The 72089-nt window shown below is 42.9% G+C and overlaps 1 protein-coding gene across 3 annotated transcripts; it reads right to left on the bottom strand.

Moving 5' to 3' along the window:
- Positions 1-21280: 21280 nt before the first annotated feature.
- Positions 21281-67544, bottom strand: ELAVL1 (ELAV like RNA binding protein 1). Of its 3 annotated transcripts, XM_033003079.2 has the most exons (7): positions 67447-67544; positions 57051-57234; positions 41420-41523; positions 40443-40596; positions 36787-37012; positions 30828-30941; positions 21281-29507 (listed from the first exon to the last, which is right to left on the bottom strand). In XM_033003079.2, exons 2-7 carry the CDS (start codon positions 57220-57222, stop codon positions 29183-29185), a joined length of 1095 nt encoding a protein of 364 aa, XP_032858970.1. In that variant the 5' UTR covers positions 57223-57234; positions 67447-67544; the 3' UTR covers positions 21281-29182. The 3 variants fall into 3 exon arrangements, with proteins under 3 accessions (XP_032858970.1, XP_032858971.1, XP_042650093.1); XM_033003080.2 differs by lacking the exon at positions 30828-30941; XM_042794159.1 differs by lacking the exons at positions 21281-29507; positions 30828-30941 and adding an exon at positions 31583-32506.
- Between the last annotated feature and the right edge of the window lie 4545 nt (positions 67545-72089).

The raw sequence follows: 72089 nt of genomic DNA, 5'->3' as shown, positions 1-72089 counted from the left end.
GGAGTAACCAAAAGCACCTGTGGGGCTTGGGGCCATCTCAGATCCACCCCTGACACCTCTACAGTGGCACAGTGAAAGACTGGGGGGCAGGGAGGGAAGATGGATGGATGGATGGATGGATGGATGGATGGATGGATGGATGGATGGATGGATGGAGTGAGGCATGGAGGGATGGAGGCATGGAAGGAACTCGGCAGAGAGAAGGGTGGTGGAGGGAGGGAGGGAGGGAGGGAGGGAGGGAGCTGGTCAGGTCGCTGCTGGTCTTGCAGACCTCTCGCTCTTCCCTTGGTCACAGCTGTGGGATCTGGGCTTTGGGGGTCCCTCTCCAGGCAGCCCACCCCCATGCCGACGTGAGGAGTGCAGGGAGGAGACAGAGGCCACAGGGTGAAAAACCTCCCTCTGCACCACGAGGCTGTGCCACAGCTGGGCCAGGTACTTGGGCTTTCCCTGAGCTTGGCTTCGCCCTCTGCAGCCAAAAGGTATTTCCACCTTTTCCTGCCAGCACCAGGCTGCACCCAACAGCTTCAGAGCACTTCTGCATGTGCAGCCGAGTCTCTGCTCCTCAGTAACAAGTGCAGTGACGTTTGGGAGGAGCCAGTGGTGGGACACGGGGGCCAGTCCCTAGGGGGAAACGGACCCAAGGATGTTCTGGGGAGAGGATCACCCCTACGTGTCCCTCTCCAGCTCACACTGGGTTTCCCACATGGCCAGTATTTCCCATCCCTGGCCCAGCTCCCAGTAAGGGACAGACTGAGGAAGAGCATCTCCGAGTGCCACAAGGAACGGCGGCTGGCTGGGAGCCAAGCTCAGAGCTTGGTCTGCTTGGGAAGAAGGCAAATTTATCAGGTTTGAGCCCTTAACCCACAAGCAGCATCCACTTCTCAGCTCTAACCCGACACAATGGCTCTGCTCAATGTGCAGGAGAAGCAGGACTTTGTATCAAGTCTGACCTGCTCAGAGCTTGCCCAGTGAAACCCATTCTGCGCCCACCAGAGCCTGGAGACACTCGGCACGACCCAGGCTGCTCCCGTGGTACTACTGAGCAATAAAAACCAACGTGCCTGGCGGCAGGACTGCTCCTGGGAGAAACGGGTGAGCGAGGAACACCGCTCGTTAACGTGCCAGTGTCGGAGTGAAGCCGTGATGAAAATTGTCTCGCTGGCAGTTTGGTAAATCTGGTTTTGATTGATTCAATTATTTTCTTACTTGCTATCTAACGGTAACGCTGGCCATACGTCTACAAGTATCTATTGTGAGTGCTGGATTTGTTTTTGTATGACTACCACAGGGTACCAAATACTGTAAGGACTGTCATGTAGTGCTTCAATGATAGCTGCATCCTCATAAATATTTTTTTATGCTTTTTCCGTGCAGGTACTTGTATTTCTCATTGCTGGAAAGATCCTGGAGACGGAAGATCCATCAGTTCTGGGTCAGAAGCTGGGACTATATGCCATTACAGTAAAGTCAGGGCTAGCCATTCACGGACTTGTTCTCTTACCTCTGCTTTTTGTGCTCATCACCAAGAAAAACCCTTTTGCTTTCATTCAGGGGATACTACAAGCCTTGTGGATGGCCTTCGCTGCATCCTCCAGGTCTGAAAACATGGCTGAAATATGCTGATACAGCTGAGCAGCATCTGGTTTGGTCGAGGGAGATGTGGCTGCGAGCAGTGCCAGGCGAGCTGGGGGGGAACAGCTGTAATTCAGACAAAGAAAAGTTATGCTCCAGCACTATTTGGAAGGAGATTGCTTGCAGTTTGTTGTGGTTTGGGCCTGGTTGGCAGCCAACCACAATGCAGCAGCTCTCTCTCCCTTCCCCTCCGGCAATGAGAAGGGACAGAGAGCCAGGCTTGGGGTTCGAGATAGGACTGGGATGGGGAAAAATCCCCCTTTTATGATCACGAGCAAAAGGCAGACTCGTTAGGGGAAGGAAAACAAGAACATACATTTATTACAGACACTAACAACACATAACAGAGTAGGACAGTGGGAAGCATTGCCACATCTTGAGAACACCTTCCCCCCACCCCTCCCTTCTTCCCGGGCTCAGCTCTGCTCCCGATATCTCTACCTCCTCCCCCAGTGGCGCAGGGGCAGGGAATGGGGGGTGCAGGCAGCGCTGCCACTTCCTTCATCTTCGGTGAGGGGAGTGTCCGAAACTTGTTCCCCCTGCTCCATCGTGGTCCCCCTCTCACAGGAGACAGTCCTCTACAAGCTTTCTCTGACATGAGTCCCTCCCATGGGCCGCAGCGTTCCCCACACTGCTCCGTCATGGGTCACCAACTTCCTCCGACTGGATTCCCTCCCACGGCTGCAGCCCTTCCCGAGCTGCTCCGGCGTGGGGCTCCCCCCCATGCTGCAATCCTCCCAGCACTGAATTACAGCAGCGGGGCTGCCTTTTCCCATGAGACCCCGGCCTTCTTCGGACACAGAACCTTGATCACGCAAGCAGGAGCCACAGGCCATAAATCAGTGTCTGCTCCACCGTAGACCTCCATGGGTGGCGGGGGGGGGCCGCCCTGCCGTCTCCCCACAGGATACAGGGGGGTCTCTGCTCCGGCACACCTCCCCCCTCCTTTCTTCCTCCGTTCCACCACTGACCTTGGTGTTCATGCAGCTGCAGCAACTCCTCCTCACAAGTCCCACTGCCCGTCACCACGTCTCTTTTTAAATACGTTATCGCAGAGGTGCAGCCGATTGGCTCAATTTCCCAAACAGAAGTGGAGCTGACGTGGAGCTGGGGGAGCTTCGAGAAGCTTCTCACAGGGGGCCGCCCCGATAGCCCCCTCCCCTGCCACCAAAAATCTCCACCACTCACTCAACCCAGGCCACAGTTCTAGGAGGAAGCGGGATGCTTGACACGGCCCCGGCGCCCAGCGGGAAGAGCCTCAATGCATCTTCAGACCCGGCCAGCTCCTGTTGCTTCTCCACTCACCGGCTCCGGGGGTTTTCCCAGAGCAAAGCAGCGATGTTTGTGCACGTGTGTGCTTCTTCTAGCTGCTGCAGCCAGTTTTCTTTTGAAGAATTCAAATTAGGACTGTTGTAGGTGTTTTATACAACAGTGTGGGGTTATGATCCTGGGTTTTAATTGAAAACATCAAAAGCTCTTCCGAACACTTTACTGAAAATCTTAGATCATCACTGGTGTATCCAAAGCTCCTCCAAAGAAAAGTCTTGTGTATTTCTATAAAATTTTATAATTTTAGATCATTTTAAAATCTATTTTATTTTAATTGAAAAACATTCTTGATAACAACGAAAAAATTTTACATTAGAAACTACCATCCCTTCTGGAAGACACATAAATGAAAACATTTTCTTAGAAAACATCTGACTAGGCGAAGGTTTTTTCTGGCTTCCCTAGTGTTGTTCCTTCACATAATCCCAATAAAACCAGCGGCCACCGCTGCAGGGCTCTTCTGCTCCTCGGCACTAGCCGATCTCCAGCCCCGTCTCCTCTCCGCCCCACAGCCAGCCAAGCTGGGGCGCTTGTCCTGCAGCGCGGAGGGCAGCACCCTGCTCCTCCTCCCAGCCGGGGGCTCGGGGCCAGCGCGGCGGCCAGCTCCTCCCAGAGCAGCAGCCCCTGCCTCCCAGAGCCCACCACCACCTCATCGGCAGCTTTTCCATGCTCGTCTGCGGTCCTCCACTCCCACGTCCTCCTCCCCCACGTCCTCCTCCCCACTCCTGCCCAAGAGCGCGTGTCTTCATGCTAGACAGAGACAGGAGGGAAAGGTCAGAGGGGGCAGGAGCCGAGGCAGCTGCTCCCCGTGCGGGCGGCACGGAGGGGGCAAAGGGGAACGACGGGGTCCGGCTGGAGCCCGGCACAGCCCGTGCCGGCAGGTGCTGCCCTGGACCAGGCAACGTCTGAGGTGTTGCAGGATTGAAGTGAGGACCAGGAATGTACAACAGCTGCAAGCATCGCGCAGAGCTGTTCAGAGAAATCAGTTTATCTTGCAGCCGGCGGATAACTGACTACTTGGCTAATCACATATATCCCCCAGATAGTCTGCGTTGAAAAAAAATCTTTCATGGCTATAGCAATTCATATGATATTGCTGCTGCCTTTACCCTCGGGAGGACTTGCATTCCTATACCATTATGTTGATTCCTATTTATAAAGTTCAATGCAAACGACAGAGACGATCGCGGATCGTTTCTTGTTCTGCAGCTCAGCAACCTTGCCGACCACTCTGAAGCGTCTCCTGGAACACAGCAGGACAGACGGACGCGTGGCACGATTCGTCCTCCCTGCCGGGGCCACCACCAACACGGATGGCTCGGCGCCGTACGAAGCACCCGCTGCTCTTTATTGCCCAGGTCAATGAATATGATTTGGATTTGGGACAAATTATAACAATAAGGTAAATGTTTCTTTGCAGCAGCTTAATTATTTCTCTCTGTTCCTATTTACAGACATTATAACAATCTCTCACGCTTCTCCCATTTGGCAGAGATCTTGCTACTGCACAGAGGGAACTCTGGAAAGCTGAGGAGTGGGGACGGCGTAGCAGGTACCACCCCCTGCCCTCTGCACCCGGGAAAGCTCGGGCTCTGTACCCACAGGATTTGCTGCAGAATCAAAGTCTGCCTGTAGGTAGAAGCCAGACTGAACCGACAGCATGGCTAGAGCAGGTCAACACCCGCAGTGCTGATGAATGATCTTGGCATAGAAGGGCTTGTGCAGGTGTATTTCACTCCCCTTCAGGAATGGAATATCCTCATCTTAAAAGCAGGGAAATAAAGCACTATCTAGATAAAAATATGTACAGTTGCAAATATTTAGCAATTTTACGCAGGGGCTACTTACACTGGCCCATGGGCGTTGCGTAGGCACAAAGCCAAGAGTACCTGCTGCAAGCCCTTGGCCACGGTGCACACAAGCAGGGGTCCGGGACAGCATCAGGGTGGGGGAAGGCGGAGTGAAGCCAGATACAATACGATCCTGCCTTAGGGCAATAACCCACATAAACACGCTTGCTTTTTTTTAAACAAACAAACAAAAATCCAACAAACCCAAACCCACGAAGTACGTGTGCAGCTGCAGCGTAACAGCAGCAGCAGGGAGCGCGGGGGCAGGTGGGGCCCCGCTCGGGGCTCGTCAGGGCGGTCACCGTGCGAGCTCCTGGTGCCACACTCACCATCCCACGCGGCTGGGCTCGCCCGGTGTCGTCCAGACGCAAGGTCACGGGCGGGTGCCAGGTGCCAGTTCACGGTGACGTCCCTGAAGCAGTTCGGACAAAGGCAAACGGAGATGAAGGGACCAGGCAAGGAGCCACGTGTGACACTCTTCATTCTCCAAGTATTTTCTTGAAGTGGCCCGCGGTAACTCCAGGCAAGCTCTCTCCCAAAGCGCTGTCCGACTTGAGGTGTTTCTCTTCCGAGGTGCCCGCCGCTGCCCGGTGCCTCTCTAAGGGCTGGACATGGAAGAAGTGCTGATGCCATTCAGCCACTGTCCCGAGACCAGCCTGTCCTGATCTTTTATCTAAATTCCTACCTGATTGCACAACACATCTTTGTCGGAGGTCTCAAATAAGTAACAAAATCTATCTTTCTGAAACATATATACATTTATACTTTTAAGAGATCAAAAGGGTGCTACTTTCATCTGTGGCTGGAGACAGAGAAGGAGGAAAGCAGGTGCACAGGCCTGTCTTCGTGAAGCGTTTCTGTGTAAGGCTGTTAGTCAACATATTCCCTAGAAAAACCTCAAGTCCTTGTCTCTTCCAAGCTGTCCACTCTGTGAACAAAGGAGGATGGACACCACCAGAGTCAAAGTGAAGTGGTGGATTTGTTTTGGTGGAATATTCTCCCTGGAACAAGAGCAAGGCTGGTGAGGCAGCATGAAAGGTATTTGGCTTCATACAGGGAGAAATTAAAATTAATCAGAAAGATGCTAACAACAACATGAGAGTGACAAAAGGGACTGACACATGCACTTGTTTAGGAAAGAAGCATGATTTCCAGGAAAAGGGAAAGATCAGTCAGAGAAACCAATAGACCATAAACTACTGGTAATTATTTACAATATGTGCTCATCCAGTTTGCTGCTCCTACTTCTGAAACATGGGCATTTTCACAATTAAAAAGTGGAAAAGAGAGAAACAGATGTCACAGCAAAACAGTAACAAGGTAAAGTACTAGTTGGTTGCATACCAACTCAGAGCAGAAAATTAGACAGATCTTGAACAGATGCAGCAAAAACCCCTCTTGCATTTAACAAGCAGCTTCTCTCTCAAACCCGTATGTTACCAGAACTAAAACATCACTGGAGTTTCTAAAAGTAAGGATGACATTTTCAAAGGACTGCATCCAACACCGAGGAGGTCTGTCTTCCAGAGAGACCATCTTCATCTTGATGGATGAAGACCAGATTGAACTTCAGAAAAAACCTGATGCTTGATGACATTTGTCACAGACAAACAGAAGTCAAACATATGCAGTTTGTGAAATATGCTACTTTAAAGTACCAAGATAAAAATGAAGCCAATTAGCTAGGTGAAGAACCTCCCAGAGTAGATGCCAACTTCTACATAAGCGACGCGCAAGCTGCTGAGTCGCACTTCATCGCCACCCTGGACAGAGGGAACGGCATCAAGTATCTTGGCTGCTTCTCTCTCTCTTTCACATAAAAGGAAGTTTAATTTTTCAGGTGAAACTTGTAAAAATCAGAACACAACCCAAGTTCAGTTTCTGACCGTCCCGGGGTACCCAGCACCATCACCTGCCCCAAGGTGCGGGCGATGGCAGAGGTGCTGCGGGTGGACCAACAGCCCCTCCTCGCCGAGAGGCCTCTCGGGGAGTCTCACAACTCACCGAGGCAGCTCAGCCCAATCGAGCAAAGCCGGTGACGCTGCACCGGTCTGGGAAGGGGCCCAGGCAGGTCCGGGCACTGAGAAGACAAGCATGAGGAGACAGGAGAAGCCCCGTCGCCTTCACGGTACTGGGCTCCCACGGACGCCCAGGTACCACTTTCTCTCGCAATACTGCACTTGTCGCAACTTGTCATTTGCAAAACCAACGGCAGAGACCCCAGGGACGGGGGCTGACATATTTCAAAGCCATAGGAGACCGTGGGCACGTTGGCTGTGGCCGCCAGCTGCATCCTCAGGCTCTCTCTCATCTAGGGATCGATCTCGAACTGCGACCAGCGTCCCTGGTGAGGCTCTGGCTGCTGGCGCCGTAGCACACGTCTGCGAGCAAGACCTTGCCCCAAAGTCCCCCGCAGGAAGTACAGCTCGTCCGGGAGAGCAGGAGAATGAAGGAGATGCAATGACTACACACAGACACAATGCATGCTCTCACTTAAAAAATTAAAATTGCATTTTTGCTTTTTGCAGCAAGATCCAGTAAGCCACCCAGAGAAGTTTCCTCCTGTAGAGAGCTCACACCCGCATCACAAGGATAATGTGATTGAAATGACTGAAGAAACTTTGGTCGATCAGACCGGAGCTCATGAGAACATCTGGAGACCACGAGGGCTCTGCTGGTCGGGAGCCAGCTTCTCCCTGGCGCTGAGGATTCAGCCGGGGGCTGCCCCGACTGCCTGAAGCAGCTGGGATTTGAAGGCTTTATGCCTCACGTTTTTTCCAGCCCAGTTCTTTCAAAAGGTTAGAAAGGTGAAGAGGTGTTAGAAAACTGGAACTGGACTAAATGGGAAAGCAGCAGAGAAGGGACAAACATCTGACACGGTAAGTCAGCAGCCCTCACCTGCCAGCCCGGCTGCACTCTAGAGGGTTTCGTTTTCTTTCTTTTTTTTTTTTTTTTTTTTTTTTTTTTTAAATCTTTGGGGTTTTTTATTACTAGGTTCTTATCTAAAAATTAAGATCAAGCAAATTTTTGTCTAGAGCTCAAACTCCAAGCTGGACATAACTGAGTCTTCCAGCCATTACACCGAGAGAGGAGAGGTGGTTGCAGTGTTTCGTTCAGCAGGGACAGTGAGATTCATTTTAACTGAAGGGATGGAAGGACCAGCTGTACGCGTGGCTTTACTGGCTGTTTTATTACAGTGAAACTAATTGACCAGGCCCAATTGCAACCCCACTGATGTTCCCAGCTAAGGATCTGGCCCAAAGTTCAAATTTCAATTGCAGCCTTGAAATTGAGGCTTCCCAGGGCAGACTTCTCCACAAAAGCCTTTTATACCAACAATTCGTGCCACTGAATTAATTTCTCTCTCAAAGGCCATCTTATCCCCCTTCTCTTACTTTTTTACTGCCACAGCATTAAGACTCATGGAAGCAGCCTAAACTCCCACTAACATCACTTAACTATTCTCCAACTGCACCTTAAGAAAAAAATTTCCTGTGTATAATCCTTCATGATGGAGTCAGGGGTTTAGAGGAAACATGAATTCCACTTTTGCCAAACGAAAAGCAGATGTTTAGTATCGCAAACCAGCTTTTCCACAGAAACTAGTAATCTGTTAACCTCAAAAAGTCTTCAAAGAATCAGAAACCCAGTCAAGGTAAGCTCGAGGTACTGCTGTTAACTTTGGCCTTTCTTATGCCTTCCTCCTGCATTGGTTAGGGTTTTTATACCACTCAGCAGTCACAAAAAAAAAAAAAAAAACCAAAATGCTTCCAAAAGTGTGTTTGTGGTCTGGCAAAAAATGAAGTCATCATTACTGACGTGCAAACGCCAAAGGCAGCAAGGACAATCCGTCTTCAGTGTTGCCAACAGGCCCGGAAGAGGCAGCTTAGTACCTTTTAACAGAAAAAATAAATTGCAGGGAGAAGTTAAAGACGCAGATTTACTGAATGCATCCCCTGTCTCAGCTGGTGGCTCAGCTTGGGCTGGTACCATCCCCACCCCCCTTTTCGATAACCTGCTGCCAGGAGGAACATCCACAGCAGCTTGTCCCTGCTGCTCAGCAGGGAATGCCAGCCTCAATTTGCCAAAGCCGAAAGCAGACAGGCACCCACCTAACCCCAAAACGTCAGCACAACCTTATGTACAGAGTAAGGAAAACTTACCAGGGGGGGATGACAAGAGATTTCCAGACGAGATTTCTAGAAGACAAGAAAGAAGGCGCTGTCTGGACAAAGTCACTGGGCATCATCTGCAGGAGTTTTATTCAGTCCTGACAATATTCAGGAGCACCAGAACTGGGGGGAGGCAAGGTGACGTGCTCCACACCAGGCAAATCGAGGCATCTTGCTCAGCAAATTGAAAACTACCTATTGAGCCTCAAAAAAGGTCAAATGATTGTACCTTACTGACTGATACACTACACCTTCCCAGTATTCCAGACTATTTCCCCAGGCACCTGTAAGGAAAAAGGCGCCTCCCTCCATTCTAGCAATGAAAACATAAATCTGTTTCTGTTGTATTTCCATGCAATTGGAGACACGCATACTAAACAGACAGTGAAATCTGGTGTACAGGAAGAACACAAGCTCCAAACCTAAATTTCCTCCTTGGAAATCCTTGTTTTTCTTACAAATATAAAAATCTCAGCTGACATCGTGATATAGATGTTCCTCAGATTATGGCCTGTGTGTACAATATCCTAATAAAGTTGGAAAGCAACTGGGGAAAGGAGCTTGGTGGTTATACAAGTATTATTTCCACTAGGAAAAACATGACAGAAAGCTACTTCCACAAACTAAAATCCCCGTGAAAGATATTTATGGGTTTTGCAATTATTAAACAAAAGTAGAAGCAGCCCTTCGCTTTACGACACCTCCCAAATACCAGGAGAAAATCCACCTGATTTGGCCGTGAGCTTGAAGGACTGACATTTCGTCGATGGTTTGGGTGAATCTGAGGATGTGATTCACCATAAACACGAAGGTTAAGCAAATGTGCATCATACTGACCCTCCAGCTGGAGTGCAAGCTTTGCACAAGAGATACCAGCTTTCTTCTACAGGTCTTTAAGTTGTTTTGATCTTAAAGAACAGGTTCCTTTCTGTGCTATTAGATGTCTTCCAGAACATGAATTATTTTTACACATCAGAATGTATGGGAGTGAGTAGTTTTGATCAGGGATTTTCACTTTTCTATTTCTTTACATCTTTTTAGGATTTACAGAGGGACCACAGTAGCAGCCTAGCGTGGTAATCCTTGAAACTGTGCATATATAGTCAGTAGAGAGCGCTGCTACCTTTCTTGTTTCAGATCAAAACGTACCTTGGTTTGTGTTTTACTGAAACAAACAAAAAAAAAAAACAAAAACCAAACAACAAAAACCCCAACAAAATAACTCGATGCTGTAGCATGTGGCAAAATAGAATCAAAATAGTAAGATGTGAAAAATAGCCCAAACTTCCCATTTTTGAAATTAAAATACTATCAGCTTCAGAATTGCTCCGTGCAAGTTTTCTAGAATAACTTTTTGAAAGGTCTATTCCACAAGAAGCTTTGAAAGTCTTCATTTAAATCTATTAGAACACCAGGTTTCTCTGTAAAATCAGATTGCCAAAGCAGCTCTAAGCAATACACATGGCTCATTACCTTTTCTATTCAAATTAGCAGCACATCACCTAGACCACACACCCCTCCCTCGTGCACGTGTGCTGCCAGCAGCCTGTCCGCCTCTTCCCTTCCCACTCACTGTGTATCTTTATTTCCTTAAGGAATTTCTCATTTTGTCTGATGTGATAAGACGACTTTCTAGAGGAGGTGACTGAATCATTTCAGCCCTTACTGCGGGCCAGCAGTGACCCTGCTGCCCCCACAGAATTCCACAGATCCCACTGGTGATGTAGTGGTACCACAGCAAAGACTCGCCATGGCAATCCTTGTGGTTTTGGAAACTGTTTCACAACAAAAGTTCAGATCTACTTTACACATCCTTCCTGTAGTGTTCAAATGCATCTGCAACTTTGCCGGGCGCCCAGGATCTGTGTGCAGGTCCACCAGCACCCCGCAGAGCAAAACGGCCACGCAGCAGCGGAGCGCACGGACCCCGTGGGGACTCACTAGCCGGCATCTCCACAGGGTGTGCAATTCTGCACCACCTCCACAGGCCCGTGCAATTCTGCACCACCTCCACAGGCCCGTGCAATTCTGCACCACCTCCACAGGGTGTGCAATTCTGCACCACCTCCACAGGGTGTGCAATTCTGCACCACCTCCACAGGCCCGTGCAATTCTGCACCACCTCCACAGGCCCGTGCAATTCTGCACCACCTCCACAGGCCCGTGCAATTCTGCACCACCTCCACAGGCCCGTGCAATTCTGCACCACCTCCACAGGCCCGTGCAATTCTGCACCATCTCCACAGGCCCGTGCAATTCTGCACCATCTCCACAGGCCTGTGCAATTCTGCACCATGTTGCACCTCACCGATTTGGCGTCCCCTGTTTCCACACTTCTTAGGGTTTCAGCACAGGGAAGAAGCTGCAACACCCCTGGGTAAGATGCTCCAAAATCCATGTCGGGAGTCAGCCAGTCTTGTGCAAGCACAGGTGTCCTGGTGCCTGGGTGTGCAACGAACACTTACCTCTGCTTTCTAGAAGTTACACGTCTGGTTCAAACTACAGAAATCAAGTCCCCTGTAGTCAACTGTGAGAGTCAGGCACCTTCATGAGCAGTAAATCTCGTACTTTAGGAGCAGATGAATTGTCTTCTGAAGGCTCTTACTGATAGGCTTGGACTGGGTGCTAAGATTTTTAATTGCTTGAGTCAGTAGGATGAATTCCACTCCAAATTACATGTCTGAGCAGAGATACTTATTTTTAGAATGCTGAGCCTTCAGACTCTGTCAAACCAGATTTTGGCTTTGATTTTGAGACACAAACTACCCAAACCACAGCTCAACACAGACAGAAAAAACAATAGGGTTGAAACATTACACCCAAGCCAAAACTCACTGCTTCACTTACCTGGCCATCTCACCTCAGACTGTCCTTCCTTGAGCAGAACCACAACAAAATGGGTATTTGGCCATTCTCTTCCTCCTTTCCCTTTCAATATTCCTGAAGTCTTCAATGATCTGCAAAGCATTACCTTAAACCACAATCTGGTGCTAAAGTATTAATATCAGCATCATGACCCCTACCTTCAGAATCCTGTCTTGTCTTTAGACATCTTAGCTCCATTTTGCTGTCTTTGTCTGTTGTCCAAATGCCAAATTCCAACAGTTATTTGCTTTGACAGGCTGCAATCACTGGAGACAGAAGGAACGCTCTTTGCACTCACAGCCTGGCAGACATTTGTTGCTGATTTCACAGCTTAGCCGGGCTAAACTCCTCGCAATTCTCCTCCTCATGTCAACAAAACACCAATCCTCACCTTTAATTGTTAGTTTCTACTGCTCATATATTGGTGATTCTTCCTGAGAAGATACCTGCATCCAGTCATCTGTTATTCAGCGTTATTAGCTGCTCTTCAAGATCCTGCTTTCTTCCAACCTGAGCGCCAATCTGCATTTCTTATAGATGAAGTCTTAAGTAGGAAATAAAACATTCATACATATCCTCTGCAAGTAACAATTACTCACTTGCTCGTAACTAGAGTTACAAAAGCAGAAATGTCTCTTTGTACTCATTCACACCCTTGCTTTTTCAAATAGGTACAAAAAACACATTCAGGGAACTGGTAAGAATGCTGGTCCACCTGCGGACCTGAATAATTTCACCTTCTGAAACTGAAATCAAAACCCTCCCTTTCCCCTTTCCCCTCATGATCTAGCAAGAGCAGCAGCTCAGTGGGCTGGAGCCAAGTTCAGTCTCATAGTTGTGACACAGCTGGGCATCAAACAGAAGTAACCAGCTGAGTCCCCTGGTTTGGGGTTGAACACCACGAGCTCCCCAAGCAGCTCTACTTGGGCGTTTGCTGTGTGCCCCTTCTTGCCTCAACAGTGCCAGAGCAGACGGTCAGAGGAAGGTGCAAACCCCGCCATAAACAGGCAGGTACAAAACACCCAGGTCCCCTCCTCCTTTCCTCATCCCTTCCTCAAAGCACCCGACCACACAGCTCTTCACCCAAGCCCCGCCAGAAGAGGTGCTCCCCCCAGCTCTCTTCTCACCTCCCAGGACGTAAGCAGAAGCTCTGGGCCGTCACCTATTTCTCTTTAGCACATCCCCACATGGAGTATCAAGTGCTCTAGTGAGATCGACACAACCCAGCTGCAGTGCACTGCTCTCCATCTCAGGAGACAGCTAGTAAAACCAGTAAGTTACTGGAGGAACTGAAGCCTCGTTTGCTGCCCCTGCCTACAGAAGGGCAAGGCTGGGCAGGGGGCACACCCAGGGTAGGTACGTGGTGCTGGAGCAGTCTGAGGACCACCTGGAACAGGCTTCCCTTGAGTAACTGCCTGTTATTCTAATTACCAACCATTATGGGAACTACAGTATTAGCTTCAAAGCACCAAAGAGACTGCAACAATCAATTCACACTCCAACTCAGGAAGACAGGAAAGGATCGGATTGTTATATCCAGTAGGTCAGAAGAGAAAAGTCGCAAGAATCAAGCAGCTTGTCCTATACTACATGAGATCCTGGTGGAAAAAGTAAAATTAAGATAAAAGCCTAGTGTCTTTACTATTCAAACTCACCAGTGTATGAACACTACTCTCCTGTACTCTGAAGCCCAGAATCAAAACCAAAGTCTACGCTTTTGTTAACCCCTTGCTTACAGCTCTTAGATGTCACTGATTTAAGCACAGAACCTCCTTATTAAACAAAAGTTCTTGAGAACAGAATTAAAGTGATGCAAAATGAAAAACAAAAAACAAAACACCAAAACAACCCCACCACCACTAATATACAAACATGCAGAATCACTCAAAATGCACAACCCAAGTGCCCAGCATTTCAGTTATGCAAGCTGATAAATTCTACCTTTCTTAATATGCAAGTGCTATCTTCCCAACTTGTATCATTTCTTCATTTGCATGGGCTCTTGTTTTAAAAAAAAAATTTAAGCACCCACCCCACCCCTTAAACCTTATGTTCTAGAGTCCTGGCTTCCAAAACTACAGCATCAACTTCTGGAAACTGAGAAAGGGGCTTAACGAAAATGGAAGCGAAGTACACAGAGGCAGCCTTATTTTACAGAAACATGTAAAAATCTGACCACCTCTTTAAGAAACAGTGCACTCCAAAGACCAAACCTTGGCTCTGTCTGAGGTTCTCAATTTTCTGAAAGCTTCTATACACTCCTGCTAGTGTAACAAGGTACAGCTCAATGAGTAATTTGAATGGCATAGTATTTACACGTCTGTATAAAACCCATTTTTATTTTGAAAAGATCACAGACACAAAGGCATCTGGAATGCCCCGACAGCTGGATTTACAACTACCACTCCCCATCCTGACACAAAAAGATTAACTGTGATAGCCACTGGATTTAAAATCATCAAATGGCAATAACGTGCTTTAGCCAGGGTCGCAGCAAGGGCGGGGGACAGAACACCACCAGCAACAAATCCGTAAGCCTTGGGAGGGCTGCAGCTGCAGCAGAACGGTCCAGTTCAAAACTAACAGCATGTCAAAACCGGCTTGGGCTTTTCTGCCTATGCCCTGGTAAGCAAGAAGAGCTCAATGGCACTGTCATGTACCGCACCTGGGAAAAGGACATCCAAAAAACTTTTCTACAAATGCTCACTGCGGCCTGTTTGGAAGAAAGAAATCACTAACTGGCCATTCTGAGACCTCCCCCTTCCATGCCACCCACGCCACAAACCCCCGAACAACCAGATGCACTGAGATTTCCAAGTTCTCACCAGCAGCTACATTCCACTACATTTTCACAGAAAAACAACTTGACAAGGTCAGCAGTAGATTGCCAGATCCTGCCCTAGGATCATTTCCACATTCCCGGTGGTGTGCTCCTCCTATGCAGAGGACACAGACCAAGGGCCCACGTAGCAGGTGGAAACGGGCCCTCTCGTGTTACCGTCTTCTGGAGAGCTCCAGTCCCGCGTCACAACATGCTACGAAACATGAGTGAGTCCATCTGACTCATCCCATGGACTCTCTTGCTCTTAGAGGGCCCTGAACAATTTACACCAAAAGCTTCCTCTTCCCAGAAGTGTTCCACATGCACGTTAGCACTGGCTGTAGCTCTGCACACCTGGTTCCTGAACGTGCATCACTGCATCACGTCAGACCCACGCGCTGCGCAACCACTCTCACGCCTCTCCAAAACCTCTCCGCATACTCAAGGAAGACCAGAAGGTTTAGGGAGGGGGAAATGAGGGAAGAGCTACAGCACCTCTCATCAGTTTCCAGCTGAGGATTTAATATATTTCAACGTAAATAAATGATGAAACTGCATCCCAAAAACCTGAGAAATTCATAGCGTTCCTCCAGCTGAAAATCTCCTGCTTAACTCTCCCTGGCGCTGTCTTTAAAGCAACTCCCACCTTAAATTTCCTGTAATTATCCAAGTTTATTCAGTGTTATGCAATACCATGTCAAATGCTTTACAAAAGTCCAGGTAAGTGGGAGTTTCAAGCAGTTTATGAAATTTACTTCTAAAGAACTTACAAGGGAAACTCAGCAAATGACTGACTGTGAACTGTGATAAAATCTGTAACAATCTGTGACAAAATGTATTTGAACCGTTTCATTTACCTCTTTAAATCTGTTACTCCGAATTTGAAGTTTATGGCTTTACAATAATTTGTTAGGCTACACCTTGGTGGGATCAAGACTCCTCTGGGCACAGCCCCTTGGAAGAAGCTCCCGCAGCCTTCATTTCCTAGGTTTAACCCTTTGCAGGGGTAAGTGTCCTGCCTACTGAAACACATCGCACAGCAGAGAGATCACATTAACAGGGCTGTACCGACCCACGACACGTTCCCCTTACACACACTTGCCTGTTATTTGTCATTTCCTACTCATAAGATACCACCAAGACTGACAAGAATGTAATTTTACTACCTGAACTCCGGTGCTAATGATGCATGTACACTGAAGAACACATTAGTCTCTTCTGGTTTGCATCCACTAACACAGTCATTCCCTTGTAGGTACATTTAATTTATCACTCATCCTTCTTTCGTGAAGTACACCACGTTCTCACTTCAGCTGAAAACGAAGTCTCTCTCTATCCCACCTTGCAGCATCACAAACAACTCCTTCACGTCCTTATCTTTTACATGTATTTTGTTGCTCGCCGGTCCTCCCCCCACCTCCATTTACTCTTATTTTCCTTTAATATTTTGGGTTGGATTTTTTTCAGTGTGGTTTTTTTTTTTTTTTTTATTTTGCCAGAACACGGACTGGTGATTGTACCAGCAATTGTGACTAAGCAGCAACTCCAACTGTCCTTCATATCCATACAGCCCACCTTCCAGTCTAGCTGGTTCCCCTGAATAGCTCCTCTGGTTTCACCAAGCCACCCAGCCGGCACCAAGCACTCAAAGCACGTTCAAGTGCATCTCTCGATGGCAGTGCCGCTTTAGGCAGCCCCAAGCTCAGCTGCCTGAGCCCACGCTTTAACTGCCCCTTCAGCAGTGCTGGTATAGATATCCCTGTAGGACTACATGGGAAGAACAAGTATCTGGGTTTAAAGTAACCACTCGTGGGGCCTATTTTTCATTTAAGTCCTGTCAACAGTTTTATGAGCACAAATAAGGTGATGGTGGAGGGTTCAGAGATGATGGCGGCAGACTAGAGCATTCATAGCAACACCATCACCTAAAACCATATCCAGAATCACCTTTGGAGTCTTACTTAGGTCTGCAGTAACATTTGATGATTATTACTGGGTGGTTTTTTAGACTTCAATATCCAAAATCCTCTTGTAATACAAAAAAATTGTTGAAGCCGTATCACACGCATTTTAATAATCCATTAAGCTTTCACACAGATAGGAGTGCTGACACGGTGAACGTGCAGCTGCTCTAAGGAATTTCTCACTCAGCTAGCTGCAGGAAGGAGCAGGAGGTGGCCAGGCCTGGGCTGTCCGTACAGCTCCAGCCCCACTGCTCGGCAGGTGAGCTGATCCCGCTCTAGCAGACAGACTACAAAACACCAGCGCACTTCTGAGTAAAAACATTCCATCTTCGTTCATAGTAGGGCATCACACCTCTCCTCCTCCTTTGGTTTGTGGAACAAAGTTTGCTTTGGACGAGATGACGGCCACCCTCTTCACCGAGCAAAAGGGTGAAATGGCTCAGCCCTCCCATTCAACCCAAAGCCTACGTCAGCAGTCGCTAACACTCCTGCAGACACACCTTCCTTTTACTGCATTTAACACCCCGCAGCTACAAGACCCTCAACAATTTGTCCTTTGCAGGAGTGTTTCACAAATTATGTTAGGCTGCCTTAATCAGTTTAACAAAAAGTCTGTCCTTTTCCCTGTTTATTGCTTCTTGGATATGATCAGCTTGCATTATTCCATCACCCAAGCCCCGTGTATACTGCCAAAGGAACTGGGAAATCCGATCTCACGCAGTGGACAGTAGAGCTGCTCTGCGGTAAGGTCAGTATTTGTGATGCGAACGTGGAGAGACCAACCTGAGGGCAGACAGGCCCTCACCCCGGTCGGCAGAAGTGCCGGAGCACAGGAGGCTCAAACCCGCCCAGCTGGACCCGCTGCAGACCGAGGTCGGGAGGAAAGCCCGGAGCTTCGACACAAGACTCCGTCTTGCACTGCACCTCTTGCACTGCGCTTGAGAATTACTGTGGTTAGGTAACAAGATGCACACCAGGACAGCCAGAACACTCCCTAGGAACTACCTCAATGCTGGAGACACCACTGCCCCGGAATAAAGCAAGTGGTGCGAGTCCCTGTATGCTAGCTGAGTGAGTGAACAGGGCAAAGGCACGGCAGCGTGTCAAACCTCAAACCTTCACTTGGCCTTGCTCATTAAAGAAGCACTTAAGGCACTCGGGCAAGGCTTCAGTATGTTTTATCTAAGCTAACACAAGCAGCCAGGATGTCTCTCCCGGCATCCAGTGACAGGGGTTGGGGGACCAGGGCCCAGGGATGCACCCCAGGCAGCTGTGCTGAGCGCCACGGCACGGGCCGTCAGTCACTGCCAGTTCACTAGAACCACAGTCCTTCGGGAAGCTGAATTGTCTTTCTTCCTCCGTTCCTGCAGTAAGAAATGATTAAAACATTAAAGCCCATGAAACATGGTAAAAACAGAAAGAGGAAAAAATGTAGTAAGGGTGGTTTAGGATAAAATGAAAATAATCTCAGAAGTTACTGACTCCAAAAGCAGTGACGGCATTTTGTCTCACAGGGAGAAGTGAATGGCAGTTGCTCCCTGAAAAGCAGTGATATTGTGCATTACAGGACCACTGTTGAGAAATATTAAGATACAGTGTATCAATGTGGCCATTTTCTAGTTATTTCAACAGAAACCTTAGAAAAACTTGGATGTTAAATTTTCAGCCAGCTGGAGATTCACTCTCTTAAAACTTCCACAGCACGTTCATCACACTACTGCACTACTGCCAACAATACCTTATGAAGTTTCATAGAAGATTGGATTTGTAAGGATAGACATCTTTGTATGAATCACTTCTATACCGTGTAGGCATGTGGAAGAGCATATATATGTGCACGTACAGCAGGTACACAACATTAATACATACAATTAACAGATACATACAGGTATTCTAAAACGATCTATACATATAGTCTACATATATTTTAACGCACACATACACACCCACCGGTACTGTGTGTGTGCACACACGTATACGCATGCTGTGTCTCTTGAAAGATGCAAAGTAGAAGGAACAATCTGGGAGAGAAGGGTGAAGCAGGACACATGGTCACAAAAATGTTCTATCCCGAATTTTGCAAGTCTGGTCAGAGTGAGACCAAACCCACTTGTGGCACGACCCCAGAGCAGCGCACAGGCTGCCGCAGCACAGCCCTGCAGCGCCGACAGCGCACGCTCCTCCCGCCGCACCCCAGCCGGGGCCTGGGCCCCCTGGCACAGGGAACCACCTCGGTGCTCTCTACACTGACTCAACGCTGCTCTTACGCCACACAATTTCTGCTCTGCTCTCTTTATGATCTTTCTTTGTAGCATACCCGGGGTGGACTTGTGGGCAGAATCTGTTCCAACACATTCAAACAGAATTTCAGTTCAGTAAGTTCAACAGGTCCACTGATACCTACTCAAAGAATACAGCAAGCCCCAAACTCGTTTTTATTAATCAGTGAAGTTCCTTCTAAGTTTGAGAACATGTTCTTTAATAAGCACTCCAGCTACAGCTCTGCAGGGAAGTCAATCCATTTTGAAAAGTTCAACATTTAAAGCATCATATACTATACTTACAATTCAAACAAATCTGTGTTTTAACTGTGACAAATTTTGCTTTGAATTAATCTTGTTGCGAAGAAAAAATGTTTGCCAATGAGATGTTAGAAGTGATGTTCTGACAAACCAGATTCGGATTTCCATTTTGCTAAATTCACTGCTTCTATAAATAAATACTTTTAAAAGAAAGAAAAGAAAGTATGTCACAGTGCAAAGAGTGAAACATCTCTATTTATTCACCTTAATTCAACTGCACAGGTAACACACGCGGAAAAAGAAGTTACCTCAAGTGTTCCATTTTTCCTTCCCGTCTCCTGCTGTCAGGAAGTGATGAAAGCAGAAGACCGTTTAAGGAAAGAAAAGGTAGCTTCAAAAAATCAAGCAGCAAAAGGAGAGGAGGCACGGGCCTAGGAAGGGCTGCTCTGACATGGACCTACTGGGCAGGCTGGGGAAGCAGGGGGGAATGAAGAAAGGATGGTGGGAGGATGGCCAGGCTCCCCGGGCTCTCCTCTCCTTAGTGCCACTGCGGGAGACAAAACCCCGAGCTAACTGCGCCGTTAACACGGCCCAGGAGGACATTCCTTCGCTCGTTACACCAGGGTTTGTCCACGTTTGGTTGGTTTGGGGGTTCCTTTTTAGACAGAAGATACAGATTAAAATATGAAGACAGGATGAAATTTTTTCCACCTTGTTTCCTGACATACCAGCAAGACGGAAATCAGGGTAGTTTAACACCTTCCCCCCCGCCCAGTATCTGGAAATGAAAGGGTGGGACATTTAACAGCAGGATAGCCCAGCAGGCCCCCCAGCAGAGCAGCCGGGAAGAATCTAAAGCCAGGGAGTTTATGGGGGATTCTGCCAAACCAGAACCTCCAAATGGGGGTTCACGAGTCTACACTGAATTTTGTTTTGCTTTTGAAGAAAACAGCCATTTCTGAGAGGGGCCCATACTTCACATGGCCGTATTTTGTATTTTTGTGGTTAATGCATGTTTTCCTTCATGATTTTTCAGAGAAGAAAAACCTGGAAAACACAATGGTGGTCAGAATGAAACCACAGAGAGTGAAACACACAGGACTAACACCTAATGGGAGTAAGAACGTAGTGGTTGCCCCAGCTCCATCCAAAGGAAAACCCAGGAAAGGTCTAAAATTCTGCACTGGTGATTAAGCATTCCTGATGGCAACAGATGCTGCACATTCAATAACCCACTGTTACACTGGCAGTAACAGGAAATGCCCAGGTCTGCTCTTTACCGATTTAGCACAAAGAGCAATTCCAACTTGGTGAACAGTGCTGGACTGAGCAACACCCATAAGAAGAAAAAATAACGGAAATATAGTTTTCCACTGCCTCGAGATGCCTGAGCTGACGCAGCATTGTCATCCATTCCGCGTTATCGTATCTGAGATCCTGGTTTTTTCTTATTTTACATCCCCTTTCACAGGTGAATCATTAAGAAACTAATCAGAGCCAGTGCCTCAAAGGTATGGTGACTAGTGCAGCTCTGAGAGACAGGCGCTTCCCGTGGCCGAGTGCACAGCAGGGCACCTGCCGAAACTCAGAAGCCGACTTTGTCAAATCTTTAAAAACTTGTCTTGGTGAAAAGGGACCAAGACTTGAACACGGGCTGTTCAGAGTCGACAGTGGCAGAGATTCCTTACAACCGAAAGGACCGAGTTTCACGAAGGTCATTTACAGAGCTGCCCCCCGGCCGCCAGCGCCCAGGGCGCCCAGCCCGCTCAGAGCGAGGAGCCGCAGGGCCCCGCCGGCCCTCGGGTTCCCACGAGCTCGCTTCAAAAGTTTCAACACACATTTCTGAGTAATAGTGGAGCTGGGCTTTGGTTTGGCTTTAATCAGGATGAACACCGTAAGACGGAGAGAACAACTTTTTTTTTTCCTGAAAAATAAAAAGGAAATCATGCGCCTTCTTTTAATTCCATCTTTCTAATAAGGCTACAAGTAACAAAACCTTTAGTGGAGTAAGCTTGATTAGCTTATTCATGAACACAGTTCAGATTCTTCTGAAAAAAATGTCAAATTCCAAATTGCACAATAATAATCCAATTCCTGCAGGAAAAAAAAGACAAAATATGAACAATTAAGTAAAAGCCTAATTCTATTTTGAAGTACATCACCTTTCATCACGGATCATTTAAAAACATCGTGAGTATGTTCCAAACAAGTACTCAACAAAACCAGTAATGAACATGTGGCAAAAGTACAAAACTCCTTTGCGCTATTGACAGATCATTTCATTTTAAGCATTAACACTAGCATAAAATATCTAGGCGTTGTTTCATTTAATTTTGAAAATACCATATAGAAAACAATGCTCATAATTCCATCCACGGGATTCTACAAAGCTGCTGCTTCACTCAACAAATCTTTGAACCGTTTCAATATGAAAATTCCAATTTTTTCAAATTGCTCAAAAATAATTGCAGAAAATTTCCAAGCACTTGGATCGAAGCACAACCGAAGTATGAAGTTGGTACATTTTTGCAGTTGATTCTAAAATAAGTTAATTTACATATGTAGTCTCAAAATAACACAATGGGATTCAACTTCATTTTAGACATTTGGAAAGCAGTGTAATACTTTATTTAAAATAAACCCATGTAAAAACAAAGTTTAAATGAAAATGGTACCTGAAAAATAAATTATTTGATATAAAACAAATCAATAACTTAAAAACACACTAAATATACAAAATGTTTAACCATATACTGTACAGTATGGAAAACAATTGATAAAACCTTCTGTCCCACAAACAGATTAATTTATAAACAAAAGATTACATAAGTTAAGGGAAATTAAATCAATAAAAAGACTAGAAGTACAGTATTATTCAAAATTACTGGTCAAATAAAGGTTTATCCCAACTTATGCTTCAAATGTCTCAAGTAATTTTCTTCTCAATGACCAAGTGAAAAAGTTCAGCTGTACGACTGAAAAGTTGCTCAAAAATGTTTAGAAGTAAGGAATAATAGTATGCGAAAGGATTCTAAAACGTGAACACAGTAGCAATTTTTCAAGGTTTCAGGTGGCAGTTCTACTATTACTGATTTTCCATCATTATCAACAAAAAGAATTTAAGTGCTGAAAGTTCCACTCAACAGAAAAATATTTCTGGTTCAACCTTTGTCAATGTTTTACCAAGTGTGACAGAAAACAAATGACCGCAGCAAGACGGAAAAAACAGCAACAGGATTTAAAGTCCAATCCACTCACTGGGTGTTGTGTTTTGCTTTAGAGATCGTGAAGGCTTCAACTCGTTTTTAAATCATGCAGAAGGAGAAAATGACACAGTTTTGTTTCGTTTCACTACCTAAGACTACTACAAAAAAGCAATAACAAAAGTGATGCTGTATCTAATTAATTTAAGAGTGGACACTTAACTGCAATTTTCCATTCTGCCAGCTGTGTCATGAAGAAGTCACAAAATATGCAGGTACCACCTCCTACAAGCAAGAGGGATGTAATTGCGACCCTTTTTAGGAACTCCACATTTTTTAAATTAATATGTAAAAAACCAATACGGTATAATAAACATTGAAAATAAACACTAGCTTTTTGACCTTCATATTTATCAGTTCTGTCGTGCTGAGCATCCAACATTGAGAAGTGCAGAGCTACGTTAGTGGAACTCGCCTATGGCAGACAGTCTTCTGCTTCCAAATATAGAGATTAAAGTACTTAGGGTGACAAATTCAGTTCAGGGGTGGGGTGGAATTGAAACAAAAAAAAAATAAAACAAGTGCAGCTCCACTAAGGGAGCTCAAGGGAGCTGTGTTTTCTTATGCTGACTGGGAATTTGGTCCCTCCACTCTAAAGCTATTCTTAGGAGCCTAGAAGTAGAAATGTTACAGTAAGGTGCTTCACTGACAGTGTTACAAAGGACAAATTTCCTCATTACAGAAGTCAAAGATAGGGTACCCTTATGACAGAGGTAGCATTAGGACAAATCGCTCTGTATTTGATTTCTGTGATCGAACCATGATATCACCGTCAGCAGCTCACAAAAAACTGCATGTTAAAAAACCTCCCACAAACCCTAACATTTTGCAGGTATATATATCAGAGGACCTACTTTCAATAAACAGTTTTTTATTATAAGACCTGTTTATTTTGTTAAAAAAGTAAACATGGGGACATTCCCGAAGGTTTTTCTAAAAGCACATGTGTAACTGTAAACTATCCAAAAAGTAACTTCAGTTATTACAGTTCAGAATACACTGAAAAAAAATCTCTCCTGAAGTATTTGAAGAATCTCTACTTTATTGACCTTACCCAGAACATTAAAGCAACATAAAATTATAATAAATGTTTAAGGACCTTAGAGACTATTCATTTCCAAAACTTAGCATTCAAAATAACGGATCACCTTTACAGTTATTTCATCATTTTGGTTTTAACTGCTGAACAGTGTTTCTATAAATGTAGCTATGCCAATTTTTTTTTTTTTTTTTTTTTTTGTTAAAGCTTCTTAATTGCTTTGTATAAATAACATTACTACGATGTTCAACGCCCCTAAAAAAAACCGGTGTCCTCTCCACGCTGACACCCTTTGGTCACCGGGACAAACGCAAGCGATCATAAACTGACCAGCTCGTACTCACTGCAGGGAGAAACGTATCTGACTTCAGTGACTGCGCCTCTGCGTTTTCAGTGGCTTTCATGCTATCATGACACAGATACACGAAAAAACGTGACCAACCAAAGGGAAGGGAAATTACGCGTGGACACCGGCCACGGTGGGGACGCTGGTCGGGACAGGGGTGTTTCCTGACCCCCCCCCCGTGGGTGCCAGGCCCTTCCCAGGCCCAGGGCGCGCGGCAGCCAAGGGCTCGGCCCCCGCTCAGCCCAGGAGGCAACGCTAACTGCAGCGCCGGTTCCCCTCCCTCTAGACACAAGGGTGGAGCACAGCGTGTCGGGGGAACCAAACTGAGGACCACGTAGCTTGAAGAACAAAATAAATTCAACGCTTTAGCACACAGACACCTTCTAAAATGGAATCACAGGAGAACTCAGCACATTAAGCCGTTTTGATTCCACGCATGCTTACAGCTTTTCTCATGTTGCCATCTCCTCATCTGAAGGCACTGTACTTGCCTCTGCCAATTTATACAAAGTACACAGCAACATTCGTGTCCTTTTCTGTAGTTACTGTGAAATTTCCCTAATTGCAAATGATTAACAAAATTTCAATTGTGATTAGGCTTCTGGCTAGCTTTCTGCACAGGGGTGAATTCCATTCATAGTGGAAATCTGGGAAGCAATTGTAAGTTGCCAAATAGGAACAAAAACTTTTATTAATAAATCAACAGACTGGGAAAGACCAAGTCTGGATAAAGTCTTTAAGGAATTTTGGTTTTGACAAAATCTCAAGTTTTTTTACATACTAAGAAAACCTGATTAATTTTTTAAAATTTGTTTTTATTCTGTACAACACAACTAGAGACCAGAATATCTTCAGAGAAATTTGCTTAGAGGTGGTTTTCAACCACGACCAGGGCAGTTTTGCTCTTAACTAGGCATTGTCTCATTTTAGAGTGAAACTCCACCATCCTGAAGAGAATGACGACTGCTCATGTGCAGTTTTGGAAGCAGCCCCATAACAAGCGTGTTCAGCAGCCGTGCCTAGGCCTGGTAAGAGACTACCTGGAGTGTCAGATACAAGTAGTATTTGAAAAAAGTAAAGAAAAGGATAGGTATCAAGGGCAGCAGAACTTCCCTTTCAAAAGAAATACGAGATAAACCAAAGTGATTCTAAAGGGAAGAGTGACAAAGCGATAATTAAAATAACACCAGATATTCAACTGGTAACATTTCCTGAAAAAGATAATTGGCTTAACATTCAAAGCCCTGAAGTCACGACCCTGCCCTCACACAGAAAGATGCCTTTTTGTTGCCACAGAAGCCAAAGGTGACTGATTTGTACACGGACTTGGCTCAAGGTCAGCAAAGTGAAAACCCGAGGTGACTCACCACCTGAAAAAGTTAGAAAAGCAAATGCCAGTTTCTGCTGAAGTGCTAAGCATTCCCATCCAAACAGATCCTCTCCTGTCGAAAGCAGGTGAGCTCTGGACACGAAGCAAACAGGTCCATTTGAAAACAGAGCCCAGCTGAAGCCTGACAAGGGTATCCCCGGCCCTGCTGTTCGCATTCGCAGTTGGCAGATCTTCAGCTCTGAGGCTAGCTACCCTGGCCGAAATGAGACTGATGAAAAAGCCTCTCCCCTTTTCTTCTTCAACACCGACAGATAAGCTTCTCATTTTGTCACCATAATTGTCTGTCTGATAAGGTGTAAAAAGGAAATGGCGTCACCAAATTGCAGGTTCACAAAAAGCCAGATAGATCCCTTCAAAAATGCTGGCACAAACCCCCTATGCCCTTGGCCTCCGAGGCACCGCAATTCTCTTCAACACACACGCAAGAGCCTGCAGCAGCAGCGTGGCCGTAACTAGGCGTTTTCATCGGGAATTACACCCGATCCTTCAGTACCTGGAGGTGTCCTGAGAGGCTTTTAACCTACTCTAAAGGACCCCAAAACATTCCCATCACAGGTGTTCCCTGCAGCACAGTTCCAGCATGGACCATTAAATCCAGGTCTTTGAAATATGATCATCCCGTCCTAATCCAGCACTGAAGAATTTCTAGTATTCTCTATCTTACTGAGGCTACTGGATCTCATGAGAAAGGTGAGACCTCTGGTTTGTGACAGGTCTTTGGTTTTACAAAGACCTTTTAAGCACAGAGACAGAAATGTCACCTGAAAAAAATGTCTATGTTTCATCAAATTAAAGGATAAAAAAGCAGAGTCTATCCGCAGTTTCTCTAAACTCCCTGAGGATTAAGAGGCAAAAACCTCTCTTCAAACAAGTATGTCCAAGGGAGAGCTTCAAAGGAGGCTATGCTGGGTGGTGTGGTAAGCAAAGCAGTTGCTCCCACCTTTTGGGCAGCAAAAACCGCTGGCAAGTTACTTGTTATAATTTTAGTTTCCACTTCCAGAAGATTCCTTTTGTTTTTTACTAGTAGGATGCACGGGCTATTGTTTAGGACCAAAAGTAGGAAGAATATATATATTTTTTCTTGACTTCAGCTATTTATGTCAGGTACTTCTTGACTGTTAGAATGGTGCAGACCGTACACTTCTGGTACCAGCTCTTGATAATTCAGCAGGTTTTTTTTCTCCTCTTTTCCTGCTGACTCAAGCAGCAGTGCTTTGCTCACACAAATTGCCTGGTAACTATTTTCAGAGCTACTATCAAAGAAAGCTGGGATTAGATGTTTCCTAAAAGAGATGTTTTCATACCACTACTGAAACAATTTCCTGTATTTCCTTCTTATTTAGCAAAGAAAGATGGAAATATAGGGAAGTAGTCAGATGACAGCGATGCCAAAAAGCCTCCAAGAAAAGTTTTTAAAAAAAGTGACAGCTGGTGAGCTCACAGCAGCGTGCTGCCAATACGGTTGCTACGACCAGCATGCTTGTTATGATTACTGATGCAAAGTCGTATTTTGGATGTCATTTGTTGGAAGTCTGAGCACCCATCTAAATGCTGTGATAAAACAGGAACTCTCATTTAGTTTGAAAATTAATCTTACATGAAATAAGGCAAGAGAGAATGACAGGGAATTGGAAACGATGGCAGACCCTCCTGTGAACCAGGACAGTGTCAATTTAAAAGGTGATGGGACACAGCATGAGGACATCCCTACACTGTGCTCTTTTAACTTGGGAGAGAACCCCTGAATGCGGCCAAATTCCTTGTACACAGAAAAGTAGTATCCACTGAAGTGATAAGTGAATTATGATAAATTGGTGGAAACATCTGGGACAGCCTGAGAGCACACTTTGGGGGGTCGGAGTCGGTTGGTGGGTCTGTCACAGTCACTGTTTTACAGACCATCGTGCCTCTCAAGAGATGGCAGAGTGAACAGCACTGGCAGGAAAGGCGAGGCTGAACCTAATAGCAAAAATTCCAGTGACGTTCGTGGCACACGAGCTCAAAGCCAGCGGGAGGCTGTGCACTGTGCCAGGGCCCATCTACTCGGCCTTAAGTGTGCCATAGGCAGTTCCAGAAATACCAGCAGCTCCCGGGACTCTGCTGAAGGTAATTAATGCAGAGGGGCAGCCAGTTCTGCTGCTCTTCGGTGGCAGGGTGCAGAGATGGCGATGCAGACTCCTTCGGGCTGTGCAAGACTGCAGATCCTACTGCGGAAGAGGAGAAACAATTGCAAACACAAGGCAAGGCCAGCTACGAACGGAGTGACACGAGCAGGCAGCACGGAACGGCCTCTGAAATTTGACAACAAGCTTTGGGACTGGTAGAGGTTCACGCAAAAAAAAGGAGACACTGCAGTAAAAGTGCCAATGACCTCCTATTCATGTTTGATCTACCTTCTGGCAACTGAACATAAACTTTAGACCTGGAAGTTGCCCAGGCTGTGCTCTAGTCATGTACAGTATCCTTACGCAGCCTTTACCTGATGGAGTAATCCTTTCCAGGTCTCCTACCATAGAACGCCTTCAGGGTTACATCAGTTCGTGGCACACAGAAACTATGTGACAGATTTATTGTTGTGCTCTTGTTTCACAACCCTTCTTCTTCTACTCATCTGTCAAAGGAGTAACTTAAAACTCTTTAAAGAGGAATACAGTTTTTTAAAACAACACTCTTTGAAAGCTGGACACTTCGTGCAATACTTAGCAAAAAAATAACAGAAAATAAAAAACAAAACAAAATTTGAGCAAAACAAAATCAAATTTAATGTTCTTAAATGCAAAAGTAAAAACAAACAAAAAACACAAAAAAGCAAAAGAAAATTAACAGAAACAGAACAACTCAAAGTTTCAAGGCAGTCTGCAGAAAACTTGGGGGATTAATCTTTAAATCTACAAATCAAAGGTTTTTTCTGTTAATATCTAACTTGCAAGTAGTAAGTACTTTTCTGCTGAGTGTTCAATAAGTAAAGCTAGTTGTCAAAACAAAATCCTATTAAAATAGAAAAATCTAGCACTCATTAGAAGGGATGCGAGAAATACAATGCTCAAATGTTTATAACTGTTTTTTCTTTACAAAATAGAACTACCAAAGGAATTCAAACTATAATGATCTTTGAAAATGAGTAAGTATCTTGCTGCATTATAATGTACCAGTAAGTAGTGCACCATGCATTAAGTATTTGGACAGAAGAGATTCAGTTTGATAAAGTAGCAACATATATTCACACTCTCTTTTTGGAGTTTCATTTTGACTCTGAAATCTTCCCGGAGTTTCTCTGAAACTCTTTGGTCCATTCCTCTCAGAAAGTGGGCTTTAAAAGTAATGTTTCTAAAACCTTTGAATTTGACAGCTTGGCCACTGCTCAGTGTGCAACTTACCTCATCAATGGTGTTAAAAGTTATGCTGGCATGCTACTACTTACAAGACCTTGACTTTAAAAAGCCTAATCCTCAACTATATATGTAGTAATGAATATTAAACGATCAAACAATTTACTGTCAACTAAAACATTAGTATTTCTCAACTTTTCTTCCATACTAGTGAGTCTGGGGTAGAGAAGGTCAGGGGAATGGGTAGGAAAAACAACAACATAAAAACCAAGAAAATTAATTAATTCAGCCTGATATTTTTCAGAAAATTCCAGTTTTTGCAGACATTCAATGGAACAAATGTTAGTCTCATAAGTGAAAGCATGCTTCAATTTTACCACCATCCAGAGGGTCTAGTTAATGCAATCTACTGAAGTTTTCAGGGGATTTTTAACATGTTTTAAATGAAATAACTTAAAGGAACTTAAAATTGGTCTAACATTGTGGGATTTCAAACATTTGAACATGTCAGTTGCATCCCAGAATATAAAACCTTTTTCACTTCTCATTTAGACTAAGACAAACACTTGTGAAAATTGGCGCAAAATGAGTTTTACACTAACAAAAATGTTTCAACTTCTGTCACTCAATTATCTATTCCATACAAAAAGCACGAGCAAGTTATTTGTGGGACTTGTTGGTTTTGAAGGAAACCTGTAAGATTTTGTCCCCCAGGCGGTAGCCATTAAGACTTGCTATGGCCATTGCAGCTTCTTCATAGTTTGTCATGGTCACAAAACCAAAACCTTTGCACTTGTTGGTGTTGAAATCTCGAATAACTTTCACATTGGTAACCGCACCAAAGGGGCCAAACATCTGCCAGAGGATTCCCTCATCAGCATCTTGACCAAGGTTGTAGATGAAGATACACCAGCCAGAAGATGCGTTTCCTGGAACATTTACACCAGAAAGCCCACTCATGTGATCTACACCCATAGGAGAGAACCTAGCAAATAAAAAGCACAATATTTCATGTAAAAGTTCAATTCAATTAAGCAAATTAACTTGAATGGGAAGCAACTGAGAATGAGTATTTTCTACATGGACATCAAAACCGCCAGAAAGAAATGTTTCCCCATTCAAATTGACAATCAAATTGACAGCTGCCAGGAAAAAAAAGTTAAGTATTCCAACTACTTTATCAATAGGGAACTATCCTTAGAAATAGGTAGGCAACAGAACAGTTGCAAGGCAAGCTTACATGATCACCTTCACAGGGGACCTGGATCTTTGAAACTCAGCTAGTCTGTTCCGAGTGCTCCATGGCATCAGGACAGAATTACTCGAGTGCAGAGAACGGGCAACGCCTCCCCAGAAGCCCCAGCTTGCTTCAAGCCACCCTCAGGCATCTCCCACTTATTTTGCTCAAGGAGTTTGCATTCCATATCCTCCTTTATCTTGCCTCTAAAATAGTATATTGGGAACTCTTAAGTCAAAGGGTTTCTTTGGGGTTTGCTGGGGTAGGGGAGGGAGGGGGCGTTTTGTTTTTAGGAGTTGAAATTGTGGTGGTTTGGGTTTTTTTGTTTTTGTTTTTGTTTTGTTTTTTGTAGAATAGAGTAAAACCTACTCCTTTTTCTACCGTAAGGCAGCAGGTGCAGGTGAACACTCCCAATACAAGCAGGCTACTAAATAAGCCACAGTCATGCATACTCACAGCTATTAGGCAGCTAAGGAAATATTAGCACTTAGTCAATTCTCAGTAGCTGGTATGCCCCACATTTCTAGCTATAGAATTTAAATCTCAGGTTTTTACTCCTTAATAATGGTTATGCAGATATTCTAACTGCAGTAGCTTTCAAACATCAAAACAGATAACAACATTTAAGTATACAGTTTTACAATTTCAGTATGCATGTATGGTTTTCTTCTTACTAATTTTATACCAACTTCCTATTAGGAGAACTTATCTGACTTTACTGAACTGGATTTTTTAAATCACCTTCCTAAACACTGCCTCCTGCATAGTACTCCAGTAGTATTTATACGTAACAAAAAGCAAAAAACCTCTCTTCTATGTCTTGCTTTGTATTATTTTATTTTCTCCTATAACCTACGTCTCTAATTCCCCTTTATACTATTTCTGGTCTCCATTCTAGAAATTCAAAACTTCAGAATATTTTACTGCAGTATTACAGTTGCACAGCTAAGCACTCAAAGGTCAGAAAATGTGAAAGTTAACGTAAAAAAACTCGATTTGATCCCTTGTGCTTATGTATTATTTAAAAATGTGAGGTCATGTGATTGTAGAAATATAATTATACTATACCAGGGGTTCCCAAACTGTGGTGTACCACTGGTGATATGCAAACCACTTAAAAGCGGTACACGTGCTGCTCTCTGCCAAGAACATGGCGGTGGCAGTTCCTGATTCTCTGCTGACCTGGAGAAAACAGGGAATGGATGTCTGGGCAGTGAACGCTGCATTAAGTGCCAAACACTTCCCCACTGACTTCTGCTTGCCCTGCATAAAGATAGGAGCTGCTGCTATCTTTATAGAGAAGGGAGGGCTCAGGGCAACACGTATCAGAAGGAAGGGGAGCAGAGCTGCAGCAGCACACACATACATACAGGGAAGTCAGCTCATGTTCAGTGCGGCACTTTGGTTGATGCACTCATACAAGAGAACCACTCAGTCACCATCTCCCCCGCCCCAAGCTCTCCAGCGCTCACGGAGCGCTCATTCCCTCGGACACCTGAGCTATTACAGCCTCCTGCACCCAGAGCGGGGGGAGCCCCGGTGGCAGAGCCCTTCCTCTCCATCAGCCCCTAGCTGCTGCCGACTGCCTGGAGGCAGCCGGAGCCGAGGTGGCTCAGCCAGGCTGCCGCCCAGCTGGCTGCCTGACACTGGTGTTTCCAGAGCACAGTGCGGACACACCGGAGCTCGTGCTGCACATACTCACTGCTGCTGCCACTGTTAGCCAGCCCCAAGCAAATCCAAGTTTGGGAATCCTTGTACTACAGTAAAACTGAAAAAGCAGTTAAGAGTATCAGAATGTGAATGAGACGCACTAATCCATGTGATCTGATGATTATGCGGTGACATATCTACTATTTATTTTGCTTTTAGATAAAAATGTTCCTGTGTTGGCATGCTTTATACACTTACTTTTTTCTGACAGACACCTTCAGCTCTGTAGTTTCTTTCCATTTGAGTAATGATCTGGGAGGATGTATTTATCTTAATATCTGGGAAGTTTTCATCTCAACAGATCACCAGTCTTGGGTTCCTGCTCACATATATGGGAGCAGAAAATCACTAAGCTCAGAATTGCATGGTGTTGGTTCCAGCAGTCAGTGTAGCTCTGAACCTGCTTCCTATAAAGCCTCGGGCTCTGCCCATAAGCCCAGATCAACAGTACATCAAGGACTGGAAACACTTGTAGAAGAGCAGCTGGGTGTTGAACGCAGGAAGACAACAAATCTAAATGCATATTACAGGCAAAATAATTTAAAATAGCAAGTACCTCTGTTCTTTGGATACACTAGTTTTCAGACAGATTCTCCTCTCTTCCTGCTTTGACTCACAAAAATGTTACAGGTTTATTAAAAAAACAAAAAGCTAAAAACACCCCTAAAAGACTTGAAAAGTCATTTGAAAAAAAACACCATAGGAAATATCACCTCACACATAATCTCCTTCTTACCCAGATCTAACACGATTCTGAAATGAAGCTATACTTTCCAAGTTCACATGAAAAAAAACTTTTCACAAAAGTTTCTGGTTGGTTAAAAAACAACCATCAAAAATAATTTGCAAAAGCGACAGTAAACATGGTATAGGATTAGACCTATGTGGAAGGCTGAATTTACGTTTAGACTTGCAACCACCTGGAAGCACGACACAGGACATCTGCCATGAGTGAGAGCACACACGATGAGTAGAACAGGCTCCTACTGCAACTCAGCTGATCTGATAAATCTCTATGCTTATCCTGGACTGAAGGCCTGCACAAGAGGGACACAAGATCTCTCGGTTAGGTTGGGATAACAGCCTGTACGTAGCCAGGCAAAGAGCAGCTGGCGTAATACTTCTTTGCCTTATAGGAAAAGATTTTTTTGACCACACAAATTTAAGATGACTCTTAGGAAGTTATACTTACTAAGGATGTTTAAAAGACTGTCTGATTTGGGCAAACAACACAAAAGCCCACAGAGATCCAAGATGTTTCAGAAAAAATGTTGTTTGAATTACAATATTAATGGAATTCTTAAAATCTCAGTCGTCTTATCCTTACTGCTGGTGTCTTCTTTTTTTATTGTATTTATTTTTATACTGTCTCCTCCACATTGCTTTTTCAATCCTTTCTAAGCATCTGTAGGTTATGTCACCCATGGATGACTCTTTTAAGTCATGCTGTCCTCAAAACTCCAACTTCTTGTGGCATTAAGTATTAACACAGCGTATTTTTAATTGCAATCTTTTTCACTTTGTAAGTTTCTCAATTATATGAATGACCTTTTGTTCTACTATTATGAGACAGACAGCTTCCTTTAACAGATTTTGGGACTATTTTAACACACTATAAGACAATCTCAGAAATGACACTCCTAAACAAAAACAATTTCTTTCTAGTTCTATGAAAGTTCTATAAATTCTTTTTGCTGAATTATCTTCACTGCAATCCGAGAACAGCTATACATCACAAGTGGGAGCAATCCCACAGCTTACACAATGCTAATGAGCAGTAATATTTTTAATATTAGCCTATGTTGCCTTCGCACATGAGCTTGGCATCTTTTTATTTGTGAATAGTTTCACAGAGCAGGAGTTCAACTACACTGATACTGGTCATGTTCACTGTTTTCCCCACACGGAAATTCTTCTCCTATATGCTAATACAGATAGGAATGATCTACTGTGTACAAAATGAGTCTTGTTGAGAATTCAGTGATACAAGCTTTAACCCCAAAATAACAGGGTATTAAATCAAACAGCCACATATCAGAAAGCAGCAGCAATCAAAATAAGGGGTTTCAATACCACATTCTTCTAGAGCTTCTATGAAGTACTACTCTGAATGAAATGTTTGCTTTTGTGGCATTCTCAATACAGACAACTTGCATCTAAATTGGCTTAGAAGTTGAAAATTGAAACAATTTCACTGGAGTGAAAAAAAACAAAAACAAAAACAAACCGATTCATGGGAGCTGTCCAAACAATAATGTCAGCAACAGGGTTAAACACTCTAGAGTCTTCTCAAATTTCCCCTTGATCAAAGAATTATCAAGACATAACTCCCCCTTTTAGGCATGTTGGACCTAAGTCATGGACTCCTGTATCAACAGAAGCGTGTCTAGTGGGAACTGGCTCCAATCCTGAACAAGTTTGAAAGCAAAACCAGCTGAACTGGGAGTATTTTTGAGATCTGAAAGAACATTCTTCTAGCATAAAGCTCTAGTGAACTGTAAAAGCACAGGACTTCTAGGGACTTTGGCCAGCCTTCTCAAGCTTTAGGAGCAAAACTGCTTAATTTCAGAATTCAACACTTAAAGATCTGGTATTCTGTTTAAGTAAAATCTTACACTCGAAAGAAACCCTTGACCCAGATGTTTTCTCTGTTTCCTCCAAACACAATCCCATGCTGCAGCACCACTCCTCCTGGATGGAAACTGAAAGCATTTTGGACTGTGTCTCAGAATTAGCAGATGAACCTAGCACTGCAGTGGGGCAAGGCATTAAGAGCAGTTCCTGATGTGAGCCACAAATACCACAGGAACTACAAAGGATTAATAGAACATTAAACAGAGTCTGAGCGATATCTGTAGGAAATTAATAATTACAAATTAGAGATACTAAAGGTTTAATCCTGGATTTACAGGGATATGATGGAATGAGATGAAGTGTAATCAAAATGTCAATTTAAGTATTCAACCTTTCTGCAGCAGAGGCTACAACTGTAATTTATGTAGACTGTGAGCTCTTTAGAAACAGCTTAACCTTCATCATGCTTTGGTCACTACACAAAACAAATGAGATCCAATCCAAGCTAAGGTTCTTAAGCTTTACTACAGTATGAATAATTATAACTCACTAAGTTCAGCATCCTTTAAGGAATATTCACTAGAAGAACTTGCAGTTAACACCGAAGGTGTGAAGAAAAATAAGAAGGGCTGTGGGATGGTGTATGTGTTGTGCATACATGTACATACGTGTACAGATGCATGTGTAATTGAGGGAAGGAAGTTTTATATTACGAGTTAAAAGTTCTTGCAAGTCTGTGACAAGACATGAATAGAGATGGACAGTTCTTGTCTTCAAGTCAGCTGGTGAATCTTGTCTCCACAGCATATTCATAACCACATGGCTTAACCCAGAATTGCTCTGTTACCACCTCTGCCAATCTGTAGTACCTAAAAATCTTTAGCTCCTTCCTCATCATCAAGCCTATAACTAGGAGAAGTTGGCCAAAACGGGTTGGCAAATGAGCACTGGGTACAAACAACCCGAGTGCACATAGTTACCACAGAAGCAGGAGTGGAACAGGGAAACAGAACATTTTATTGTATCGCCACTTGTGAAAACCTGTGCCTGTAGACACATAGCAAATGCATGCAAATAACACTAATCCTGTTGTTAATGGTATAATAAAAGAACAATGAAGGAACTGGTCATTAAAATTTAGTTTCAACTGAAACTATTAACATAAATATATTAATAATTCTTACTGCTACCAAGTGATCATTACAGGACAGAATTAAAGTTATTTCGTAACTTAATTGTAGATGTGAATATTATTTATACTACTTATTCTGATGCATCTTAATTCTGTTATAAATTTTAAGGGGAAGAATGATGAAAATGTCCAATTGCATTAAGAAAGAAAACATGAGATATAAGCCTCATGATTTCACTCGGACCAGGACACACTGAATCTCTGGCTACTGCAAAAGACAGATGTGTAAATTCAATAGTTCACCTAATGGCCAACAGTGAAGAGTATCATTCCTTGGTGTGCCTTACAGGGGCTGGCTGCAGAGATCTAGGTAAGCGCTTCAGAGAAATGAAATCTTGTTTGAGGAGCTGCCTGCACTAAACTTGCCTGGGCTACAGCTGAAGAGAAATGGAAAACAACTGAGGTTGGCAGGGACCTCTGGAAATCTTCCGAGTAGATCTCCCTGCTCAAAGCAGGGGCACCTAGAACAGGTTGCTCAGGCCCATTCCGGCCCCGTTTTGAGCATTTCCAAGGAGGAATACTCCACAGTCTCCCTGGACAACCTGTTCAATCACCCTTAGTGTAAAATAACAGATGACTATAAAGTACTAATTCTCATTGGAGACACATTAGCATTTTAAGAACAGCTAGGTGTAAAGGAAAGCATTGTGAAAGGTCACAGCAATACTGGAACAGTAGTACTGCAAAAAGCTATTTGAGTTTTTTAGTCCAATTTTACTGAGCTAATTGGATACCTCAGAGGAGAAAAAGAAGAAAGTAAATTCTCAACAGGGAAACACTACTCTCAAACTCTCATGAACACATTTCATAAAACGAATTACTTATCTGCAAGACAGCAAATATAATGCATTTTCCAGAGCACAGTCCAACTATCAACATCCTCCATTAAGCAGCTGAAGCAATTAAAATTCAAACTAAGCAACTAATTCAATTCTAAGCAACTACAGCAATACTCAAAGGCAAAATACAGAATATCCTCCACAGCTCTGGAAGGAGACAATACATCGCAATTACTCAATAATCTTACTGAACTTCTGAGGACTCATGGAGTGACAGAACACTGCACAGCTCAAGATGTAGGCAGAAATCTCACAGAATCTCTCAATCAGAATTAAGGTCTTCCTATTTTACTATGACACCTCCCTGCTGGAACCAATGGTTCAGAGCTTTAAGTTGCCAAATTGTATCTGCATTCAGATATGTGGAGTACAGAATGGGGATCTGTTGAGACAGGCACCTACCAATTCCCAGCTGGAATCTGCTGCTTTCTATCATCTCGCTATGCACTCAACTAGTGAGTAGAAACAGATACCACAGTGTATGGATCTTTACATGATTAACTTAAATATCAATTTTACAAGTAAGATTTTTCTTAAATCATATTTTAATTCAACGATTTATTTACATAACACTGCAGGACATACGGTGCACTGTGTATTCATTCACGCATGCTGCAATGGAGGTATTACTGCACAGCTGCAAGAGTACAGTCTCCCAGACGGACACGGGCATAGTAGCACAGCCTTAAATGCATTATTCTTCCTAACCTACCTGAATCTTTGCGCCTGGTGATGCACTGGCCCTCCAAACCGTCTAGCTGGTGAATGACACAGCTGCGATAACAGTGCCACATTTTTGTTCTGGTTAGGATTGGCTGCAAACTTCACTGTAATGGGTTCGGAGGAACCTGGGGGTTTGTGACCATTGAAATTTGTAATTGCCTCTTCTGCTTCTGACCTTTTGTCAAACCGGATAAATGCGACCCCTCTGGACAAACCTTTTAACCAAACCAATAAAAAAAAAAAAAAAAAAAAAAATGAAGTTCAGGATAAACTCAAAATAACTTTGAAAGCAAAAAACAAAAAAGTTAAATATTTCGATGGTCACAGCTTTCAAGTTCTCTACATTTACTAATGCTTCAAAATTAAGAAACATAAAACAGATTAATACATTCATTTCAGCCATAACCACAATGACTCAAACACTTAAAAAAATCCAATGTGGTAGAATTCTATGAAATCCATCACCAACTGACATTTCCACTAACAAAAAAAGCCTTGCAACATTTGAAATGGATTAAAAAAAAATTAATTCCAGTTGGTTAAAAACAAAACAAAATTCCTTAGTTTTGATTACCACTAAAAAGCATCTGCAAACACAAAAACGACACTGATTTTTGCAAATATTTTCAGTTTTCCATGCTGAAAACACTCTGGTTCATAGGTGCAGGCACGAAGGTCTAACTGTAATGAAGTAGTTTAACCTTTTGTAACGAAGACATCACAGTTTTATCTACATCATGTCCGTTATTTCTAGCTGTCACATACCTTATTTTTAATTAATTAAAAACTGATTAAGAATTACCTCTTGACAACTGTACTGAAACAATTACACCGCTGTTAAACATTCATGTTTTCTCCTTTCCCCCCTAGTTCCAGACACCAGCCTCTGAATGCTGTAATCCTGACTGAGGCAGAAGTTATGCCTTAGGAGATCTCTCCCCCACACCCTTCACTTCTCACCTGTGACTTGACAATAGTCTGGAAATATTCTTTGTGACAGTGAAGCTAAACCAGTACTTTTTGTTTTAATTTAATTCCAAAGCAGATATCGTGGCTAGATTAATTCTAGGACTTTACCAGCTGTGTTTCAGAAAGGGCCATATCATACACTTTTATGTTGTCCCTACACTACACCCACACAGGGCAATCTTCAGAGATAGTTTCACAAGTCGTTTATCATAAATCACGAATTAGTTTATAAAAATTGACCATTATTCCCTATATTTCACAGAAGGAAATGCCATGCGTTTCCTTTTTTGCCGTGCCTGCTGCATGACAAAACCCTGGGCGTGCAGCAGGCAGGCAAAGGGAACCCAGCCCCTACCACTGCCCAGAAAATGGTTTCTAGGAAAGGCATATTTTTATTTGGGGCACTAGGAGAACATCCATAAATAACGACTCATCTTGTTTACTGTATGTTGTTAAGTATGCAAAGTCACACAGAGAAAGCCTATCTCCTAAGTCACTGCACTTTTTAAAGGAAAGAACTGTAGAACAGCAGGGGATGGCCAGCAGCAGCTGTGCGGCTGGTGTTTCCAGTGATCTGGAAAGGAGTCAGCCTGGGAAGCAGTTATTCCATTTTTTGATTTCCTGCAGGTTACTTCCAAAACGAGAGGCTGGACCAGAAGTGCTCATCAAATCAGAGCTGATGGCACTATGTGCTCCAATACCAGGGAGATTAGCATTTCTGTGCTGGGAGGAAGCACATGCCCCACCCTGGGAAGACACAGAACAGGGGCACTGCCCGGGAGTCAGCAAAGGCTGTCCCAGAGCCCAACTCATTGTTACTTCTTCTCCACTTCCACGCTGTTCATCTTAGTATTTCCCACTTGATCGATCACAGCATTCATTAGAAAATATAAATATTGTAAAAGGGATATTTTTAAACAGATTAATTCTCAAAAGCTAAAGAAAGTGTATTTAAAAACAAAAATTAAAATTTGTCCTAACTGGGACTAGATCAAGATATGAAACACAGGTTTTAAAGCCAACCTACGGCTACATTCTTGAAGGGAAAGGCTTTGCATGCATTGAACTTTATAATGTAAACAGAATACATTCTTCAAACAATACATTACGGTTATTTGAAAGTAAGCAGAATATTCTGCGCTGACACTGAATTAGACAGCATCATCTCTCAGCACACTCAATGAAAACTATATTACTTCTGGAGAAATTTTAATTGTATGACTTCTATCATCTCATTTTATCGTTCTGCCAAGTAAGTATATGCTAGCTAGCTAGCTAGCCTCCACTGCCAGCCAAAGAAGGACGACTATTTTGGACACTTGTATTAGTAAGTTTTCTGTGCTCTAGAAGTCTTTCTATTGTTTCTACCTATAGCTGTCACCTAGATAACTAGCTCTAGAGAGAACCATACAGACCTCACAGGTGGACAAAATTAATCCTTCTCTCTAGAAAAGGATAGGATTTTCCTCACTCAACACTGGAGTGTCTACAATGTCAGTATCCAGATCTCATCTAGTCACCTCAGATCTCTCTTCCACACAATCAAATTTGCAGTGTGGTCTGACCAAATCGAAACACTTAAAAGCAGGTGCCTCCACAAGGAGCTAGCTCTGATGGAAATACTTAACACTGTAGACTTCAGCATTTAGTCAGATTAATCCCTCCAAAACCTGTTGATGGCCTACTCTAAATTACAGTAGATTGCTCACAGAGCATGAAAGCTGCTGCTTAATTACTGCACATAAATGTACATACTACCTAATTGCTTGAATTAGATTATCTTTTATTCTAATATAACACGTGCATAATCAAATAAAAAGTGCATTTGAAAAAGTTGTCTCAAAGTTTATATGTGACATATGAGCTACTGGAAAAAACACAGAACACCTTACATAAGACACACTCTTCAGTTATATAGTCTGAAATAATTAGGTAAGAAATTACAACTCTGAAAACACACTATAACACAGAGTCAGAGTTAACATTATAAAAGAAATCCTTAACTTTGGTCTCTCCTGACCTGTTTGCTTAACTAAACTTCTCCCTTTTCCTTCTCTCTCTCTTTTTTTTTTTAATAAACAAAATACATTCAGAAAATTCAAGAGGGTAGGCTACTACTAAGTGTATTAAATTAATTCTGTTGGTTAGCAGTAACCACAGAGGACTAAAACACCTCAAATGTTTTAAAATATGAGAAAATTGTATGAATGAGTTCCAAGCTGGTATAAAAGACAAAACGCATTATTGTTTTGCTTTTTAATATGTAACTACAGCCTGGAATTTACCTGTGGATAATAGTTGCATATGTGTAAAATAAAGGTAATGTTAGCACTCCAGATTAAAAACATTGCCCAGAAGCACACTGCGCTACAGTAATATCAGGTGTCATAGCAGAAGAGTAATTTGGCAAACCAGCAGCTCAGCCTCACAATAAGAGCATAAAATATGCTACAAGGTTTAGACTGTAAGCTAGCAGAGGAGGCAGCTAAGTCATTCTGTGTTTTAAAAAAAAATCATTGGAAAAGGATATCCCATTAAAATTATATCAGTGGCTGACACCAGATGTCATTATTAGCTTGTGAAAGTCTAATTTAGTTTAAGAACCACCAGTCTCAGAAAAATGTCAAACATGCTATATACACTACAGTTTTATGAAGCTAATACAGCAGAACTCACCTGTAGTTTGATCCACAAGGACGCGAGAGTTGATGATGCGCCCAAAACGTGAAAACATATCTTCTACATCTTTCTGTGTCATTGACCTCGGTAGTCCACTAATATATAAATTAGCATCCTTGATAACTTCAGAACTTGGACGAGCATAGGAAACCTGTAAAAAGAAAAAAAAAAAAGGTATGTTTAAGGTATAAATAGGAAAGAATAACTTATTTTGTTATGAGTCACTTTCATTTATTCCCCACTAAACAACATAGGCATTTTTTACTGGAGCTCAAAAAAGCAGAACAAGTAGGGGAAAATTGCCAGAAGAGAAAACTCATATAGCTCCATTAATTTGGGGCTTATCCAACAGATAAAGAATATAATGGCATTGCTATAGAGAGATGGCAGTAGACTAATATCAATGCTTCTAAAATGCGTATTTGCTATATTGAAGAATCCCTGTCTGAAGTTCTGACTGATATTGGATCTGTCAGTAACCACAGATCACACCAAGAACTTGTGCTGTCAGTGTATTTTTTAAATCTTCATAAAAAGATTTTATCAGCTGGAGTGCAGTTTTCTATCTTAATTTCTGCTACTAGACAGAGTTACAAATATCACCTAAGCAGCTATGATTTCCTACATACACAGTACTAGCTGTTATTTTGGAAAAGGAGTACATGTGTATTACCACATTTAAAATAGAGATCACCAAGTATCTGAAATGTATGTGAGTCCTAAAGCCTGGCAACATTTTGGAATGATCCCACCTACTGCTGTAAAAAATGGTGGGAATGAAAAAAGGGGAATCTTTGAATACAAAGCTGTTACAGAACCTGAGAGGCTAAACACCTCACTTCACTACTCTCTTTCTAGATTCTACTCCTCTTGCAGCTGGGGAGCACACAAGCCTTATCACCAGAACAAACTTTATTAGAATGCCATTTTCATAGAAGACTGAAAAAAAAAAAAAAAAAATCTCGACATCCTACCTTGATAGTTTTTGACTGAAGTCTGAGGCCATTCAGTGTGTTTATTGCTCTTTCAGCATCTTTTGCAGTAACATAGTTCACAAAGCCATAGCCTAAGCTGTGCCCTACATGGAAGAACATTTTTTAAAATTAATCCTAACAAAAGAAAGTTCTCACCATCAAAATTAAAGGAAATGCAAATGAGAAAAAGTGCACTCGAAATAAACATAATCCACACAGCAAATATTTAAATAAGCCAAAGAAGTTTCCCAAGGCTGGCATACATAAGCTCTTCCATTTGCCACTTCGGTTATCCCTCTGTCTTCAAGCACGGTGCGTATCAGGCAGCCACAGATCCATCAACAGCAAGAAATTCAAGACTAAAATATAGACTCTGAACAGCCTTGTAAACTTAATGGGTATCAAACAAAGGCAAGAATTTCACAAAGTTCATTAGTACAAACTCTTGTAGATAAAAGAGAGGAAAGTGAGAAAGTGTCAACGGATGAACTGCTAGGTAAGAAATCATCAAGCTACTCTTCTCTGGAGCTATTCCAACCTTCACTCCTGGAGACAAGAGGGAAAAAAGTTTTCAATCCTTCATACATTCCAGTTAATGAGCAGCAGTAAGTCTCCCAAACACAGAATGAAACTGAAGAATGAAAAATTGTCTTTAATGCAGACAATTCATGTACTATTATTTTACATAAGTTTACTCTTAAGTCTTAGAAAAATAATTTGAAAGTAATTGTACAAGTCTTTAAAACATTTAAGGCAAAGGATATTTATTGGGATACTTACTTGTTCTGCTTCTATCTCCAACCTCCACAAATGTTGCTATCAATTATAACACTACATACTAAGATCATTTTGGATTGCAATTTCCCAACAATTACAAGCTCTTATCACTGTAGACCTAATAACTAAAATACTTTCATGACTGTCACAGTGCAATAAAGCAACTCCTATTCAGTAAAGGATACACCTTTTTCAGACAACTTCTCGTCTCAGCCACATCTATGGGATTTTCTAGAGAAAACTGTAAGCATGCATAGGAGAATGTGCTAGTTTACTTTAACAATATACTATTTTTAAGTTATTATTAAGCTCCATTGTTGGTCTTCTAAACATAGCTAATCTTTACGGTAGAGGATTCTCTCCTGAAATATAGCCTTTTTTAATCACACAGTGTGGCTTTGCAATAGTCTTAGCTGGCAAGGAAGTTTTCTTAGCTGTCCAGACATGTCAGAAACACCAAATATACCTCTCTCCCACCCCACCTCCAAAAATTAAAATGGTGATTATCCTAGCACAAAATGTCAGACAAACTGAAGAAAAGGGCTGTACCGGATACTGCAGATTACCTCCATCTACTGAAAAAACAATCACCAGTCTACTGAAGGCATCAAGGCCTACAAGTCTGAACGCCACAAGGGATGGAAGGAAGCTCCAAATAACCCTCGCAGCGTTATTACTAACAGCATACATGATAGACTGACTGCAGAACAATTGCAACAGCACAACTCCCTGGCCTGTCCTCTGCATTTGCCTGCTTTGTTGCAGGCCCCAGTTAATTTTTACTGTCTGCTAAAGCTCTTAAAGAAGCCACATCCCCCGTGTTCAATCCTTGCTTGAGAACAACATCCTCTTCTCTTACAGGCCTAGTGTTAAAACATCTCCACTAGCACAGCTCAAACTCTCGTGATGCCAGGCACTTCTGCACAATTATAATGGCAAATCACTCTTTGATAGCCAAGTAGGATTTAACTCTTCATAGGAAACAAATTTAATAAAAGCAAGATCTTAAACACCAGTTTCTGCACCTTTATCCTTTAAAGATCTACAGATAACATTGATCAGGATTTTGCAGACATACCTTACATGTAATTGCAGCAAGTTTTTTGGTGATTTCTTCGTAACATTCATTTTCTGTTTCATTAGTCAGAGATGGTCAATCACATTGATCAAATCTGTTAAGTCCACAATCACTTACCTACTGAGATTCTTTTCCCCTGATTAAGATGACAAATAACTTAACAATTAGAAAAATGTTTAGCACCTGGACCGGGGCTTATTTCTGCAGAATTTGACCAAGAAAAAGATAAGTTTAGGAGGGAACAAATATCACACAGACAGCAGGCAATGACTTTTTCCCTCCTAAGAGGGTGGGAAGAGTCTGACACCCCTCAAAGGTCCAGCATGCCAACACCTGTTCTGAAGGCTCGGAGTACCAGCTGCTTCTATAGGTATTTTCAGTCTTTCCCAAAAGCCCCGTAAACATGAATATTCTAGCAAACTACTGAATAGAACCAGGTCCTAATAGAGTTTATGGAAATAGGCCCGTAAAGACTGTGGAAATAGCCTTCAACAAGACTAATCCCTCTGAGTCTGAACCGCTGAGTCCTGGCGGTCCTGGCTGTCACTCCCCTGGCAGGCACTGCACGGGGCTGTGGGTGACTATGTTCTCCTGACAGAGGAGAAAGAGCAGGATTCCACGTCGTATAAATTTATTAAACTATCTTCAGCACTCTGAGTAATGGAGAGCAGAGGCTCAGCCTATGACCAGTGAGAGTGGGTATCCTTCCCTATTTTCTCACAAGTTCCCAGAGAACACTGTAGGCACACAACCGTTACTCTGCCAGCAGCTTTCCTGTAAAGCATCGGACAGGTTATCTGTTTATGCATTGTTTGAAATCAGTGAGAAGGAAGGTTAAGCTGCCTAGTTTTGGTTTTATGCTGTATGTAATTAACAGCACTCATGGACACACAGGACCAAAAAAGGACCACATGTTCTGGGTCCAGTTCCTGTAACCAAACTGTACGTAATCCCTTTCCCTAAAACATAATCAAGCTTCACATTAAAAGCAGTCAGATTTTTCTCCCAGGCACTCTAATTGAATGATTGTTTTACAAATCCCCTCCAATGCTCTTCCTTTTCTAAATATTAAGAGTCTTCACACTTCATATCCATTCATTCTTGCACAAATACTGTCCTTGAGCTTAAATACGCTTACCCTTCTAAGTGCCTGTTCCCTAAAGTACACACTAGCAGTGATAGCCCCTTTGCATTCCTTACTGGTTTTGTCTGAGCAAAATTCTGCACTTTTCCCACTTCTAATTTTATACAGGTTGCTCAATGACTATTCAATGACTGTCAAAGATTTCGAATGTCCTGGGAAAGAGAGCAGGGACATAATGGGGTTTACAGAAACACACATAGATTAAAAAAGAAGGGTCTGAAAAGTGGCAGGATTACAATTACCAGATTCTCATATTTGCTGTAGATTCTCATATTTACTTTACCAGTAAGTTTGTAAGAAAACCCAGAAGTTATAGTCCTGTTAACTTTTACCTGACATAAGAAAACATCAATTACCCATCTTTCTCTACAAAAAACTGCAATACAGACCCTCCCACCTAGTCTGTACTTACCACCTTTAAATTACATCAGTGTAACATGACTTATCAGTCCTTAAGTGCTAAAAAAAGCCAACCCACGCCAACATATATTAACTTATCTTGCTCTAAATACTTAATACCAGTCTCAGGCATCTCCTGCCATGCAGTTACTAGTTTTCACCTCTAAACAGCCTAGGATATCTAACACAGCAGTCCCATCACTGCAAGAGGCATGTTCGATGGTTTCCCTGACAGATCACACTTCAGGAATGCACTCTGCTTCACAATTTTACTCCATATTCCCTCCACCTAAGCAGTACAAACTACCTTCCTTTTAGGGCATGTCATAAAATTTATAAGGAATTATCTTTTAAACAGCATTATGATTTATGTCAAGTGGTTATCCCAGGCAAGAAGACAAGTTATTTCCTTTACCTAGCCTGCTAGAAACCTCTTATGCAAAAGAAATCAGTACTGCGACAGTTTTCAAATTATTTCAGCGGAGAGTAATTAAAAACCCTTCAGAAAATCTTTTAAAGTTTATGTATACGCAAACACAAATGTACTCAAAAGACAAAGATTTAAAAAAAAAAAAAAAAAGAAAGGAACAAATAGGTCCTTATCTGGATGAATAATTAACAAAGTGACCATAAAATGTGGTTTTAAGCAAACTACTGTACTCCTTCAGTAGAAAGAATCTAGTTTTGTCTCTATGATAAAAAGCCCTTTCATGAAAGAGGGCACTCATTTTCTTTCTGTGCATCACTTGGTTTTCTGTCCATGTCCTTGCTTCCTTTCCCAGCTCCCTGAGATGCACTGCTTCAGTTACTAGCTCATTTCTTATTTCCCTCCTGCTACTGACTGACAATTCTAGTTTCACTGGGGAGTCTAATGAGACCAGAGTAGTACTTATTTTCCACTTCACTACAGACTGGCTGCCTTCTCTGAAAGCAGCTAACACAGATTCTCCCCACACCATCCTTCTCAAGAAAACTTAAATTTGAGCCTGGCTCCTGTTATGTCAAAGCACTTCAGTATGAAGGCATTTTAGTTCAGAACTTGTTTTTTGAACTTGGAAACAGTATTTTGAGATTAAATTTAAAAATCCGAAGTAAATAACACAGAAGGATGGAACAGATCTCCCTAAACGTCACTCAGGGGAGGATGTGGCATCTTGGAAAGAGAGCTGGGTTTGGGTTTTTTGTTTGTTTGGCTTTACAAAATGTGCTGTAAGTGATAATCAGATAGCTTAACTATGTATGAATGCATCAAGAAGTACCTCATCCAAACACCAGACATCAACATGCCAAAAAAGCAGAATTCAAAGCAGTGACTCTGTAGTTTTAAAGGATGACAGCAGATTAAAAGTGCTCAGATGTGCCTTGTGTGGGCTTTCTTTAGTACAGTTACACTAATGTGTAGCTGGGGATACATCTTCACATCAACCCTGAAAAAAACACAAGCACCCTTGCATCAAACTTCCAAAAAAAGGGTTATGCCAATGCAGAAGTGCAACAAGGTAGGATTGGCAGAGCAAGTGATCAAGAGGCTATATTCTAACCCCGAGAGGAGTCAACACTATGCATACAGCATCTTTTGTTTCCTAACATCCTAACACCCAGGAAAACAAACAGATGTGTCAGCAGAGCAGCCTGGCTAAGGAAGGAACTCATGGCAGAGCTCCAACGCAAACAGGCAGCACACAGGAGATGGATGAAGCAACAGCCTACAAAAGGAAGAATTTAGAAACACTGTCCACTCCGTCTCAGGAAAGCCAGAGCTCAACTGCAGTTGAGACTTGAAACAAACAAACAAAAAAATAATACCAAGCATAACAAGAAAAACTTCTACCACTGCCTCAGCAAGGCAAGGATGAAAAAGGAAAATGTGGGACAGCTGCTGAATAGGGTGTGTGATTTGGTGACAGTGCTGCATGATGCCTTCTTTGCCTCATGCTTCACCAACAAAGTCTAACAGGCCTCTGCACTTAAAGTGCTGAAGAACAAAGACCAGTGGATGAAGATCGAGCCAGGGACTGATTGGTTGAGAGACCTTGACCCATACAAGTCCATGGGATGAAATGGGCTCTTCTTCTAAGGGTGCCGAGACACCAGGCTCATGTCCTCAGCAAAACTGGTCTCCACCATCTTTGAATCGTCATGAAAATTGGAAGAAGTCCCCAACATCTGCAGGAAGGCAAATGCCACATCCATCTCCAAAGAGAGACCAAAAAAACCCTATATGCACACACACACACTCTACATATATGCCTGGCCTGCAACGAGAGGAATTTTACAGGGATCTGTCCTGGGAGCTTGCCGTTTAACTTTTTATCCATGACCTGTAGGAAGCGATTAGAGTGCATTTTCCACCAAGACTGGAGATGACATCACGTTGAGAGGAACCTGTCAATACACTGGAGGGCAGGGCTGCCACCCAGAGGGGCCTAAATACACTGGAGGAATGGGTCAACAGGCACCTTATGAAACGCAGCAAGGACAAATCAGAGTCCTGATCATGGGAAAGAAGAAACCCGGGCAACTGAGCATTTACTGGCTGGACAGCAGTTCTGTGGAAAAGGACCTGGGTATAGAGCAAGGCAAGCACGAGCCAGCAGTGCAGTGCACTGTGACAGAGAAGGTTAACAGCATCTTGCATTGTACGAACGTAAGTACAGCCAGAAGACAGAGATCACCCCCTTTACTCAACACTCACTAGACCACACCTAGAATGCTGCATCCAATTTTTAATGTCCCCCAATACAGGAAAGACATTGATAAATTGGAATGAGCTCAGCAAAGGACCACCAAGATGCTCAGGGAACTGGAGCGTGTGGTTTTACAAGACCAGATGGGATAAAGTCCTGAGTAACCTGGTCTGACCTGACAGCTGACTGCTCTGAGCAGGAGGCTGGACTAGTATCCCTTAAAACTGCACCATCCTATGATCCCAAATGACAGACTGAGGAACTTAACATTACATTAACCTGATGTTCTTCCAGTTTCACAGAACAAAGTCTTTTTGTATTAAGACAGTCCATAGGTATAGTTTATCTAAGTAGGGATGTAGCAGAACCCTTATTAATTTACTAATGAAAGGTTTAGAGAGAGTAAAGAATCCTACTTTTCTTCTCCCTCACAACATTTTCTCCCATTCATGAAATCATTTCTAAATTTTGAGTTTATTCCCAGTATAATCCTTAAACCAAAGCCTGGAACTACCAAAATCGCTACATGGCTAGGAATACAGACTGCCAATTTTCAGTGCACTAGTTATTCTACCACACATTTTTGGAAGCACCCACTCACGCAGTCTATTTTTAACTGAGTGAAAACTCATTTCTGTAGGTTTCCATTAGTCGTCTTCTGTCATTTTTTTTTGTCCACTGGTCTCAGGAGATGATGATGGTTTCTAGCTCCTCCCTATGCCCTTCAGCCCAATGTTAAATCTGTTCCACATCATAAATTTTAACCACTTTTTCACTTTAATATTCTAAATGCCAACTTCAGAACCTGACATTCCACATAAACTGCTTGGTTCGCCTTTGGAGACAAGCAGTTGCTATCTGTTATCCTCCTGGCAGTTTTTGTTTTCATACTACAAGGTGTCCTTACAAAAAAGAAAGCAGCCTATTGAAGGATTTTTGTCAAAACATATTTTTGGATGCGAACATATATCTGAAGTATTTAATCACAGATCTTCAAAACTAGCAGTAAAAGGGCATGATTTTCCATTACAAGTCTATTGTGATCAAACCCTGTCAATCACAACATAGAAGTGATTCTATTTATTTCTAGTCTACCACATAGCTCTCAGTATGTTTTTGAAAAACTAGGAAACACTCCCTTTGCTCAGACCTTCACTAAAGATACAGATGACATATATCAGCTACTCTGAAAACACATGAATCTGAAGCTAAGACCCATAGCCTGAACGACAGCTTTTCCCCTGATCCAGTCCTCCATTCAGCAGCAACGTCCTTACACACCTGGCGTCATCTGTGATACCGAGAAGTCGCTTTGCTTCTCCAAAACACATTCATTCTTTCCCACTTATACCACGGTAACCACAGTAAGTCCTAGAAAACGTTCTGCTTGAGATCAAACTAAGTACAGTAGTTTTAGCACAGGTACTGGAGTAGCATGTTAATCTTAATCACTTTGCCCCCCAAAATACTGTACACACTTTTACATCCTCTTTTGGAAAATGGAAGCAAGTTGTTTTTTTTTTTTTTTTTTCCGGGGTAACTTCTTGAAGCTACAATTAATCACTCTGAATTACTTTTTACAGTTCTGCTTCATCTCCAGTTTAGTCATAAATGCCATCTAAAACTATCATTAGTCATGCAAACACTAAGAGAACACTGCAGAAAACCCACATAATCATGTTTGCATCAGACTGGGGGCAAAGCTCAGCCTAGGTAGATAGTCTGGTCCTGTGCTTAACCTAGTAAGATTCCTGGGAAGCACTGTACCGTTGTAAGGCTGGATTAGTCAGATCAACACTGCACCAGGCATCACTGCACCAGGCATCACACACCTTAAGCATACCCTTTAGAGTATAAAACCAAAAGGTTAGGTTTATATTTAAGCATTTCCATATTTGGCCTTTAAAGGTCTCTATGGTCAGCATCAATGCAAGAGCTCGGTACCTTTCTTCCACAGTAACTGAATGGAGCTTTATTACAGTTTCTATGACTAAGACACAGATTGCTATCTGAGCTAGTTCCTGCTTAAGACTTAAAACCACCATGTCTTACTGAAAAGACTTTTGATTGCAACAGAAAGGAACTAGAAGGGAAACAAGAAAAATAATACCTAGTTTTACTGATAATGATTTTCAGATACAGAATGTGTCCCCCCTGCTTCATTTGGCTTTATAAACCAGGACACAAGCCTCTTTCTGTTCTGTGGCCAAACGATGAATAGTCTCATTTATGAAAGTTTAAGGGCAAAATCGCATTGAACTGGTTTGGAAAGGCTGACCTTCAAACAACTCAGGAAAACACTACAAATTACAACTAAAGTGTCCTCTCCTCCATTTGCAAAATAAATGGCATTTGCCTTGAAACAAAGATGACTACAAGCAATTCAAACAGACACTTCTTGAGAAAAAAGTCAAAAGCTACAAGGCTAAGTTAACATAAGTCTGTTCTTTACCCTGGCTCAAAGAGACAGCTTCCAGGGATCTCACTGTCTCCAGAATATTTAAAAACTCAACCATATGCATCGAGCGACAGCTATAAATCCTGAAAACAAAAGGTTTAATATTTTTAGTAATTCCTTTAATTTAATGAGGCCCTTTCACACACTTATCATTTCTACATGTTCTCTTTATATTTATTCCTTTCTCTCATTTCCAGAACATTTTCCTATTGAGATTTAATTTAAGTTGCTCCAGGGCCCTTCCACATGAATAGCCAGCATCCTAATGCTGTGAAGTAAAAAGGATCTGTAAAGTGAACACAGAAAATACCAGGCCCAAAATTGTGCATGAATACCGCAAGCTGATTTCTTGAGGAAGTCTGTGAGAGGAAAATGCCTTGTCCGCTTACTTTAAGGTCTCATTTCTTCAACCTTTAGGACAGACTTTGTTCATCTGTAGCTGGAACAGAAACTTGACTATCCAAGATGCTGAGGGCTGAAAAATCCACTCCCCCTATCTCCTTAGGAAGGAACTTCAGCTTTCACATAAACAACGCTGTTTTAGCTGCAAACATTACAACCCAAAATCTTGGCAAGTGTTCAGAGTCAACACGATCACAGGTTAAGCTGAACTAAATTGTTATTCCGCAAAAACATACTGCTGTTCCATTAGAAGAGAAATAATGCATTCTAAGATGTGGAACAGTAACTCCCACTAAAAACATGTTGAGAAATATTAGAGTACAACTAAAGATTTTGCTATATGGCTCATTATTATGGCTTGATGAGGGAAAAGAAAGGCAAATGAAGCGAAGATGTCAGCTCTTGTAAAGCAGAGTACTTCATGTAATGGCCAGTACAACTGTGTTGGCCTTTTTGACTTTATATGCCTGTGTATCACAAGGAGGGATACTAAGTGTGAATATATTTAAACTTTTCAATGTCTTCAGATAGCGTAAGAGGATACCCACAGCCCTACAACAGTAGGAAGCCACCCTATATTACGTCAGCCATGCCTTAAAGCTTTCAGAGAACACAGTCAAGGTCCCTCAGAATGGCAGCACAGCCACCTGGTGTACCAGCCACTCCTCCCAATTTCGCATCACCTGCTAACATGCTGAGGGTGCAACCTGTCCCATCACGCAGGGGGGCATTAACAAAAATTTTAAACAGAATTAGCCCCGATATTAAACCTTTGGGTTCTTCTCTAGAGATTTGCCTTCAGCTGGACTCTGTGCTGCTGATCACCAGCCTCCAAGATTGGTTTTCAATTCAACCACAGGTCCTTCACTCAACACAGGTCCTCTGGCAGCGCACACCTGCAGCCATAAGAACATGTGTCTCTGCCCAGCCAGGCACTCCCTGCAGAGCTCTATCCTCTTTCAGTCAAGGCCTCAATATTACAGCTGCTGTAATGACTGGAGACTGTGCAGCATGTCACCACCATTCCGGAGTACACACAGGCCGATCACCACACAGTTCATGGTCACCATCTGCACTGCTATGCTGTTCACAGTGCTCTGCGAGCTCTGCTCTACACTAGACTGTTATAGAAGCCTGACCTAAGCAACAGCTAAGAAGGTGCTTGACTCTCCCTAACCAAGAGTCAACTAGAACAAAAGCTCCAACCTCCCTTTAATCAAGTACACCTGACAGAGCTCAGAGTAACCTGCTAGAAGTTAAGGTCTCCTACAGCTATCCCTTCCCGGCAGCAGCAAGCACTCCAGTTCTTCAGAGGGTTTCCAGACACTCCCAGAACAGTTAGAAGCAGAGCCTAGGAACTGCTGCACCAGCTGCTGCTTCTGCTAGCTGTGCTGTGAAACCACTTAAAGAACCCAAACCATCTTTACATTAAGTGTATTCCCATACCCTTGCTAGAACCCAGTTATTACCTCTGAGGTAGTTTATATGGCCAACCTTGATAAAGGAAATCAAGTGAAGCTGCAAAAGCTAGAAGGGTGTTAACATTTTCAGTATTTGGCCTATTTGCCTGAAAAACATTTGCACTTTTCATTCAGTTAACCATTGTTGCTAGGCATACTTGAATGCACATTTAAAGAAATTGGATACCACCAAACGTGATTTAAAAAGCTAGGGAAAAAAAAAATCCATGGGTAATGATGCATTCCAATTACGCAGTTAACAGCAAAACTGCATATGCAATGTCATGGATGTTGTCCATGCAAAAGGAAACAATTTCAGCCAAAGAAAGTACTTAAATACTTTCCACGAAACAAGAACACTTAAGAATTCTGATTCTAGACTGGAGTCCACTGCACTAGTGAAATGAATAGAGTCACCCTGTCATGTGAGCTAGAGAGCTGCTTAGTGCCTTTCAGCATCTGAAAGCAGTGCCATAAAATCTTCCCTCCCTTTTTGCTTTAAAAGCTTCCAAGGACACAGCCATTCATTTATTTTTCAGCTGCATAAGTTCTGTGAAAGAGTCTTCCAAAGAAGACATCATGAAAAAGACAGGGAAAAGGTGAAGATGCCAACTACCTAGAAGCAATTTCTTTTTGGTCCTGGAAGCAACACACCACACGTGCACCTGTAGTGCAAGTGAGCTGTAACAACAGTATTTTTTTTAAAAATAGACCCCAGATTTCTGCACACAACCTTAACAAGTCACCCCAAAACGTCCATTCTGCTCCACATTTTTCATCAACGGTGGAGCAATACCTTTGTCCCTGATAGCTGCTGATCAAAGAGTTCAACCTTAGCAAGCTCCAGAGCTCAAATTTACATAAGCAAATGCAGACAGTGGAGAGGAAGCCCACCGTCTCCTTTTGGTGTCTGCATAGATGGCCATGTTTTAGTAGCTGACAGATACAGATAGATCCTTTGGCACAGCCTGAAGGATCCTAGATTTCCTACATCAGAAAGTCATGAGTATTTTGTAATGAGTATTACAGGGATACATTATTCCCTGCTCAAGCAGTACAGAAGGTGCAAGGGAGGGAAAAAGAACCCTGAAGAAGTTGGATGCCTCCCTCACAAAAATCAACTGCCATCAGACAGAACACTTCTATAGAGTGGTGCACTCAGCAAACTTGTTACCAGGTTCTCAGAGCAGGGCTACAGGTGTCATGAGCAATAAACAGATCCCATAACAGTCTGAGACCCTAAACACATGGGAAGAGTTTAACCCAACCTTTCCAGAGCTTTAGGACAGTAGGGTTTGAAAGTACCAACATTTCAGCAGAGGAAGGGGAAGGCAGAGGAACTAAATGCAGCTTATGCTCATGGCAGACTAACTTTCAGCTTTAGCATTCCGTCCAGGACTGAAAGTCTGTGTGCACCTACAAGAACAGCTGACTGAAGACAACCAAGCACTCTCAGAAAATTTACAGCTATTGATTAGAAATGTCCACAGATATTCTAACACAATGAGCCACCCGCATCGGTGCTGCAAGGAATTTAGCAAGACTAGAGTGGCACAAAGACCTGGATTTCTGCATTAACAGATAGTGAAGGAGTAGAAATGCTTTAAAAACACTCAACTGGAAGAGGAGTCCAGCACAGCAGATTGGCTGGAAACCCCGATCCCAGAATTTGGCTGTCCCAGCAAAGTCAAGTAGCACCAATGCAAAATATGGTACAGGCCGTGTTTCTTCTGTTGAATCGTCTACGGCAGGAGGCAGTTGTTCCAAGAAAGACTACATTTTACACTATACACATTGCTGGGTAGAAAATCAGTACAGAGCACAAGTTTGGCACCACTGTGTCAGAAGTCAGTGCTGGAGGCCTACAGTCTAATCAGTGCAAACTGATCGGACAAACCCCAGAACCTTCCCTTGTTCTCAGCCTCATGAGCCAGAGCCACAGGAAGAGAGAATTTCATCAACTGAATTGGGTAAATAGCTATTCACAAGCCTCAGCAATTACCACAAAAGGCCAGGAGATACAACAGTGAAAAGTTGCATCTTGGACTTGACACTGTGCCATACTATATTGGGAAGTGACCTTCTAATGTTTCCCCAGGGCTCAAAGCCCCAAGGTATGGCTAGTGCTAGTCTTCAGATCTGACAGAAAGAACAACATCCAGTATGAATTCTATAGTTCTCTTCTGAAAATTCTCAATGTCCAAGACATACTTACCATAAATACAAGTACAGTGAGCAACAGAGCAACAGTCCAGTATTTGCCCACTGACTCAGTACCGATTCACTCATCACAAGTTAAGCAAAGCCATGTCTGGAAGTGCTTAGGCATGCAATACAAAAATTGGGGAGTGAAGAGACCAGCACCCTATCTCTCCAGTACGATCAGGAAGAGCTGAAGGAACACTGTACCCTGACTAATGTTCATCTACTGTGCACGAGTTTCTCTTTACAGTTACTGCAAAAAACAGAAAAAGCAGTTATGTATCAAATAACAAAACAAATTGCATAGTCATACTTTTACTAACTGTTATAATCCATATGTACACAAAGCAGAAAATTCATAGTAAGAAATGTAAACTAACACTATAGTTTGCTGCTACTTTCAACTTCCTATAGCATTCATCAATAAAGAAATAAAGGATGAGTAGTCTAGTGGTTTCAAAGAGTTTCTCTAAATTTTATAAGCACAATGTAATACATAGAATGTTAGACTGTTCAGTACCATGCTGTACCTGAAACAAAACCCAACAATAGATATACTGACCATAATGAAGTACTTTGCTCAAACAAAACAAAACTTTGACTTTCAAATCGATTCCTGAATCAAAGTAATCAATCACCAGAAAGCTAAGGCTAGTTCAGTAAGTCATTAAAAACTGTAGGGCAGAAAATATCTTCTGCCTGGAGTATATGTTTCATTATTAGAGAATTGAGAAAAATACACATATTGGTCATTGTTTGATGAAAAATAAGCATTATCAAGCAAACATTGATTTTAACTCTGCAAATCCAGTCAATAAAGGCAACTCCAAAGACAAAATGCTTTGATTTAATAGAATGTCATGGGAGCACCAAAACCGTGATTTCATTGAAAAGAACTGAACTGATCTAAAAAGTTTAATTCCAACAAAAGGAGAGGTTACCTCCCTCCTGTCCAAGCCACTCAACCCCACTACATCTTACATGCCAATATTACGACTTATGTGACCTCACAAAAAACAAGGTCAGGGAGCTAAACAGGTTTTTCTGCAGCTCTAGTTTCCTACTAGTCTGCCACGGGGTCAGAAGAATGCAAGTGGTGGCACAAGAAAAGCAGAACTCTGCCACAAGACTGTTCTTTTCAGGGGCAGACAAACATCAGACCTGCTGAGAGTGGAGTTTTACTGTACAGAAATCTTAATGCAAACAATGAAGGGGGCAGAAAGAAAAGCAAAAGGAATAAACAAAGTTGTACTTTCAAAAGGTTCCTGAAGAAGCCAATTCTTAGTTATTGATATTCCAAAACTATCAGTGATCATGGAGAAATACTGTGATTTGCTTCTAACAGTGTTGCAAGTGAATGAAAAAATTAGGTAGCAACAAAATTAAGGGGTCTGACCAACAGAGCCATGCAGAATTTTGTCCACAGGCACTCAAGGGCTCCATGCAATGCTAACAGGAATTTTACTTTTCATTCTTCAAAGGGCTGTTAAGAAAAACCTGAAGCACACAAGCATATGCTTTGGACTTTAAACTACCCAGTGCTGTCAAGTTCCCAGTTAAAGTTAACCAGACTTTACCGGAGTATTTGACGCTACAGGGAACAGTGTGACGTAGACTCTCAAACTTCAGGTCATGATGTGTCTTCCTTCCCATTTAAAATATCCTTACCTCCCACGCAGACGATTTTGTGCTTATTCAAAGTATAAAGTGTGGATCAGCTGTGGCATTTGAAGAATGGCTCGTTATCGTTAAAGCAGTGGTTTTACTTCCTTGCAAAAGTAGCCTCCAGAGCAAGCCTCTACTTGTAAGCATCTCAAACTGTATAACAACATCCAGGCTGAATACTCAGCTATCACAGTATTCAAAGAAATCAGTATTTTATTAAGCCATTTCCTGATGATTTTACATATACAGCCATCTAAATCTGTACTTAGAGAATATCATGTAAAGCTTCATCTGAAAAAAACAGGAAAACTAAAGACCTGGAAATCAGAAAAGCCATTCTGAAAGTAAATTCTGAAGTTTTTTATTATTCATGTTTTCGTGTCTATTCTCAAGCATATAAAGTACTAAAGTCAGTTAAGATAACACACAAAGAATTCTCATGTGTTTCATCAGCTTTCATGCAGTTTTTACAAAACAGTGAAGTAGTTTCAGACCTGTTTCATTATGGATTAGATAATTATCTAAATCGGTATTGCTAGATTCTGAAATACAAAATTGAACATGTGCAATAGAAAATTCCACAAGGCAATCACCTGCAGACTGAGAACAAACAAGCATGCATAGGCAGTTATCAGCACAATTACTTTTATTTACAGAATCAACCATGCTCTCCCATTAAATCCAAGATTCCATGAATTCTGAACAAGAATAACCAGAATTTGTAAATTAAGATTTTAATAGTGCAAGGATTAAAATATCTTCACAGAGCAGATAAAAGGTTCCTGAAACAAAATAGATATGTCTTATGGAACCAGTTGCTCTACCAGCATTTGTTTGTTTTCAAGGAAATACTAAGTTTTACAAATCTGAACTATTCACTCCTCGTTTTTTAAAGCTACTGCTAACAATCCTTTTTAAACAACTTACAAGTTAAATTCCTGAAGAGTGATAAGGCCTACAACAGTTTTAGACACATGCTACACCTTTATTTTACTGATCAAAAAGTTTGTTTGCATATTCAGAGATCTGGTAGAGTCAAAAATGCTCAGACTATAGAAAAAAATAAGCAAGCTGGGGACCAAATTCAAACTAGTTCTAGACATATCTATTGATGTTCAAATTTGGGAACTGTACTTCTTTGAATTCTTAACCATATACAAAACAGTCATCAATCTAGTCTTAAGTACTCTATCTTCCTAATACTGAATATCTAGTCTTAACATTACTGTAGTTATATGCATACTTGTCAGTAGTTTGATTATACACACAAATATTTAATATTTCCTACATTAAATTGCACTAAGTATTCGCTTGAGCAGTCTAATACAAACAAAAAATTTCTTATATATTAGACTATACCTGCAACTTTGTCCCGAATAAGTTTTGCAGATTCAACTTCGCCAATACTGCTAAATAGACTCCGTAACTCATCTTGCGTCATGTTCTGAGGGAGGTAGTTCACAATTAAATTTGTTCTACCAATATCATCCCTGCAATCTTCAGCCATGTGATCTTCATAACCATTAGACATTTTATAATATATCTGCAAAGAGAAAAATCTCAAATAAGTTCTAGATCTTTGCATTTCAATAAGCCAAACTTTCTCCACCTGAAATTTATTTGAATATTTTAAAAAACTGAGAACAAGCAATTGTTTCAATTACACATTTTTTCCACTCACCAAAAAAACCCCAACATCATTTGTTGAAATTTCTAGAGCAATTCATTGTTTCAAACTAACAAGCACGCCCTTTGACAAAGCTATGTACCATTAAAGAACTCTTAAGGTTTTTTTAACATTAGTAAAAAGCATCAAGACAGATTTTGTGTATGTTCCTGTAAATACCAAAGTATTCACTACAGCAGAGTTAAAAATCAGGTTCGCTACGTCCAAGCACTTGACTAGCCAGAATCAAAGCTTTCACCCCAATCTTAATTCCAACTTTATGCCCAGAAATCTTAAAAGACAGAAAGAGAAACAGCAGCAGCCAGATCTACCACAGTTTAGTATTTCAGCGGGGGCTTATTTATTTTCTAAATATTTTCTCCTTTACACATAGCTTATCCTGCATCCTAACGTGGTGTTATTGTTAAATGATTGCCTTCAGGTGACTGCTTAATTGCATATATGAAACAGATTAATCCATACTGGAACACCAATTCTGGTGCATATAAGGTGTTTGATAGAGTTTCTATTTTTGCACCTTTTTAAAGAAAGCCTTGAGAAAACATCCAGAAATTCCATCACATGAAGACACTCTCTGCCTTAGCCACCAGCATGGCCTGAATCCTGACATTTCAGATGCAGAAGACATCTACAACTCAAACTCACAGCAGACCCAAGCTGCTCCTCCTTCATGGCCTGCCAAAATAGATGATTTTAAAGCACTTTTATAACTACTTTGAAATAGTCACAGTCAAGATACCTAAACCCTATTCCTGCAACAGGAGAAAAATGAGGTCTAGCAGATTCAGGAAGTCTAGACTGGCACGTTCTTTCTGGAATCCACCACCAGGAAGCTAATTTCTTCTATGGTCCCAGACTCTGGTGCTCCAGTTTGCCGCTTTAGATTTATTCATCCTCTCAGTCTAAAAGCACTAAACATCTCTAGCTCCAAAACAACATAGTTTTGTTTAACAGCTCCTAGAAACAGCTGGGAAACACACAGAATTAACAGAAAAGCTGCTAAAAACCTGAAGCGAATTCATGGCCTTCCAACTCCCATTTCAGCATTCCTCCTCTTAAGTCATCACTATTTGTGCGTTTTAGCACAGAAGCCAAACACTCTGGCCTATTAGCAGCAGACACATCAGTTTACACCATAAAGTTGCGATAATGTTTAAGTATGAATGTGTTTCCAATTCAGACTCCACCAGTAAGAGGCATAAAACCAAACACTTATTTCTTGGTTAAATTAAGGGTGGTCTGAGAGGACCGAGTTTCTTCTTTAAGCCCGAGTTCTCGCTAGAAGAACACCACCACAAGTTTAGCTGCATATAGCTAAATCGGCAACGCTTACTTAGCTAATAATTTGTTCTTGCTATACTCTGTTCACCAACTCTGTAAATTCATATCCACACCACTGTATTTCCAGAATAAAGGTAAATGAATGCTTCACCTGATGCAAGAGATCAGTCTAATGACAAATTAAAGCACTAGAAATTTAGCAGACTTGCAACTCTTAACTCACTTCTGAAAGTTTGGTGTAAACTTCCCAAATTCAGGCTGAAATCTGCTTCTCATTGAATCTTTCAGTACCACCACAGAAGAATTCATTACCACAGGCTCAAAGGTGAACTTCATATTTACTTTAATAGAACTTTTGGCCAATACACTCACTTGGCCAAAAGAATAATAAAAAATGCCGTACATAAGCAACAATTATTAAAATTCCTCTAGCTGCAGTTTGCTTGAGAACTGAGAATATTATCTGAAGCAGATATCATTAGTACAGTGCTAACCTTACCTGAGGGGATAATCAGTCCAAGCTGAATTAGAACAGTTTAAGATATTGCTTCTCAGCCGCCAGTAAAACATCAGGTTAGGTGTTCAGAGGATGCAAAAGCTTCTGGCTCATCTCAATGCAGAGTGAGCCAGCAAGCCTTACAGTGCCATGTAGTCAATACTGCCTCCATCTGCCAATATATTTCTGCATTGAGATAGGTCAGAAGCATTCATATGATGACATATGCTTCTCAAATACAGTGGTTTTGTGTAACAACCATGAACACCAGAAGACAACTACATAGCATCAGCTTATAGGTTTTTGTGAAACTACACCCCTGCCCTCTGTGCTAAGGGCCTGACCAGCAATGGTACACTGCTTCATTTTACAGATCAGGATCTACTAAAGGACGACCCTTCCCAGAGACTGCACCACTACTGACAACGAGAAGTTGAATAATGGAAAAAAATCAGGAGCAGCAACTATAAATCCTAAGCTTATAAAGGGAATGCTGCCTGCAGGAAGGGACTTTTAGTCCCTTCACCAGTAGCTATTGTTAAGTCATGTTTGGCATTTATTTCACACTTTCTTCTTGCAAAGGTCAGATTTTTTTTAATATTTTTTTTTTTAAATAGAGTACACCATTTTAGAATAAACTATGACTAGACTTATGTAAATTTGAGATTTAGCACAGTATAGATTTAAACTGAATGGTTTGGGGTTTTTTTAATGTATTGAACCATTAACAGCTGGCAGCTTATAGGAGAGGTCTTGCTCCCCCTCAATTGCTGATTAGCCTTCTACCTCTCATTTCTGTGTTTCAAGTGGCAACACAAGCAAACCCCAGCACCCTTGTGTGCCCACAGGATAACCAATTTGTACCACGAAAGCAATGGAAAACTACACCAGGAGGGAAGCGCTTTTTGTTGTGTCAGCAGTTTTAATCTGCTTTCCTTGCAACAAGATAAGCACCAGAGCTAATGCCAGAGGATAGGAGAGCAAGAAGAAACTGCAAAGCTAGAGGGAGGGGAAGAGACTCCCCCATAGCATGATTTTAATCTGCCAGGTTGTCTCAGTTGTACTGTGAAATTATGCAATTAAATACAGATTCTCTTCCAGCTCTGTCAGAACTGTACGAGCACAACCTAAGAAAAGTTTCCTGTTCTGCTAAATGACACTCAAACAGCTGAACCTTCTTTGTTCAATGTATCTGAGCTATAAAACCGGATGACACGTTTTCAAAATTGTTTTAATGGAATGCAACTTTGCTTGCCTTTGTCCTGTATAAAATTCAAGCCCTACAAGCACAACACACCAATATGTTAATGAGTATGGAAGTTGTACAGTACAATTAGAGTATTTAGTAAGCAAAGGAAGAAGGGTTGAGATTTTTCCAGCTTTACAAAACAAAAGTTAAAATTTTCATTCATTTCAACCATATTTGCCCAAAATACAATACAAATCCTTCCTGCTGCCAAGATTCTCCTCCTGCCAAGCTGAAGATGCTACATACTTCATATACTTAAAAAAAATAGTATCTATTTTCCTTATCCTCCAAGGTATATCTACTGCCTAAAAAGGAAGCACCACAACTAGATACCAAGCACAGAAAACTCCCCAGCACACGATGATGGCAGGTTACCAGACTTATATCTAGCATTAAGCAAAATTGACAGGAGTTTGGCAAGTGGCTATCAACTAAATCATTTTACCACAGCCTTTAATCTCACTGTCTGCAACACTTGCTGTCTATATCGCCCCATGATAAACAAGGAGTGCCAAGGGCATTGTTGGTTCAGAAGCAATTAGAACTGTGAAGGAAGCTTTCCACCTGCTTTTATTCAGACATTAAAAAAAAAAAAAATATAGAAAGCCTTTGCAAACATTTTCATGGGTTACCAGGAACAAAAGCATGCAAAAGCAATAAAGGCATAGTAGAGAAGAGGAAAATGAGCAGAGTGCTGATAAAGAAGATGCTCCTTTCTTCCTAATCTTTCACCAAGCACTTACACAATCTACTGCAAGACTAACACTTTCTGGCCATCCTGGAAGTTAGTGGGAAACCATTTCTTCCACTGGTGGTGATCAGTTCTCATGCCAGTGAGAATACAAACAGCCCCTATAGAATTGTTAATGTTTGCATACTGAAAAGAATTCCAAAAAGATGGCGTAAGATGCTCAGTATGGATAAAATGAGAAATGCTACATAAGAAAACAAGTTTTTTATTCTGCTCTCACTGAAATATGTTGAGGGAATCTCCTGATCTTTCTTTATCAGAGAGAAAACAATCAAATTATATCAGTAAATATTCCAGACCTGAGAAGGAGGCATAGAACTAACTTGGATCTATGAGTTCATTAACTGACCAATCCACATTGACATAAATCAGGAGCCTGAACACACTTATATTCTCAGCAGAAAAGTCAAGGATGGAAACAAGGCCTAACATCTCCATTTGGGAAGGCTACCTGTAATGAGACTGGTACTTGGCAGCCTCTCCAAAAAGGCCTTCGGTTCTATGTCCCAAAAAAAGGAATTTTTAAGACTAAGTTCCAATGCACTGCAATTCCTAAAATGAGATTTTTTTAAAATTTTTTTTTAAATAAGCAAACCTTCTAACAGCTTGCTTTCAAAGGCAGCCTTCTTTTTCTTCCCTGCGTAAGGTGCCCTCAACCTTATGATGCCAAATATGCATAGAGCAACCAATGGGAACCATCTGTACTGCGCCCAAATCTTCCATTAATTCTGGAGGTGCTCAAATTCACATAGACCAAACACTTTACTACCTGCCTCAAAGACTGTTCATTCACCAACAGCCAGGTCTGCATTCTCAGGACTAGACTGAAAAGCTCTCCCAGGTATTTTTTTCAGAAACGTTGCGCTGACCATGACAATCACCTTCTCACAAAAGTGCACCAGATCCCACAAGGTTTAAAAGAAAAATTATACAAATGGTTCTGGCAGCAGATGGATAAAAGCTTTTTCCAAATGACACTCGTTATCTCCATTCAGAATTCTAGGATACAGTGCTATTAAATCTTTCATTGTGAAATGTTTGCTAAGAAGGAATACCTGTACAAATTTCAGGACATAATCTGAAACAGGAACACTGGCAAGACAGGTAACTGGCTGTATTCAAGATCAGGCAAGAGGCTTATTATACATTCACCTTGCTCGTAGATGTGCAAAAGCACAATACCGTAACTGGGATCACAAACCTGAATGTAGATACTTAAATAGATGATAATGGGAGTATTTTAGCTACTGAAAAATTTAAGATGGGAAATTCTTCCAGAAGCAATGATCTCTGTACTCCTCCATGCCAGCAATTTGCACCTTCATTATAATCCAGGCAGCAAGTCTTATCCCTCCAGCAACTTCACCTATTCTCATTCATGCAATCTAGTTCTCCAGAAAGTGAAAGCCATGTAGCGCTGCAGATTCACAGGCAAGCACTGAGATTAGCTGTGCGGAACACAAGGTCAGAGCTACCTCAAACATATTTCTTGTCTTTGATATCAGAAGCACACATACTACACCAATATCTGACACTTGCCCAAAGAGACAAATGAAAGTGTTAAAGTATCGTGGTACAGAATCTGTGGCACCTTCACTGGAACACTGGGAATGGGCCACACTGAGCACAGCATGGTTCTCAAACCACAGCAGAACTTGTATCAGCATGGGCTATACAAAGATGACACCTCCTCCAGTTTCTTCAGCACATGGATGATATTTGTTGATAAGCTCCTCTTCCCCCCCCCCCCCCGTCATGGTTGACTCAAACAACAGCTCTGGCTATCTGTCTTGGACACTGTTCTACCACTCAATTTTGAAGCTGCTGAGCAGTCCTCCTTGGAGATCACACCTGAAATAGAACAAAATGGACACTACTACATCAAGGGAAGCGTCAAACCAATCCACACAGCTGCAGAAGGCAGATGCAGAGATGCTCAGATATCTAGGTTTGAACACATGCCAAGAGCAATGTCATACACACAGAAGGGCCTGAAGGGCCTGCAAAGAGCCTCCACTCGTTTTAACTGTTTCAGGAAAACAGTTCCCAAGAATGATCCAACACAGTATTGCCATGCAAAAACCTGCTTTGCAGCGAGCTGTCAAGACAGGATTGAGAAGCAAGAGTAATCAAGACATAGAAGAGGCAGAGACTTGGGGATGGGGGGGAGAGGAAACACAAACATGCTTTCTTAGAAATCACTGTAAGGAACAGAATATGTTTTACCTTAGAAGCCACACCAGCTGAAAAACCTCCAAATGCCTTCCAGAAAAAATAAAAGTTTCCAAATGCTCCACAGACAGAATGTATCTCTCTTAAAATCTCTCCATTTATGCCACAGATCCTTTGCCATAATCCCCAAGAAAACCCCTTTTATTCTTTACACAAACTCATGTCCCCAACAGCTCTCCACATCACACCCCACAAGCACAGACCTCTCCACGGACATCCATACTGACTACAGCTCAATGACACCACAGTGCAAGACCCATGGCCATTTGAATCACACTGCATTCATACAATACTACTTCAAGTAACAGAATTTTAATCTTGATCAAACACCAAAAGCCAGTTGAGTAAAAGGGGAGAAAACAATAAATCACAAAATCCACAGATTCTCTTTTCAATTCAAGAGTAACATTTATAGCGCATATGAGGGGAAAAAACATTAGGTTTAACATAAAAGGTTATATTGGCATGTACATGCACAGAATAGGTCACACACTTCAAAATCTCAGCTTGGATCTGAGCTATATGCTTAAGTCTTTCAACAGATTATTTCTGTGCATACCTGCAAAGGCAGGTGATAATGCTTAATTTTACCTTATAAATAAAAATAATTTAGATAAAGTAGTGTGTCTGTGTTTGAGAGACGTCTGATGCTACTTCCAAAAAGCAAGTCCATGACCACACAGAAAGAATCTTAATCTCACCTTTTCTTGCTTGTTATGCTTGCTTAGGCTGACTAGCAGCTACTGTATTTTATAAGCATGAATCTTATGTTTTGTTGGAATGGCCATCTTCCTGAACTTTGAAGCATGTTTAGCTACACATGAAAACGTAAAGGCAGAAAGTGAGGCATCACAGATTCCTTCCCCCAAACTGCCCTGTTACCGTATTTATCTTTTTAGTCCCACAGTAATCAATAAGGTGAAAATTCTCTCCTGCACAGATGTCTCACCTGAATTCCTCTCCCTCTCAATTGCAATATTTTAAATCAGCAAACAGGAGAAATTTAAAATCACTATTCAATTTGATTCATTTGGCATTTGTTTACAATAAACAGATATAACAAAAAACTTATTCTTTTACTTGTTCTAGACCATGTCAGCAATTGGCTCTAGCAATTTTTTCACCTACAAAAAAAATCTGGAGACAAAGAACTGTTTTGTGAGGGAATAATTCCTTTCCTTATGCACAGGACACTTGCAGTAGGTGAGAAATGGACATAAGAACCGGAGACTCCAGACACATTCTGGCAACAGCTGCCCCCACACAAGGATTCATCCTTGGATTAGCAGCTGGTACTTTCACTTTGGTGGGACAGGAAGGCAAAAGTAACAGGAGAAGACAGCATCTAACTAGTTCACCAGCACAAAACACGTAGCTGGAAAGCCATCTCGAAAGGCTTGTTGAGACACTTGCTACTCATAGGATACAAAGAGGCCGTGGACCAGAGAAAAATTGTAATTCATAATTACTATGCCACTGCTACTAATATTAAAAAAAAAATAATAATAATAAAAAAAAATCAGCAAAACCACACACAAGAAAAACATCCCTGCCTTCTCAGCACAGTTTATTTCTACCCTATCCACACGCCCGCAAAAGGGCAGGTTAAAATCTAATTTTGCATACATCATGTATAACAAGGTTATATAATCAAAAGGATCATTTTGGCCAAGAGTTTGAAGCCTACAGGTGCCTAGGCATGCGCTTCAACAAGAAGTGCCCTGATCTATTTCCAATAGAAGGCAAAATTTAAAACTTCTCACTTGCTGAACTATGTCACTCTTCCGAAATGCTTAAATTGGTGGGAATCTCTAGCAACTGCCTTCCATGCTTTTTCTGAAGTACTTGGAAGTGCAAAAAGAACAAATTCTCCTAACATCTTTTTGAGGTCTGTACATATTGCAAGCTTGAGTTTTCCTGCAACTAGAAGTCTACCACCTTCATAGGTAGCTTATCCGCAAGACATGCAATCAGTGCAACATCTAGTAACGTTTTACTGTAATCAATTCACAGAGGGCTCATAACAAATAAGCAAGAAACAAGACAGAGACCAAAGCTTCAGGAAAGCAAAGAGGCTGGTGCAACATCTTAAAGAAAAAGATTCTGAAATTAAGATGACATGTCTCTGACAGGTCAAGACAAGGAGGGTTTTTTCCAGGAAGAAAAAAAAGTGACAGAACATGCAAGAACCAGCAAAGAGAAAATAGAGTGCTTTTATGAGGAGCATAGAGCACATTGCATGGTAAGCTAACACCAGCACTAGACACCGGCCACATTCAACACAAACAATTAAGTTAAGAAAGATGCTATACACAATATCCACATTTCCATTTAGACTGTGCTTTCTACTGTTGTACCTACAAACCTGATAGTGCATAAGACAACTCGCATAGGAAAGCAGTATAACCACATTTATCTGGTGCTGTAGAACCACCCACATCAGGGCTAAGTAACTAAGGCTATAAACTCACTATACAATATATTTAACAACCATAGCAGCTTAAGATGTTTCTGCTCATGTTCCAGTCAAGCCAAGGAGAGAGCCTATTGCAAGCACAGGTCGTAGTTCTGTAACCCAGGACTGCTAAACACTTTGAATCATGAAACCACAGACTCATTTGCATCATTATACAAATACAGTTACACTGCTCCAGAACAAAAATTAGGACAGTCACAGAGTAATGTATCATGCTGCATAGACTTACAGGCTCAGGAATCTGGACTGTTATCTATCATACAACACAGACCTAACCCAAGAGTAAACAGAAATCTAAGAAATCATATGAACGATATGGGCTTGATGAAGCCTATAGAACATATGCATTGCCCCAGTTTTAAAGAGAGATCCAAAACTCTCAGAACTCTGTTCACACAGATCTAGAAAGAAAAGTGGTTAAAACACAAATTCTGAGCAACAGCAGGTTGGTAAAGAGGTAAGAGCTGAGCAGTATGAGCAGTTAACATCTACATTCAGGGCATAAAAGGAAAAATGAACAGAACTACAGAGACCACAAAAAACAAACAAATGTCAACAACGAGCATTGACAGAGGGAATAAATCTCTACCCTTCACATTTCTTTCCTCCCTGGTTTTCCACAGATGCCTCATTAAGGGGATCACAGGATCCCAGTGCAAGTCCTTCACGCAACAAAACATTCTTCCCTTCTCAGCAAGTCTCAGATATAAGCCTCTGCCCAACTGATAATGCCACTCCACTACCCAGCATTACAGAATATGGTAGCCAGCACACACCTCCACACAACTATTCCACCAGAGCTCGCTAGCCCTTTCTCCAGGCTACCTCTACACCCAGTCCTTTCGCCCACCTCCTCCCACTGAATGGCCCCCTAATACATTCGTGCCTCTTCCAATCACTAAAAATGGGTAAGCGCTCTACTTTGAAAAGCCTCCGAGGACTACTAACAATAGTGGGCTGATACTTTAGTCGTCATTTCTTGTGGCCAAAAGCACTTAGTACAGCCTTACTGAACCCTGGTCCTAGCAGGCCCAAATCTACATTAATACTAACGTGTATCGACCACATTCGGAAGCCCACCCTCAGATACTGCCAGTCAATAAAGATGCGCCAGTCTTAACGAAGGTGGGAGATTTAAAAGCCGTGTCCGGGTAGACACAGGCAAAATAAATACGAAAGACAACGTTAACCAGAAGAAAGGCTCCGCGAGGAGGGGCAGACCCCGGCGGCGGGGCGGGCTCCCGCCGCGGCAGCCTCAGGCAGCGAGACCCACGGCCTTCTCGCCCACGAGAGCGGAGGCCTCAGGCCCCTCCTCCCCCGCCCGTGACCCATCCACCTCACGCCGGCCCCGCACGCCGCGGGCCCAGCCCCGGCCCGCAGGCCCCAGCCCCGGCCGCCCCGGGCCCGCGCTCCCCCTCCGGCTGGCCCCTCCCCCCCGCAGGCCCCAGCTCTCCCCCTGCAGGCCCAGGCCTCGGCCTCGCTGGCGCGGCCCTCGCCGCCCGCTCCCGCCGGCGCCGGCGGCACGGCCAGCGGCGGGGGCCCGGCGGGCAGCGCCCCGCGGCCCGCGGCGGCCCGGCCCTCACCTGTCGCCGACTCGGCAAGGCCTGTGCAGCGGGAGGCTAACGGCTCCGCAGCGCGCACAACAAGCCGCTCGCAGCGCCGCCGGCCACGCCCCCGCCCCGCCCGCCGAGCCCCGTTGGCTGCCGCACACACGTGTCCCGCGTCCCGTTGGCCCGGCGGCCCGTCCGTCAAGCGCCGAGCCGGGGGCGGCCGCGCCGCGCCGCGCCGCGGGGGGGGAGGGGCGCTGCGCGCGGCGCCGGGCCCTGCGCGCGGGCCGCGGCCTCCCGGGCACCGGGCCGGGGTTGGGGGGGGGGGGGGGGGGGCGCCGAGGGCAGCGGCTGAGCCGCCGCTCCCCGGACTGCGGCCGGGGGACACGGCCGGCCCCCGCGGCGGCCGAAAGGGCCTGCACCGGCCCGCGGCGTCTGCAGGCCGGGAGGGAGCTCCCGGGGAGCCGGCCCGAGCGGTCGGTCCCAGCCGGCCAGGAGCAGAGCCGGCGCTCTCCCAGCCTCGGCCCGCAGCGCTGGGCCTGCTGAGCTGGTGGGCAGGACCTGGGAGGCAAACTGGGGTCCTGCCTCCGTTGCGCCCTATGCGCGAGACCTTCCACGCTGCGCTTGCAGAAGACGAGAAATGCAAGTTTTTTCCCGGCGGCAAAAGTTAGGCTTGAGGGGAAGCTGTGACTGCACAGCCCCAAAGTCTTCGCTTTCAATGGGTGCCAAGTACCAGCTGTAGCTCAGGCAAATAGGGGAGCCTCCCAGAGCAGCAGTACAACCGAATTCTTGTCACTGATGAAGAGATTAAATTATTCCTGTTTAAATGAGATGAAAGTAATGATCTGCTGGAGAAGCTATAGTGGCCAGCGCTTTCCTATGCTGAAAGAAGTCCTGCAATGAGCTCAAGGGATCTACTGGTGGAGAGTTTTTCCTTTTGTCCACTGCCAGAAAATTTTTGGTAGCCAGGAGCACCTCTTTATAGCTGAACCTATTTTCACTGCACAGGAGGAGTCTGTGAATGTAAAGTTCCCCTATTCTGCAGGGAGCAAGTGTCTTTTTGTCATTAACACAGTATATATCCATGGTACAAATCCATACATTTAGTGTGCAACAGACTTGTAAGCTTGTAAGCCTGTAAATCCTGTACACTTGTCAGGGTACTCAACTTTGGTGAAAAAATCATGATATTGCTGCATTAAAATGTGTGACGTTATTTTTCATTCACAGCCAACTCATAATTTGAGTTTTACTTAGTAACATAACTGACAATGAAATTAAGGTACCTTTCTCTAGATTAGAAGAACAGTGAGATCTCACCTGAAGGATAGGAACTTGCAGGATAGCAGCAAAACCATATATAGGAGTACGCAGTTGTTGCCATTTCCTTGCACACGTGTGTGTGGAAATACTCTGTACCTAGTAATAATTACAGTGGAACACAAGGAAAATCACACATTGAAAATTAAAATATTTTTGCCTCTCTTGACGTGGCCTCTGGCAAGGCCTTGTATAGTAAATTCACAACACTGCACTGATGGTATCTGGTTTATCTGTGCATAAACCCCTTCAAGTGGTCCTGTTATAATGGGCCGTTACATATGGGCTCCTAACCTTCTATACATTATGACCTGGAAGAGCCCAGCTTCTGCCATAGTGCGAAGGGCACAATATCAGTGTATCAAGAAAATGTAATGGTCAGCATCATTAAATGAAGAATCCATCGAGGAGATTAATGATTAGGAGAGATGTTAAAAATGTTGCCATTTTCTTTTTTTCTTTATCATAGCTTTCAGTGCCAGATGGGGAATCCTCACATGTAAACTCCAAGCCTGGCAGGTCTGAAAATATCCTTCAAGGCCTCATAAAACATTGAAGATGTTTGTGTATCTGTTGGTTGCTCATGCTGCTATCTGTGCCAGCCATAATATCACAATTTTGTCATTCACATCAATAGCAGCTTTCTGTTACTGCAAATTTTGTATTTTCCCTGTATCATTCAGGTTTTAACTAAGTGTGCTGGGTTTACATTAAGCCATTCCATTATTGGTCCTAAAGTGGGTCTCAGATCTCCAAAAATTGAGGCCATGGGCACAAGACAATGTTGCATAGAGCTTTGATGCCTTTATCTTGTAACAGCACACTTGCAATCTCATCATATCATTTATCACCATAAACACTATGTTATTTAAAACTGTGATGGCAATTAGAAGGTATTATCCTATTAAACTGTATGTCAGTTTTTAAAGGAACGATCTCATTTTGCTGAAATATATTCATTGTCTGTTGCAGTGTTTCAGTTCAATATGAAAACACATCAGTCTGAAGGTTTCATGATGATGTATAATTTTAGAACATGAAGCTAGGTCTCCCGGTGAAATCGTCTTGCGATGATGCAACATAAATGACAACAGGCTTTTCACAGGTATGTTCATTCATGCTGTTTCTTGAGGTATGCTGAAACATGAAAAAAGCTCGCTGCGAACAGGGTAACGCTGGAAGCCCCTCGTCAACGTGGTTCTCCCATGGCAAGAAACTCCACAACGTGAAGCAACACACTGGCGCGGTTGCCACAAGGACAAATGGCTCTAACGGGCCGTGATAAACATCAGCTAGAAACTCCAGATTATAAAGGAAGGGAGATGGTTGCAGAGCTTTCTAAGAGCACGCACGCACAGCGAGGGCGGGCAGGCTCTGCGGGCTGCCGGCAGCGCCAGGCCTCCTCCGCTGCCAGGCACCTCTCGGCGCTCCCGTGAGCCTCCGGACAGCAGTTCTATCAATCTCCCTATTTTGATGTTGTTTCCGTTGTTATCAACACCCGCTCCTCTGGTAACTGCTTGGTCTTTCCCGGGGCTGCAGGAGGAGGTCTCCTGCAGTAACGCCGCTCCCCCCCCCCTTTCTCCCTGGGGGTCGCGTAAAATGGCGGCCGGGCGCGGGCGCAGCCGCCGGGCAGGTACCGGCGGGCGGGGCCGCCGAGGGGCGGGGCTGGCGCCCCTCGCCCCGCCCCGCTCCCCCGCGCCCTCGGGGTAGATAAAATGGCGGCTGTGGGCTCGGCGGGGGCGTTGTGCTCGCAGGCGCTTGGGCTCTGTCCTGCCTCGGGGGCACCCCCGGTGGGGGGGGGGTGGCTGCCCTGTCCCTGGGGTTTGCCTTGCTGTCCTGCTCTAGGGCCTCGTGTCCTTGGGCTGGGGGGCTGTCCTGCAGGTGCTGTAGTGTCTTGGGGAGCTCCCACCTCCCTGGTGTTACGCCCTTGTTAAGCATCTCCCTCCTGAAAGGTGTCCTGGTTCCTCTGCGGCCTGGCCCGCGCTGTGTCTTTATTTCCCTCTTTCAGGGTCTCGTGTTACTCTCCAATTCCTCCTTGCCGTTAAAGGATCACCTTCTTCACCAGGCTTGAGGGCTCCTGTATTGTTCCACTGTCCCTATCCTTCTGAATAACACTTTTTGGTTTTCCTTTTCTTGGGGTTTCCTTATGATCTCCTCGCTCTTTCTGGTATTCTGTGCTTTTGTCTTTGTACTTGAGGGTAATTTCCTCCCCAGAGATCTGGTCTGATAACATCCACTTGTTTGGAGTGATTCGTCCTCTTCAGAAGCGCTTTCTCCTGGTCCTTTGTAGAAGGATAGAGTCGTACTTCATTCCCATGGGAGCTACCTTCCTTGTGGTTAGCTGTAACTGCTCTTTTTCATTCTGCCTGTGCTGTCATTTCACTTGTGAGGTGAATTATATCACCGGGGGCACGTTTGTCTCTTCCTTGCACTGCTGTAAAATCACCCCCATTTAAATTTTCAGTGAACTGTAGGAGAACTTCTCTGGCCCTTGCCAGGCCTATGCAGAAGACGGTGGAAATCGCTGTGTTGAGCTTTGAAGTGGCGTGAGCCTCTTGAGTTAGTAGTGGGTGTGTTGGCCAGTGAACGTGTTGGTTCAGGTTTCTCAGCACCAAGCTTCTCCAATTAAATCAGCCACACTTAATCATTTGTGGACAGATGTGTATAAGTTGTAATTCAATTTAAATTTGCAGTTACTATAAGATGTTATTGAAGCTGATTTTTCTTTTACCCTATCTTTGATTTCCCTTTTCCTTTACGCATTAATAGGCTTTGTAAGAGTTCTCTTCCCCCTGCTCCATTTGTTGTGTAACAGCCACACTATCTATTAGCTTAGTTTCTGAAATCATCTCCTTTAAAATTTAGTATTGGGTAAGAGACCTCCATAGTCAGACAACAAAATGGAGGGAAGCAAAATGGAAGCTCTTCTGGTTGCCGGTAGTCATCTTTATGCCAAGCTCATAATTTATGAAGTTTGTGGTTGTGTGTAGTTTTATGCCAGTTGTGAATGATGTCTGTGTAAATTGTTTAACTTGATGTACTAATTTGTAGCATAGTTCTATTTGTCCAGTGAGCTGTTAGTGTTCTATTGCAATCAAAATCTAGAAGTTTTGATAAGGATTTTTATAATTTTCGTTCTTGCTATATATCTCAGACTAAACAGAGAATCAAATGGCTGGGAAGTGCTTGGGATATTTCGTGGCAAGTCTGATTATGCATTTATGTTTTGACACTTCAGATCCCTTCTGATATAATAACTTGCAGTGACTGCTGGTATCATGCTTTCATTTGCTCATGTCTCTGGTATATAGGAGCAAAGTATTACGTGTTTATTTGTAGTAGCATAAATCACTGCTGCA

Source organism: Tyto alba, unplaced genomic scaffold, assembly GCF_018691265.1.
Source record: "Tyto alba isolate M040663 unplaced genomic scaffold, T.alba_DEE_v4.0 Super-Scaffold_20000042, whole genome shotgun sequence".
NCBI lineage: Eukaryota > Metazoa > Chordata > Aves > Strigiformes > Tytonidae > Tyto > Tyto alba.
Note: the sequence above shows the minus strand (reverse complement) of the source record. Positions and strands in the feature narration are given on the sequence as shown.

What these genes read in the sequence shown, in the direction of transcription:
- ELAVL1 (XM_033003079.2), bottom strand. Translation starts at nt 57,222, where the DNA reads ATGTCTAATGGTTATGAAGATCACATGGCTGAAGATTGCAGGGATGAT. An exon ending in TATTCGGGACAAAGTTGCAG is followed by an intron (nt 41,524 to 57,050) that starts GTATAGTCTAAT and finishes TCTTCCATGTAG; the next exon opens with GGCACAGCTTAGGCTATGGC. An exon ending in CCTTGTGGATCAAACTACAG is followed by an intron (nt 37,013 to 40,442) that starts GTGAGTTCTGCT and finishes TTTGGTTAAAAG; the next exon opens with GTTTGTCCAGAGGGGTCGCA.